This window comes from Hibiscus syriacus, unplaced genomic scaffold, assembly GCF_006381635.1.
Source record: "Hibiscus syriacus cultivar Baekdansim isolate YM2019G1 unplaced genomic scaffold, ASM638163v2 tig00002982_pilon, whole genome shotgun sequence".
Classification (NCBI taxonomy): Eukaryota; Viridiplantae; Streptophyta; class Magnoliopsida; order Malvales; family Malvaceae; genus Hibiscus; species Hibiscus syriacus.
In genome coordinates, this window is record NW_024061959.1 from 1,188,019 (window position 1) to 1,260,107 (window position 72,089).

Genomic DNA, 72,089 nt, shown 5'->3' on the forward strand with positions numbered 1-72,089 from the left:
ATCAGAAGTCTAAACAATTCAGATAAATAGTTTTAAACAATAATGTAACACCATTAGGAAACATACTTGAACAAGTCTAAGTATTATGATAAGAAAGCCTACTACTGAGTTTGTTGATCACGATCTGCGACAAAGCTAGATCCTACGAATCGAAAAATATATATCATAATCTTAATATGAATAATAACAACCTCTATTTAAATAATTTACAGAAACGTACGAGTAACTCTCAAAGAACACGGATCGAGCAGATCTTACGAATGGGAAGCACTGGATCAAATCAACCCTCAGTCGGGAGAAACACGAGTACCTTCATAAAAATATATACTCGTATCAATTCCATAATTAAATCTAAAATAAATAAATAAAAATGCTAAAAATACTAAGCATTTTTGGATTAACGGTCTCAATTTGGGGCTTTCAGTTCAGAATTTGGCAAAACGGATCGTAGAATCGGAATCAGGATGTCAAAAGTATTAAGATAGAGGTTTTTGAAAAAAAAAGTCAACAGCGATCAACAGTGATCAACGATCAACGGTCGGTCAATGATCAACAACCGACCGGTTCAGTTTAGGTTGAACCGGGTCAGTTTAGATTGGTTCAGAAAAGCAGGTTGGGTCGGCTCGTTTCTAGAAGCCCACCAGGCGGTGGACTTTCCCTATGCATAGCGGCGATGTGTGCGGGGCCATCGAGAGTCAGTAAAATTGTGAAAAAATTCTTATATATATTTTAAGGGGTTTCGAGACACTTACCAAGCTCGGTTCATAGTGGTGAACGATAAAGAGCTCGATTTCGCAAAGTCAAAAACTTGATCTTCGTCACTCCCTCACATGCTGGCAGTAATGGAGATAATATGAACACCGAATGACTAGGGACAACGCAAGATGGTGCGAGAGGTGTCAAAACGTAACAATGATCGGTGACGCAAGGTCGACTAAAAATTTGCTACTAAAACAGGAAAGGTTGAAGAGATAGAAGAGAATGGTTTAAACTTTCCAGAAATGGAAAGTTTCTAATTTTTGGGGCTTTTAAAGCAACATTTAGGAAAATGGTATAATTATACTATAGATCACCCTAGTTTTAGTTGTTTTTTGAATTTGGATCTAAATTTAATTAAAATTTCACTTTGGTCCCTAAATTTAGTTGAAATTTTAATTTAGTCCTCAAAAAAATTCTAAGAAAAATTTAGGCCCTAATTTGGGGTGATACAACTTTCTCCCCCTAAAAAGAAATTTCATCCTCAAAATTTACCTGATGGAAATAGATACGAAAACTTAGTATCCATTGATTCCAATGTCTCCCAAGTATCTTCTAAGGGGCCACGATTACTATATTGAACTTCGACCATCGGAATACGATTATTCTAAAGAACTCTCTCATCCTGATATAAAATCTAAACGGGCTCCTCCTCATAGGACAAATCAAGTCTCAACTCTACCTCCTCAGCCTGAATTATGTGACCTGGATCTATACGATATAGCCTCAAAATGGATACATGAAAAACATCATGAATGAAACTGAGATGGGGAGGCAGCTCTAGCTGATAAGTAACAGGTCCAACTCTCTTCAGAATACGATATGACCTAATAAATCTCGGAATCAACTTAACTTTACTTCCAAATCTCATCACCTTATTCCACAAAGATACATTCAGAAAAATCTTATCCCCAACCTCAAACTCAATATCCTTCTGTTGTTGATCTATATATGATTTCTTCCTATAAAATGCCTCTCTCAGGCGATCAAGGATCAATCTGACAGTATTCTAAGTCTCTCGAACTAACTCTTGACCCAAAGTTTACGACATCAATGTCCATACAGAGCCTCATATGGTGCCATGCAAAAACTTGCTTTGTAACTGTTATTGTAAGCAAACTAGACTAAAGGCAAGAAATCATCCCAACTACCACAAAAGTCAATCATACAACCCTAAAACATATCTTCCAGTACCTAAACCACTCGCTCAGACTGACCATCAGTCTGTGGGTGAAAAGTCGTAGTGAAATTTAAACGAGTACCCAGAGACTCATGCAGGGCTTTCCAAAACCTATAAGTGAACCTCGAATCTCGGTCGGAGATGATGGACAATGAAACACCGTGGAGTCTAATAATCTCAGAGATATACAATCTAGCCAACTTGTTGAAAACATTTTGATATTTCGATGTAACAAATAAAGTTTTAATTAATTTTAAGATTTTATATTCTATTTAAATTTTATATTTGATTCAATTATTCGAGTATCACAAATATTACTCCAAGTTTTCAAATATCAATTTTTACTCATTACTAAATTAAAATTTGAGATTTATACTATAAATATTTTGAAATAATTTTTACAAAGTATTTCGAACCATAATCGAGTCAAAATTGAGATTTCAATAGGGTAGTATTGATACTGCCTTAACAATATCGATACCCCTAAAACATCGAATGCTAAATGGGTATCGATACCCTACACAGTATCGATACCCTTACATATAGTAGTATCGATACCATGGTCATGGTACCGATACTACCTCTTTATTTTTGACTCCGAATTTTAATAGAATGCAAAATGGGTACTGATACCATGTTTGGTATCGATACTACTTTACATAGTAGTATGATACCGAACATGGACGGTATCGATACTACTACACATAATAGTATCGCTACTCCTTGGACAGCATCGATACCATTGGGTTGCAACAGTCGAAATATTTGAATTTTTAACAAGTAGTATTGATACCCCTTTGTGGAGTACCGATACCCATACGCTCCCAGTAGCTTTTTGAAGTGGAAAACATACAACAATGGCTCTATTGACACCATGATCATCCCCAACTTTCAGAATTCATTCAAGGGGTATTTAAACAAGTCTTGAAGCCATTGGTGATGAAGTATTGAGAAAGAATTGAAAAAGAGAAAGCCTTAAACTTATTGTTTGAGCAAATCAAGCAAACATCCATTCAATATTCATTTTTCTTTCAAGAACACCATTTGTGCTCAATTGTATTTATCTTTAAGTGTTCTTTCTTTGTTCTAGAATTATGCAAACATCTTACCTTGTGAGGTTTTTTTGTAAGTTTGCAAGTTTGTAATATTCTCTTTGAGAAGAGAGTGTCTCAAGAATTTGGGGTATAATTCTTGAGGGAGTTGTAAGGTTACTCTTTGTCCACAAAAGAAAGACAAATTAGTGAATTTGTGGAAAATCCTCAGAGTGGATAGCTAAGGTAGTGGACGTAGACTTTGGTTGAGAAAGTCAAACCACTCAAAACCGCTACGCAAATATTTTTATTTTCTGTCAAGCTTCCACCAAAATTTTAATTGCCAATTCACCCTCTCTTGACTGTTTTATCTGATCGATTGACTCATTTGAAGGTTTTACCACATCTTGAGAAGATCCGGGAAGAGTTTAATCGTTATCTAAGTCACTCATGGCCTCTACATCAAACTTCAACTTCGTTCTTGATTCTCAGCCCGTCAACAAGCCTCCTTTCTTCAATGGAGCTAACTACGCCTATTGGAAGAATAAAATGAAGTTCTTCATTCAAGCTAGTGACATGGGAGTATGGAACATCATGATGAAAGGTTACTTTGCACCATCCAAAGACATGGATTTGTGGAGTGAATAAGAGACGAGACCAACTCAATTCAAAAGTAATCCAAATTCTATTTTGTGCACTTGGACCAGATGAATACGGGAGAATATCATCTTGTTCAACCGCCAAGGAGATATAGAACATGCTTCAAGTCACACATGAAGGAACTGACGAGGTAAAAGAAACCAAAATTAGTATTCTTAATCATAACTATGAAAATTTCAAGATGAAACCAGATAAAGATATCAAAGCTATGATGGATAGATTTTTCGTAATTGACAATAGCCTCAAGGGATTCATATAAATAATCCCTAATGAGAAACTTGTGAGGAAGATAGTTTATTCTCTTCCAAAAGCTTGGAAATCAAAGAAGACTGCAATTATCAAAGCACAAGACCTGAAGTCTTTAACTCTCGATGAGCTCATTGGTTCTCTCCTCACTCACGAAATGATGATTCAAGATGAGGTAGATCACGAGAAGAATGACGATGTAAAGAAAGATATGGAGAAAAAGAAGAACGTTAGTGTTGCTCTCAAATCCACCAAAGATGAGAGTAACTCTGATTATAACGAAGATAAAGAAATGATATTTCTTGCCAAAAGACTCGGAATATTAATAAAGCTAAATAGATGAAGAAAATTTCAACGTAATGAAAGCTTCAAAAATGAGTCCAAAGAGAAGGACCCAATCATATGGTATGAGTGCAAAAATCCTGGGCATATTAAATATGATTGCCCACAGTTGAAGAAAAAGTGTCTTTAAAAGAAGAAGCATAAAGAACATGTGGCTACTTGGAGCGATGATGAATCATCTGATGAAAAGGAACAAGAAGTAGCAAACTTGTGCTTAATGGCCATTGAGGAGGATTTTCAGGTAACCTCTAACTCATCTAATTTATAAGATTATTCTTTTAATGAGTTATTAGATGAATATTATGAGTTGGCTTCAGATTATGAGAAGTTATTTTCAAAATACAAGAAAAGTACTTCAAAACTGAAAAATGAAAAAGATCTCATATCCAAGACCAACGGTGAACACGAAAGTAAGATTAATGAATTGCAAGTCTAAATAGAAGATTTTGAAAAGAAAATTTCTGATTTGCAAAACTTACTTTCTAAAGTTAATGATGAACATCAAAGTAAATTTGATGATCTTAAAGCTTATTTCGATAGACTTGGATCAAAACAATTTGAAAAAAAAAAGAAAATTAGAAAGAACTTTAAAACTTACAATCATAGAGATCCCCAAAGAACCTCGAATGGTAAAATCATTAGGAGTATATGGGTTCCTAAATAACTCAATGCTACTAAAGATAAGGATATCCTAAGACAATGGATACCCAAGGGGACTAGGCTTTTAGGGACTAATGAATATAGACCCAAAAGAATTTGGGTACCAAAAAACAAAAATTAATCTATGTTTGTAGTAAAAGGAGCATTTCTTCAAGGTAATAAATACAAGCTCAAATTCATGGTACCTTAATAGTGGATGCTCAAGACATATGACCAGAGACAAGAGTCGGTTTATAGAGCTTATCGACAAAAATGGAGGAGTAGTAACCTTTGGAGACGACTGAAAAGGTTACATAGAAGGTATAGGTACTATAGGTAATACCTCTTCCATACAAATAGAAAATGTTTTATATGTGAAAGGGTTAAAGCATAATCTATTAAGTATTTGTCAATTGTGTGATAAAGGATACAATGTATTGTTTGAATCAAATGGTTGTGAAGTTGCTGACATTGCATCTAATAGGATTATGCTTATTGGTCATAGAGTAGGGAACATATACATGGTGCATTTAGATTCTATCAACAGGACTAATTTATGCCTAGTTTCCATAGATGAGCATGATAGTTGGTTATGGCATAGGAGACTATGGCATACAAGCATGAGTGTTTTGCAAAGACTTAATCAGGGCAATTTAGTAAGAGGCTTGCCAAAATTGAAATTTAATCTTGATAAAATCTGTGATGCATGTGCAAAAGGAAACATAAGAAAGCTTCCTTTAAATCCATTAATGATGTATCAACTAGTAGAGTATTAAAATTGATCTACGTAGATCTTTTTGGGTCAATTAGAATAACTAGTTTGGGTGGAAAACAATATGCTTTTATATTGGTTGATGACTACTCTAGATTTACTTAATTCTATTTTTAAGTACTAAAGATGAAGCATTAGAAAATTTTATTACTTTTTTGGAAGTGATCCAAAATGAAAAAGGTTACTCCATTTTAATGAGTGATCATGGTACTGAATTTGAAAATCTTTGATTTACTGGTTTTTGTAATTCAAATGGGATTAGCCTTAATTTTTTAGATCCTAACCCTTCAACAAAATAGAGTTGTTGAGAGGAAAAATAGAACTTTGGAGGAAATAGCTAGAACCATGCTTTGTGAAAACAATTTGCCAAAATATTTTTGGGCGGAAGCCACAAATACCGTTTGTTATGTAATTAACTGAGTAAAAACTATGCCTATTTTAAAGAAAACTCCTATAAAATTTTCAAAAATAAAAAGCCTAACATTAGTTATTTTCATCCTTTTGGATTCAAATGTTTTGTTTTAAACAACGGTAAAGACAATCTTGGCAAATTCGATGCTAAAAGTGATGAAGGAATTTTTTTAGGTTATTCCTTAAATTCTTAAGCTTATCGTGTATTTAATAAAAGAAATTTAGTGGTAGAAGATTCTATCCATGTTGTTTTCGATGATAATCCCCTTCCGAGGAATGATTCTTGTGTTGATGATGACGTAGGTATATTAAATGTAAATGACGTGAGAGAATCATCATTAAATGAAGAAGTGAAGGATGAGGAAACTCAAGATGACTTCAAGATCTAACCATTGAAGAAAAGGAAGTCACATACCCAAGAGAGTACAACTATGTCAAGGATGGTGAGATATTATGTTGCATTTATCTCATGCATAGAGCCTAAGAATGTTAAAAAAGCATTAAATGATAAAAATTGGATTATGGCTATGCAATAAGAGTTAAATCAATTTGAGAGAAGTAAAGTATGGACATTAGTTGAAAGGCCAAGTAATAAATCTACTATAGGTACTAAATGGGTGTTTAGAAATAAGCTAGATGAAAGTGGTAACATAGTGAGGAACAAGGCTAGACTTGTTACTCAAGTGTATACTCAATAAGAAGGAATAGATTTTGATGTAACATATGCTCCCGTAGCTAGGATGGAAGTAATTAGAATGTTGTTGGCATTTTCATGTTTCAATGAATTTAAATTATACCAAATGGATGTTAAAAGTGCATATTTAAACGGTTTTATAAAAGAAAAAGTGTATGTGAAACAACCTCTTGGTTTTGAAGATTCAAAATTTCCTAATCATGTTTTCAAATTGACAAAAGCGTTATATGGTTTAAAAAAAGCTCGTAGAGCTTGGTATGAAAGATTGTCAAATTTTTTAATTGAAAAAGGTTTTTCAAAAGGGAATGTTGAGACTACAATATTTTTAAAATGAAAATGTAAAGATTTATTAGTAGTTCAAATTTATATTGATGATATAATATTTGGTTCTACTAATGATGCTCTTTGCCAAGAATTTTCAAAGTTTATGCAAGGTGAATTTGAGAAGAGCATGATGAGGGAGCTTTCATTTTTCTTGGGGCTCCAAATCAAGCAAAGGAAAGATGGCATCTTCATCAATCAAGCAAAGTATGTTCAAGATATGCTCAAAAAGTTTGGATTGGAGAATGTGAAACCCCAAGCCACTCCTATGAGTTCTTCTACAAAGCTTGACAAAGATGAAGGAGGTAAAAGTGTAGATGTTAAACTCTATAGGTTAATGTTTGGCTCTTTGCTTTATCTAACCGTAAGTAGACCCGACATTATGTTTAGTGTTTGCTTATGTGCTAGATTTTAATCATGCCCTAAGGAAACACATCTACAAGCCATTAAGAGAATCTTTAGATACCTTAAGGATACTCCTAGTATAGGACTTTGGTATTCTAGAGACTCTAGCTTTAGCTTGCATGCGTTCTCGAATGTGAATTATGGAGGATACAAATTAGATAGGAAAAGCACCTCCGATATTTGTCAATTCCTAGGAAACATGCTAATTTCTTGGTTTTCAAAGAAGCAAAATAGTGTTGCATTATCTACCACTGAAGCGGAATATATTTCAGTCGGTTATTGTTGCATACAAGTTCTATGGATGAAACAACAACTTTTAGATTATGGAATTGAAGTAGGTACCATTCCTATCAAGTGTGACAATACTAGTTCTATTTGTCTCACTAAAAATCCCATCCAACACTCTAGAACTAAGCACATTGAATTTAGACATCAATTCATTAGAGATCATGTCCCAAGGAAGATATAGTTCTAGAATATGTAGATACTTTGCATCAATTAGCGGATATTTTTACAAAACCATGGATAAAGAAAGATTTTGGACACTTAGGAGAGAATTAGGTTTAACCAACCTACCTTGATTTAGTGTTTAAAATAATCTTAGCACTTTTATGAATAAAAGGAAAATGCATGTAAAAAATGACATTTTTAAATGCCTTCTATGCTAATAGTTAGGGGGAGTTTATAATCTTTAGTGAAAATTAAAATTATGTTCAAATTAGGCTTAAGTGTGATTGGATTGATTGAACATAATTAATTTTTGTAATACAAGTTGACAATACCACTAGAGCTGTTAAATTTTGAAGGCAAAGTGTTTAATTACATATTTTTGACCATTTTGTGCACTTGGTATCGATACTGGTCACCCAATACCAATACTACTCTTGTTAGGTATCGATACTACTGGCATGGTATCGATACTACTTGAATAAGTATCGATATTGTTCATGCAATGTCGATACTACTTGAATGGGTATTGATACCCAGTATCGATACTACTCAAAATGTGCCTTGAAGTATCGATACTCCTCGAGGAGTATCGATGCTACTCATCGGGTTTAGGCTATAAATCCCTAAAAACATCACATTTTGACAAAACCCTAAAATATAAACACTCTCCACCATTACTCTCACTTTCAAACCCTATCTTTCATATTGATCTATTCCAACAATTTAAAGTCAGAAATCTATTATTTTTCAACTTCTAATCCTGCCAATATCATTAATTTCGTGCAATCAACAACACATCCCTTTCAATCCCGAATTTTCAAGGTAAATTTTTCTAAAACACTGTTTTATTGATTTTTGAATCTAGAACTAGTTTTAGTTAGTTTTATATCAAATTATTGAATGGGCATTTTGTAGATTATAGTTTTACACTAGAATCTATAACAAACTTTATCAAAAATATATTTTTTTAATTTTTCTGAAATTTCAAAATAAAAAAATGTTTTTGATTTCATTGTTTTTTTGATTTAATTACATTGTTTTCGTGAAAACTATACATATTATAATTTTTCAAACTTAGTTTACAAAATAGTTTTAAATTTTGCCCTTTAGACACTAGTGTTAGAAAACCTTGAATTTGAGGACTCATATTGAGTTTTGGGAATAATTGTTGCATACATATGTTGTTTTAAATTGCAGGTATCTCATCATATTCCGATTTAAACCATGTCTCATAAACGTCCTAGGTCATCTTCAAGTCATTCCAATCATCCACAAAACCCACCTCCTATTTCACCTCCAAACACTACTAGAAAAAACCCCTTTAATGAAGTGCATTACGCGTCATCTATGGGTACGGATGACACACAAATGCTTGTCGTTGAAGCCACCGACATGATTTTTTTATGACACACAATTGTGTATCATAAATCTATGACGCGCATTTATGACACACATTTATGACAAATTTATGACGTGCATTTATGACGTTCATTGAGCGTCATTGAAGCCCCGTCATAAATAAAGATGTCACACATTTGTGTGTCATAAATTTATGACTCACATGTATGACTTACATTGAACGTCATTGAAGCCCCAGTCATAAATCTACTTGACATACATTTGTGTGTCATAAATTTATGACACGCATATATGACTTACATTACGTGTCATTGAAGCACACGTCATTAAAAAAGACGACACACATTCATGTGTCGTGATTGTATTTCGTAAATTATATATATATATATATATATATATATATATATATATATATATATATATATATATATATGTAGATTGACAAATAATCAAACTAAATCACATTTAATGCCTCATAATACTAAATATATGTATCATATTGTATATAAGCATTCCATTTGCATACAATATATTCACATCAAGTTATTAAAAATATTGTATTAATCATATGTCAATACAAAATATCACAGCATAATAAAGTTTGCCACATAAGATACGCATTCTTTGAGAATATCATCAATGTCATCATCCGTGTATTCTTCCTTCCTATCGCCAACCTAAGTAAAAAATATGAAATAAGTATATAATTTATACTTATTTAAAGTGAAGTATATAATTAACTATTAAAGAGTACTTAAATGACCAATTTTACATATGCATTCTTTGAAGCATAATAACATTATGCAAAGTCATCAAATCAATAGCATTATAAAAAGTATCAACTTTGTTCACAACAATATCACCACGAATAATAACATTATGCACTATATGATGCGAAAATCAATGATGTCTATGCTTTCAATAAAAAAATATATGGCATGAACAACTGAATCAACCTTATGTTCTTCCCCAATAGAGCTCTAATTTTTTAACATGAATCCTCATGCCAAAATGAATTCTCTTCTGCTTCCTAAATTCATCAGACTCATAATGCTTCAATATGTCTTATTCATCATAAAATCCCATTTTTCTCCATTTCGCATCCAACAAGAAAGTGAAGTAAAAATTGCATCAACTAAAACTCGCTACGATAACAATTGCATAAAATCCCAAGGGGTCAAGGCGATTATCTAGTACTCAAACGATAATCTCCATACAGAAACGTGAATCATCAAAATAAAAGAACATTCAAACCAGAAGTCTAGAATAGCATCCAACTATGAGTTTTTCAGCAGAAATAAAAAGAGCATGACAATTCTTATTAATATGAATAGACAAGATGTTATCATAGATGAATTTCCAATAATAGCATCCTACATTCATCCTTGGGAGAAGGAACTCGCTCTCTGTAAAGATGATATTCAGGTAAATTGAAATATGACACATGAACTAGACAGACTAAGTTTGGGGGAGAAATTATGGAACTAACATGATTCTTAAAATTTTATGAAGCATACCTAGGCAAAGAAGCATGATGTCTTAGAAGTGGAGTACTTCTTTCACCTTTACCATAATACTCCTCCAAATGTGCAAATTGTGGCAAAGAAGCATGAACTCAAGGAATATATGCCTACAAAAGAAGTCTAATATTCATTAAAGCTTTTAGATAATAAAAATTTACCTGGTTGGTTGGGTCTGTGAGTATTGGAAAAATAATTCTAGCAGCATTGTGGCAAATCTCATACCACAATTTTCAGGATCTAATGCACAAGCATAGAATATAAGAAATTGCAAACATTAGGGTAAAGAAAATGCTGAATTACTTGCAAGTCATGCGGATCTTGTTGCTTGTATTAAGAAAATTAAAAAAACAAAACAAAAAAAAACAAATAGTACTCAGATGTTCACCAAGAATTAGGAACAGGAATCTCAATAAACTAAGTATTACCTGAGCAAATTTTAACTTGTATGCACTCATAACTGTTATCTGAAATGACTGGAAAAGTGTTTCAAATACCTAGACATCAATTAAACAAACTTAAGGATGGATCAGGTAGAAGGATGCAACATGAAGAGGAGATGAAAAGATTAACTTCACAAAATACCTTAGCTAAGCGGCCTTCCCTTTCACAAGATTCAAGATGTTCAAAAGTTAAAACCAGTAGGTTATCTAGCAGTTAAGCAATGTTGTTTCCAGCTAGAATCTTAAGACTTAACCGAAACTGCAAAATGAGCTCCATCATTTTTACATCATAAACTGGTTACTAGAGTTTTAGAACAATATTAAGGTGCAGATTAAAAACCAAAAACATGTTGACTATACCTCTCCAACATCAGGCTCATCATTTTCCTCAATGTCATCCACATCTTTAAGCTCCATCTCAAATATGCCTTTGTTGAAATCATCTTGTAAAATGGCATCCCATCCCATCTCCACCTATATGAAACTCCAATAAACTCACCGGCACACAAAGGCAACAATTTTTTATTCCAAGGAAAATTCAATTCACTTACATCTAGTTCTGTCAGTCGGTCCACCACAGCCATAAGCATTGTGCTTCCAACGAGTTCTCCAATTTCACTACTCTTTAATTTTAACATGTTCTCCACATATATCACAACCGCCTATAGAAAAAGTGAATAAGCTTCATATTAAATGTTCTTAACAAGTTTTAATAATAAAAGCATGCAGTTGCAGGCACAAAAGCAGCAGAAGCATGATATAATAGTTTAGGAAATTGCATTGAAGAACTTCACTAAAACTAAATCAAACGGTGTCTTACATTGCCATCCATTTGGGGACTAGAATCGAATGAATACGCACAAAGCACAATAACACTGACTTTTAAAGATGGTATATACTCTGACCAGAACAAAAAAATACATAAATATTTGATGATAAAAGGACATCTAAATTCCCTACTAAGAAAATTCAACTTACTCGGTCCTTGTGATAAATTGTTGGCATTCCTTGCAAAACTACGGTCAATAATCTCAAGGGAGAAAGAGGGACATAATCAACTATCATTTTGAAAGCCAAGTGTACCCGAGAAAGAACTTGGCCCTTCCTCTCAAGACCGCGTGGCAGTTTTAGTTTATCCAAGAAATAAGGCGGAGGGGTGAAATTGCTAACAAGCATGCGAAGACATAAATGAAGATACTTCCCATTCGAAATGACCTGCAATAAATGGAAAATACTTTATAAGAAAAGGTAAAGACATGAACTTAGAATCTCTCAATTAGAATCTCAGTAACAAAGCTTAAAATTAGCGTCAAGTTAAAGTGAAAATAAATCAAGTGAAATATAAGAAACAATATAACTAACCCTTGATATAGATTCAGGAGGGGGAGTGCCAAGCATATTGGTCATGAGATCTAATTGGTGCACCACATTTTTTCCAGGAAAAAGTGGTTTTCCTGTAAGTATCTCAGCAAATATGCATCATATACTCCACATATCAATTGCATGAGTGTACTACAAAAGGATTAAAGACTCAGAAATTACAATTATAGTCTAGTAAAACATACTTAATATAATTATTATACATCAAAACGTAAATGAAAGTTCAGATGATGCACTTCTCATGTTCAAAAGATATATAAAAATAAGTGATTAACAATAAGGCACATGGAAATAATGATAGGTGCACCAATAACATTAAAAGTGGCTAAATATTCTTGATAACAAAGTATGATATAAAACCATATTTGAATACATATGGAACTAATGAAAAGCGCATAATATTTTTCTTTAACACCTAGACTTTGCTAATACGATCAATTCCAAGAGCTTAATTAGAAAAGATTTGATTTGAGCACAAAGAGAATAAACATATTGATCAAAATGATTAATGACCTTTAACAATTTCCAGGTATTAACTTCCTTATTCCAAATTGTAGTAACAACAATACACATTCTTAAAAATGCAAGATAAGCTTCAAGAATTTCCTCTAGAAAATGATGTAGAAAAGAAATATTATATGGTAATTGCAAAAATGGTCGATAGCCAAGTTACATAATATAGCAAACTTAAATTCTACATGAGGAAAACTATTAACTGATAGGTTGATATGATCTCGATTATTAAAATAGGTATAGGACGTCCACCTTGAGACAAGACTGCTCCAATTCCTACACTTGATGCATCACATTCAATTTCAAAAGTTAAATTAAAATCAGGTAGAGTAAGTAAAGGGGCATGTATTAAACAATCTTTAATTCTATTAAAGGACTTCTCATGATCTTCCCCCCAAAAGAATTTAGAATTCTTCTTAATAAAACTTGTTAGTTGGGCGGCTATGGTGCTGAAGTTTGGGACGAATCTCCGATAAAAACTTGCAAGTCCATGGAAGCTTCTAACTTGAGAAATGCTTATAGGTTGTGGCCACTATTCAATGGCTTTAACCTTCTCTTTGTCAACCTCCAAACCTTCAAAACTCACAACAAAACCTAGGAAAACAACCCTGTCAGTACAAAATGTACATTTTTATAAATTAGTAAACAGATTTTCCTTCCTTAAAATAAGTAAAAATGACCTCAAATATTGAATATGTTCTTCCATGGTTTTACTATATATTAGAATGTCGTCAAAATAAACCACACAAAACTTACCCAAGAATGGCCTAAGAACATGATTCATTAACCTCATAAATGTGCTTGGTGTATTAGTTAAGCCAAAAGGCATAACCAACCACTCATAAAGACCTTGCTTCATTTTGAATGTTGTTTTCCACTCATCACCTTCTCACATTCGTATTTGGTGGTAACCACTCTTAAGATCAATCTTGGAAAAGAGGTTAGAACTGCTCGATAATCCACACACATGCACCAAGTTCCATCCTTCTTTGGCACAAGTAGAACCGGCACGGCACATGGGCTAAGGCTTTCCCTCACGTAGCCTTTTACCATCAACTCAGATACTTTCCTTTGTAATTCCTTAGTTTCTTCGGAGTTGCTTCGGTATGCTGGTTGGTTTGGAATGACGGCACCAGGAACAAAGTCTATTTGATGTTCTATGCCACGAATAGGTGGTAACCCACTTGGTATTTTTTCCGAAAATAGGTCATCAAACTCCTGCAATAAAGACACAACAAAAGCAGGCACATTTTGATCAAAGTAGTTAGTGTTCAAAAAAATTCCTTGTACATGAGAACAAGTGCTTCCTTTGCCGTCATTAAACACTTTTTCAACTCTCTCTCTTTAGAAAGAATTATAATTTTGTGAAAGGTTTTGAAGATGGTTGAATAACTCCCGATGGTAGTGGGTTGGAATGAATCGCCTTCACATCACTACTTTCATTTCATCCCATGTAGTGATAGGATGTTCTCCATTGCATCTCCTACTTGATGTCAATTGATCCCACCATATTAGTGCATAATCTATAAACTCAAGGGCATTAGAAGCATATGAAAAGACTCAAAAGATGATAACATTCTCATCAATTTAGCAATAAAATGCACTTGAATGCTTTGTCTTCTTATGTTCAAAGTTGGATGAATATTCTAGATCATTTTGGGGATGAATCTAGATAATTTGAAGCTGAATATGGCCTCAATTTCGTCCAAGAAGGAGGGGTGACTCTTGGGCTACCTTGATTTGCTTGCAAATGGAAGAAAAGAGGTTAAATGAAATCATAGGATGAATGTGGACATCCTACATGTCCAAATCAGCTTGTGAACGTACTCTCCATGGCTGCTTGAAATGCCATAGCCCTTGCTTCCTCCCTTATTATTCCTTCTTCATCACGTTCCAAACATGATGTGAACATACTCTCCATGGCAGCTTGAAACTCCTTAGCCCTTGCTCGTGTGATGGAGCCACTTGGGTACGTCTCCAGGTCTTTGCTATTGGCGATCATATCACAGGTGTAAAGTAATCCAGTATGGACTACTTCAAAGATGAAAAGTTCATTTTAAACTATTAACTAAAATCATGCTCAAACATTAAATAATATGTTCACTACATGCACTACAACCAAATACCACACCAACCATGTTCACACATTTCTATCCATTTAAAGCCATTGGATTTTAAGCAAGCTGAAGATCCCTTTGCCGAACAAATGAGACCAATTAAAAGGTCACCTTAATAAAGGGAACAAATGAATGATAAATTGCAGATAGCAAAAGATATCAAGGAATGGGGTAATGAATAATGGGCAAAGACACTTCCAGTTGTAAAAGCTTTAAAAAAAGATCATTCTAGTGGGAGAAACAATCTTCCAAAATGATTAGATCATGCATAATATAAACCCAAAAGATTCAAATTGCAAACTAATCATTTATCACTTGAAAAAACAGAGAGTTGCATGCTTAGTTTATAATTAAGCTTTTAGAAGCTGACCTTTACTTGTTTTGAACCGTCATCTTTAACTATATTTATTATTGTCTTCAACAAGTTTCCAGAACCCATTACTGATGGTAAGTATCAAAACCCAGCTTAGCATCAACCTGACAGTATTTTCCAGTGAAAATATAATCAGAAACACCAGCAGAAATAATTTGGAACAAAAAAATTAGTTTCATAAAATAACACGACAGAAAAGTTTCAAAAAAGAAGAAGAAGAAGAATTTCATGCTATATACCTGATTTTATTTGAAAGTGGGGTCATTTTTTCATGGAAAACAACTAGTAGTTACTGAACAGAAAGGTTTCCACAAATGAACAACCAAGCAACTATCTAAGTCAACCTACCTACCCTCTAGCAAAAAGAAGCTGAAAATTACAGCAGCTACATAAACCTCATAATATCATAAACTAAAAATTTGATTTTCAGTCCATAAATTAGTTTGTAAATTTTAACTCATCCAGGATTCCTCCCAATCACTGGGCATCCCTAAATAACCTTTTTCCTTTTATTATAAAGTAAAGCAAACAAAACAAGAAGCACTAAGAAACTGAACCAAAAATATGAGTTAACTAGGACATACCAAACAAAGCTGGGGAAAACGATGCCTGAAAAGTGTGTTTGGCATTTGGGATGAAGCGGTCGTCGAAAATGGTTTCAGGCAGAGGCCGAGTCATGTTGATGATGGGGTCGGCGTGGACGTACTCGTTGAAAAGAAAATTTTTAGCGTGTCCAAAGAAACGGTTCCAAAGGGGAGGAAATGGAGGTCAGTGTTGGTCAAGAAAAGGAAAGCTATTTTAGGGGAGGAGGAGGAGGAGAGGTGGGATGAGGTGGAGGGAGAGACGGTGGCATAGTGGAAGAGACAGAGATCGTCGAGTTCATCGGAGGTGGAAATGGGTGGTAGAGGTTGGGATTCAAACTCGGGCCTAACAAGAAGAAGAGAATTGGGATGAAAAGTAGAAGAGAAAAGGAGAGAATGAAAGGAGTGGAAAACATTAGGCAGGGAAGAAGCGGGAAATGATGAAAGTAAAGGGGAAATTAGAATACGACTCCTAAAGATGACACACAATTAAAAAGTGTACTTCGTGTTTTTGAAATTTTTTTGGATTATGACTATTAAATATGACACACATTATTGTAAGTCATAAATTGTTTAGATTTTAAAAAACATGACATTTTTATGACACACATGTTTTGCAAGTCATAAATTAGCGTGTGTCATCGTTCATGTGTCATTAAAGGTATATTTTGTTGCAGTGAAATCTAAATCCGAATGAACCCGAAATGACTATTCTCAATTCATACTTTAACGAACCTAACCGTAGGGGTCTCTATAATAGGTACATTAACCATTTTGAGTCATGCAATATTAGGGAATAGTGTATCATATCTCTACAAGCTATGGAAGTGATGAACTTCAAATACCTCCTTACCCTCAAAGCATGGAAGTTTGATAAACTTTTTAAAGTAAAACCAGTTGTCTTTCAACAACTAGTATGCATTTTCTATTCCAATGTCGTTTGCCTACAAAACGATTCCCAAACTGCCACCAAAAGTATTCGATCCTATCTATTGGGCTAATACATTACTATAAACTCTAATTACATAGCTGTAACCTTTGGATTAGATAATCAAGGGGTAGATAATGAGAGAGATTTAATGGCTTCCCCATATGAGGTCAATAAGAGCGCTAGTGTTTTAAACTATCAAGAGTGTTTCCTTCATCTAATGATCTCTTGGTGGTTTAGACCATCCGAAGGAAAATACTCATCTTTTAGAGCTATTGGCATATGGTGGATCCATTGTATCCAAAACAAAAAGAAAATAAATCTCCCTCAAATTATCTTTGGGGAATTAGTAGAAACCGTAAACAACATACCTTCCTAATGAGTTGAAACCTTAGTTTATGGTTGTCTATTTAGCAATATGTTCATCAAAGATGGTATCAAGGTAGACCTTGATATAGCCATCCCTTTAGGCACTGAAATCAATCTTAAATCGCTTCGAAAATCAGGATGGACAGGAGAAAAAGACCATTGGGTTCGATCAATAAAGAAAACTCCCGGTACTAGTTCGTCACAAGCAGCTCCGGCTCTGGCTCCTGCTCAAGAACTCGAAGATCTTTTATGGGATGTCGACGATCCTGTAAATCAACCTGAAGATGAGCCAGCTAGGAAAGAAAGTACAATGCCTCCATACTTTTAGTTCTTTATGGAGATAATGGACTTAAGGTTCGCATCCTTGGAGTCACACATCACTGCTCAATTTCCAGAGCATTAACGGGAATCTCGAGCATGATACGACGTGATAGATGCTAGACTCGATGCATTAACTCAAGATATTGCTTCTCTTAGAGCACATCGATCCAATCCCGACCCTCCTACGAATGACTAACCGATCTTGCTAGTATTCTTAGGTTAAACAATGTCTATTAACCTATACATTGTCTTAACATTTTGATACTTTCTGGATTTGGTTATGATTGTTTGAATATTTGGTTATTTTTGGATATTTGTGTGTTTTAATGATTGGTATTTTGGACTTAGTTGATTGATATGTTTAATTTAGTATTGCACTTACGCATATTTCATCTTAGAAATCTTATGACGAATCCCAATTACATATTGAAAATAAATATTGATTATGTTGACTAACATTTCTCTTAGCTTGATCTTAGCAGCTAAATATATATATAATCAATTAGCTATCTTGTTTACAATATAGAGTTTTTTATTTAACAAAACGAGGGAGAAATCTTATAGTAAGGGGGAGTAATTTTTCAAAATGATATTTTCAAAAGAAAATCTTAAAATTTCTAAAAGGTTTTGTTATATTAAAAAGGGGGAGATTGTTGAAAACATTTTGATATTTCGAAATAACAAATAAAGTGTTAATTAATTTTAAGATTTTATATTCGATTTAAATATTATTTTCGATTCAATTATTTGAATATCACAAATATTACTCCAAGTTTTCAAATATCAATTTTTACTTCTTACTAAATTAAAATTGAGATTTATACTATAAATATTTTTGAAATAATTTTTACAAAGTATTTCTAACCATAATTGAGTCAAAATTGAGATTTCAATAGGGTAGTACCGATACTTCCTTAACAATATCGATACCCCTAAAACATCAAATGCTAAATGGGTATTGATACCCTATACAGTATTGATACCCTTAGAAATAGTAGTATTGATACCATGATCATGGCATCAATACTATCTCTTTGTTTTTGACTCCGAATTTTAACATAATGCAAAACGAGTACTGATACCATGTTCGGTATTGATATTACTTTACACAGTATTATCGATACTCACTGGACGGTATCAATACTACTGCACATAGTAGTATCGATAATCCTTGGACAGTATTGATACCATTGGGTTGCAACGATCGAAATATTTGAATTTTTAACAGGTAGTATCGATACCCCTTAGTAGAGTATCGATGCCCATATGCTCCCAAAAGCTTTTTGAAGTGGAAAACATACAACAATGGTTGTATTAACTCCATGATCATCCCCAACATTCAGAATTCATTCAAGGGGTATTTAAACAAGTCTTGAAGCCATTGGTGATGAAGTATTAAGAAAGAATTGAAAGAGAGAAAGCCTTAAAATTATTGTTTGAGCAAATCAAGCCAACATTCATTCAATATTCATTTTGCTTTCAAGAACACAATTTGTTCTCAATTGTATTTATCTTTGAGTGTTCTTTCTTAGTTCTAGAATTGTGCAAACATTTTACCTTGTGAGGTTTTTCTATAAGTTTGCAAGTTTGTAATTTTCTCTTTTAGAAAAGAGTGTCTCAAGAATTTGGGGTATAAATCTTGAGGGATTTGTAAGGTTACTCTTTGTCCTCAAAAGAAAGACAAATTAGTGAATTTATAGAAAATCCTTAGTGTGGATAGCTAAGGTAGTGGACGTAGACTTTGGTTGAGAAAGTCGAACCACTTTAAATCACTGTGTAAATAATTTTATTTTCTGTCAAGCTTCCACCAAAATTATAATTACCAATTCACCCCTATTGTCTATTTCATCCGAACGATTGACTCAACACAACTTGTCTAGAGAGTAATTAACCTGAATAGGGATAAAGTGAGCTGATTTGGTGAGTTGATCCGCAACCACCCAAACAGATTTTTTTTTTGGAAGGAGTCAGAGGAAGACTGATAACGACGTCCATCGTAATGCACTTTCACTTCCACTCAGGAATCTTAATAGACTGCAATAGTCAAGACGAATGTTAGTGATTTGCCTTAATTTGCTGACAAGTCAGACACCTCACCACGAAATCTGAAATATCCTTCTTCATGTCAATCCAAAAGTAACGCTCCTTGAGATTCTTGTACATTTTTCCCCACTAGGATGCATAGCATAAGGACTACTATGAGCCTCCTGAAGAATAGCCCATCTCAACTCATCATCTTTAGGGACACAGTAACGGCCATGAAAGCACATAATACCATCCTGATCGAACATATACTCTTAACTCATTCGTTGTTCAACCTACTCAATAATGGAAAGCAAGGAGCTATCAATGAGTTGTTTAGCCTTAATCTCCTCAGCCAAAGTTGGTTTAACTTGTAACTCTACCATCATATTACCATCATTAAACAAACTCAAGCTGGCAAATAAGGCTCTCTGATCTGGTATCACCTTACGACTCAAGGCATCGGCCACCACATTATACTTACTCGGAGGATATTCTATCTCACAATCATAGTCCTTCAGAAGCTCTAGCCAACGACGCTATCTCAAATTCAACTCTTTCTCAGTAAGCATATACTTCAGACTCTTATGATCACTATAGATATAACACTTTTCTCCATAAAGATAGTTTCTCCAGATATTCAAAGAAAAGATCACGTCAACTAACTCCAGATCATGAGTGGGATAGTTGCGCTCATGCGGCTTTAGCTAACGTGATGCATAAGCGACAACCTTCCCATCTTGCATCAGAACACATCATAATCTAGAGTGAGAATCATCACTGTAGAAAGAAAATCCTTCCCAGACTCGGGTTGAATCAATACTGGGCTTGAGTTAGAATAGTCTTCAGTTTCTCAGAGATAGCTTGTTGATCCTTAGACCAGACATATGAAACATATTTCCTTAATAGTTTCATCAGAGGTGTTTCAATAATAGAGAACCCCTTAATAAAACGACAGTACTAACCAGCTAAGCCCAAGTAACTATGAATCTTTGAGATGTTCTTGGGTTGCTTCCCTCATCATAAATGATATGCCCAAGAAAAGTCACTTCACTGAGCCAGAACTCACATTTGCTCAACTTGGCGTATAACTTGTGTTCCTTCAGGGTTTGTAGAACAATCCTCAAGTACTCATCATGGTATGCTTCAGTTTGAGAATGCACCAGTATGTCGTCAATTAACACAACCACAAACTAGTCTAAATAGGGTCGAAACACCCGATTCATCAAATTCATAAAAGCAGTAGGGGCATTAGTTAACTGGAATGGTATCACTAAAAACTCGTAATGCCCATATTGAGTATGAAAAGTAGTATTTGGGACATCAGAATCTTTCACCTTGAGTTGGTAATAACCAGACTTCAAGTCTATCTTCAAAAAGATAGAAGTCCCTCGAAACTGGTCAAACAGATCATCGATCCTAGGTAGAGGATATTTGTTTTAAACTGTGAGCTTGTTCAGTTTCCTATAATTAATACAGAGTCTCAATGTACCATCTTTCTTCTTAAAAAAGAGAATTGAGGCTCCCTACAGTGAAACAATGGGTCGAATGAATTCCCTATCCAGCAACTTCTAAAGTTGGACTTTTAGTTCCTTAAGCTTATTTAGGGTCATACTGTAATGAGACATCGAAATCGGGGTAGAACCATAATAGACTTCAATCTCAAACTCAACTTCTATATCCTACGGCAATCCAGGCAACTCTTCAAGGAAGACATTGGGAAATTCTTTAAAGGTCTGGATGCCTTCAATGTTAGATCAAGAACTCCTAGTATCCAGAATATAAGCAAGAAACACCTCAAAACCCTTTTTGATCATCCTCTCAGCTACCATAGTAGACACAACATTCGTCAGGAATCCACGACGTTCCCAATCATCACAATCTTTCGGTTATCTAGAGTCTTAAGAACAACTCTCTTAGTCTCACAATCGAGATTAACTCGATGTTTGTTCAACCAATCCATGCTAAGAATCAAGTCAAACTCTTCCAAAGGTAACTCCATTAGGTCAGCTAGAAAGATCTCCCCACGGATCTCTATAGGACACCTTCTAAAAATACGATCTAACTCTATATGGGACTCTTAACTATCATCGAACTCTTAGTATTTTCAATCGCAATATTAAGGCCCCCAGAAATAGAATGCGATACATGGGAATGTGTAGAACAATTATCAAACAAGGCAAAGTAATGAATTGGATGAATAGTAACAGTACCTGCAATTATCTTAGGCTCATCGTGGTCCTATCGATGTTTAGCAGCGTAAACCAACCCATGATGTCTAGCCTCAGATCTGACTGGACCACTACTTTGATATGCTCAGCCTCTACTAGTTAATCTCGATGCTCTCTCTTGACTACGACTCCTGTTGGAGTTTGAACTGTACTCTAACTACGAGATGGTGTCAAAACTGTAGAAACTGACTCTGGATAATCCCTCAAGAGATGATTACTAGAACAACATCTAAAACAGGTACCCAACTTCTTCCTGCATTCACCAAAATAAGGTCTCCCACAGTGCTCACATGACGGAAAAGGTTGCAACCCAGAAGAACCACCCTGACTAAAAGGTGTCATAGCTAATGAACCTGATGCCACATGCCTGACACTCAGACCGCCTCTCTAAAAATACTCACACATGCCTCTCTTATTAGGGCATGAAGAAGAGTCAACAGAACCAGAAGGCCTCCTAAATATATCTCGGTCTCTATCTCTCATGCACTCCATACCCACTCGCTTTATCTCCTCGGCGGTCTTGGCTATCTCAACCAAGGCATCAAAGTTTCTCTCCCTGTGGGTAAACTCAACTCCTGATCTCATACCTGATTCCATTCTCGAATCTCAAGCACTGATCAACTCAGTGTCAACAAGTCCATTAGCATAGAGGCTCAATCTAATAAACTCAATCTCATAATCCATAACAAGCATATCACCTTGCTCTAAATTTTGAAACTCCTAGTTTCACTCCTGCTGGTATCTTTCTCCGATGTAGCGACTAATAAAATGTACCTTGAAAAGATCCCAAATCAATTGATTTCCTGAAATACTACCGGAAATCGATTGCCACCATCTAAAACTCTTTTTCTTCAGCATAACTGGGGCCCCCTTTTACTTCTGCTCAGTCCTCATATCTATCTCATCCATAATCCTCTTTGTATTATCCTACATTGACTCAGCGTCATTCGGATGTCCACTAGTAATGCCTTCAAATAGAACTACTCCAGCAGCTACCAAAGACTTTAAAATCTCGACCCCAAACATATTACCAAAGACTCTAACAACTCTTTGGAACATACAAAAGACAACCCTATTAATGGAATCCTTTTCCATATCAATTTCCTCAACCTCAGTGATGGCAGTGTCTCTCGTAGATATAATCGGATCATTTATGGAAATAGGCAAATCTACATACGGAACAAGAGGATCTCGAGGTGACATCGAATCATCTATCATAACGGAATATCGAGTCATTTTCCCTCGACCACGTCCTGGCCTACGACCTATAGCATAACTTATCGGATAAATCTATAAAGCTCTATAGAAAGAATTTGAACATAAGTTAGACAAGCATAAGGAATCTCAAATATATTTAAAACTCATAAAACAAGGTGACAGTTTTTAGAAATATCGAAAATATCTTGAAAATCCATATTTTAGGAATCATCAATAGTCTGAGTGTTTAAAACTGAAGGATCTAATACCACCAAGTGTAACCCCCTAGACCCGACCTGGACGTTATGACCAAATCTAGGCGGTTACATATCGTAGTCAAAAATTCTTTTCATATTTAACACAACGTTAAAATATATATAACAGTATAATATGAAATTAGTCATAAGAAATATTCATACAATAAACATATATATGTATACATATATCAGAAAACATGTAAAACATATACAAAATAAATACTGGTAATACAGATATATCAAGACAGTAGCGAAAGCATGTGTCGCCAAAGTATAACAAAAAGGCGTATAGAGATATATAGTGGTACAAAATAGTAGTTGGTCCTCTTGATGCCAAGTCTGCTAGCCTACGGTTTGCTACTATCTAAAAAGGTTAAAATTTATAGAATGAGCTAAAAAGCACAGTGTTCTCCTTACGATGTATAAAAACATATAGATAAAATACTTCAGTAAAAATCAATTTATCAAACATGTTTTAAAAATATGAACACTACCCCCATCCGATCACCAAAATGTGTAGGTTCCCAGAACCATACACCCACATGTACACCAGGTAATGGCCTCCTTATACATATCGCATAAGGACCTACGGTAAAGACTTACCCTGTGCACAAAGTAGAGGAGCCTGTGGTAAGGTCTTACAAGTCATAGACTAGGCCTGATATACTTTCTCCAATAATACACCCCAATGATAGTAATAAACATATATATATTCGAGGGAAAACAGTAGTTTAATCCATATGAAAATATTTCATACTCAAAATCAGATACATGAATATAGTAACCAGATATCATATCCAAAATATACAGTAAATTAGATATCAGATAAACAGTATTAGAAAATTAGGTATCGTGTCATAAAAATATTTAGTATCATCAGAAGTCTAAAACAGTTCAGATAAATAATTTAAAACAATAATGTAACACCATTAAGAAACACACATGTACTGGTTTGAGTAGTCAGATAAGGAAGCCTATTGCTGAGTTTGTCGATCACAATCAGCGGCAGCGCTAGATTCTACGAATCAAAAAATCTATATCAGAATCCTAATATGAATAATAATAACCTCTATTTAAGCAATTTAAAGAAACTTACGAGTAACTCTCGAAGAACGCGGATCGAGCGAATCTGACGGATAGGAAGTATTGGATCTAATCAACCCTCGGTCGGGAGAAACACTAGTACCTTCTTAAAAATATATATTCGTATCAATTCCATAATCAAATCTCAAATAAATAAGCAAAAATTCTAAAAATACTAAGTATTTTTGGATTAATGGGCTCGATTCGGGGTTTTAAGGTCATAATTTGGCAAAAACATAATGCAAAATCGAAATCAGAACTGCGATCAATGATCGATCAACGGTCAACAACTGACCAGTTCGATTCGGGTTGGACCAGATCGGGTCTGATTGGATAAGGTCGGGTCGGACCATGGGGGCCCGTGCGGGGCCTTTAGGAGTCGAAAAAATTTTGGAAAATTTTCTATATGTATTTTAAGCGGTTTTGAGACACTTACCAAGCTCGGTTCACAGCGGTGAACGGCGGAGAGCTCGATTTCGCAACGTCGAAAACTTGATCTTCCTTACCCCGTCACACGTCGATGAAAATGGAGACAAGATGAACACCGGAAGACTCGGGACAGGTCAAGGAACACGATGGTGCGAGAGGTGTTGAAAACGGAATAACGATGACGGCGAAACGTCGATTAAAGATTTCCTATTAAAATGGGAATGGTTGAAGAGAGAGAAGGGTTTAAACTTTCCATAAATGGAAAGTTGATTTTTGGGTTTTTAAACACACATTTAGGAAAATGGATAATTACATTATATGTCTCCCAGTTTTAGTTGTTTTTTGAATTTGGATATGAATTTAATACAATAATTCAATTTGGTCCCTGAATTTAGTTAAAATTTTAATTTAGTTCTCGAAAAAATTCTAAGAAAATTTTAGGCCATAATTTGGGGTGTGACAACAACACCCTAGATTTAAAAGATCATTTTTGTAACTTTTAATAGTTCGAGGACTATTTGTGAACTTTATCCATAATAAATTAATTAAATTATAGGGTGGGGGAAAAGACAATGACGCATCCTAATTTACGTCAGCCGTCTTTATCTATCTCTTCTTCGCTGCACCTTTAGCATATAAATGTGAATTTTAGTCAGCAACAACGCGATAGATCTCAAGATTCTTCCATCGATTGCTCCTGCTCATTTCTTTCACTTTCCACTACTGCTTCTCTCTACAACTCTTTTTCTTTCACTTTGATTGTATTATAATTTTTTTTAATGGGTTTGAATTTGTCTTCAAGACTTCAACTCAACCTTTTACCCTTTTCTCTGTACAATACTGAGAGCTTATAGTTAAGCAGATATTTGGGTGTGTGTTGTTTTAATGGAAAAAGCAATGGATTGGGAGCGAAGCACTCTTTTGAAAGAGCAAACACAAGGGAGAGAACTCACTAATCTGCTTAGGAACCATCTCCATCCATCTTCACCACCCAAAACTCGCCAAGTTTTACTTGACAAAATACTCTTTTCCTATGACAAAGCTCTTTCAATGCTCAAATGTAACAGCCCTGGAAGCGACGCCTCTGATAGAAAAGATTCGTTCAAAAAGAGGTAAAATAAACAACTTGTTTTGTTTTGCCTTTTTTCGCATTCTTTCCTACCAGCTTTATTCATAGTTCGGAACTTAGTTGGTTAAAGAATTGTTATTATTCTTTGAAATCTCGGATTCGAGTAACATGTATATCGGTTGTTGGTAATTGGTTCCTTTTACAGGAAAAAATGTTCGGGGTGGAGTGAACAAGTAAGGATTTGCTCGGGGACGTCATTAGAGGGGCCTCTTGATGATGGACATTGCTGGAGAAAATATGGGCAGAAAGATATTCTTGGATCCAATTTTCCAAGGTTAGAAAATGTTTTACTACAATGGTTAGCATAATAATATTATCTGCGAGAGTCAAATTATCTCAGTGATTATTTGTACGCTCGATTTCAGGGGATATCATCGATGCACTCATCGGTACACGCAAGGATGTCTAGCTGCTAAACAAGTTCAGAGATCAGACGAGGACCCAACAATCTTCGAAGTGAAGTATCGAGGAAGACATACCTGTAACCGAGCCTCTCATTTCGTTGCTACGAAGGTGCCATCGACAACAGAATCGGAAGAGAAAGGCAATCAAAAGCAGCAGAACCAACTCGAAGAGAAGCAAAAACAATCGAAGGAAATATGGTTGAGTTTCGAAACCGAGTTAAAGGTTAAAACAGAGGCCTTGGACAATAGAGGCAATATATTTCCTTCATTTTCATTCCCTATTGGATCGGAAGAAGTTGAGTATGGGTTATTTTTTTAAGTCCCTAACCGAAAACGACGTAGCATTCGTGTATCCGGCCACGTCTGAATGGAACTATTTTTCAGTATCAACCATTCCATAAGGGCAGCTTTCGTTTAGGCCAAAATGTGCAGACTTCGGAATCCGATCTGACGGGGATAATCTCTGCACCAACTTCAGTTACTAATTCGCCGATCGTAGACCTCGATATTTCATCACTTGAGAAGTTGGAATTCGATCCCACCTTCGCATTTGATAATCCCGAATTCTTCTCTCACGATAGCGCTCTAATTTTCTTTCGTGGAAATAATTTCCTTTCATTTGCTTTCAAGTATTCACTTTCACTTAATTCAGAGGATGTTTGGTTAACGGAATAGAAAATTATTTTTGGGAATAAGATTTTCAAAATGTAAGATTATCCTTGTTTAGTTTGTTTGATTGGATTATAAGATTACAATGTTTGAGTGTATGAATATAATATTATATGAGTACATAGTTTACTAAATTGTCCTTGTGGTATATTTTTTTAATAAGTTAAACTTTCAATGTTAAATTAAAACTAATTGCAAAAAAAATCATAAAATCATTTTATTACACTATTTAAATTTTATAAAAAAAATAAAATTTAACATATTATCAATATACTTAGTATATTTTTTAATCATATACTTAGTGTATTAAATGATCTTAAAATACAACCATATTTTCACAATAAAAAATGACACTATAATATATATTATTTTAAATGTGTGTACAAAAATATAGTGCTTGGGAACTTTTTTTTAAAAATTTCTTCTACCCAACATTCAAAATTTATTTATTCGAATATGTTTCAATCTTTTGGTCTCTATCAGGCTGAACGAATAATGGATTATTGAGAGCAAACATAATTCTAAACGAGTATCCTAAAATCAATCAACACAAAATACAAGGGTAACAATAAGATATTATATTTAAACTATTAATAATATAAGTATCATAAATGTAATATTAATAAAAACATATTAAATATCAAAATACAATTAAATATTTAAAAGTATGTAACACTATTTAAATATTAAATTAATTTAAAATAAAAATATCTAACAAATTTATACCATAAACAGTGTTTTGAAAACCGAACCGGACCGGCCGGTTCAACCGGAAATCGTTGCCTAGTCCGGTTCAATCTATACCAGTTGAACCGCTACTAGTGAACCGGCCAAAACCGTTGAATCGTTCAAACCGGACCAGCTGAAAATTGGAAAAAACCGCCAATTTTTTTTTAAATTAAACTAAACAACGTCGTTTGTTAAACGAGCCAAGTCAAACTCGAGTATTGCTGAGCTCGACTCGAACTTGAAAACTTTAAAAGTAAGCTCAACTCAACTCAAACTCACGAGCTAAAAATTATCAAGTTCAACTTAAACTCGAAATATAATATTGAAACTTGAACTCAAAAAGGCTTGAACTCAAAAAAAAAATTAGAAGCTCGATTGAAGCCTAAAATTCGAGCTTGATTGAAGTGAAAGAATAGTTCACCAATGCTCACCAAAAGGCTCCATGATTTTGAATGCCAAATTACCTCTATTATTTATAGAAGTTAGTTGTGATGCTCTTCTATGTTTCTTAGCCATGTGGGATTATTTTGTTCTCATATTTTTACTCTTTAGACTTTTGGGATGCTCTTCTATGTTTCTTAGCCATGTGGGATTGTTTTTAAAAAAAATTAAACCAAACAATATCATTTTGTTATGATTTTTTTAGCCCCAAATTTATTTTTAAATTATAGTTATATAATTATATTTAATATTTAATATGTTTTACCTTAAATATTATGTTGTAGTTAATTTGAATCATTTTGTTTCACTTGATTTTATGGTTTTTAACTTATATATGTTATGATTTGCTTTGAATATGACTTGTGATATAAAAAATTATTTTTTATTAAATATTTTTGATATTTTTATTTAATTTTTTAAATAATTATGACGTCGTCCGGTTCTTCCGACCGATCGGACCGGTTAGACTGGTTGAACCAGTGAATCGGTAGCATGGCCGGTTCGCTAACCGGTCCGGTTCTGAAAACCATGACCATAAATAATTAATTATATAATAAAAAATATGATATAAATGATTCAAATAAAGACAACTCAATATATAAGGGATAATATTGTCTAATTTGGAGGGAATTGACAAATAGCTAAGCAAATGAAGGGAATCACATTCCTACCATTTTGACCGAAAATGTTACTATTAGTAATAATTTTTTCCATCTAGATGAAAATCACTTCAAACCAAATATGAAAAATAAGATTTCGAAAAAGATCATTACTCTTGATAATCTTTCTTGTGAACCAAACACCTTAAAAGGCGTGAGAGTGTTTATGTAGCCAAGAAACAGAAAGATAGCTCTAATCTTCGTGTAAAATATTACAAATTTTGAGTTTAACGTAACTTAAAAATATTTAGTTTGACAGTTGAAGCATGCAAATCCGATATAAGCATAAATTTCATCGAGCAAATCACTTGCAGTGCCAATTATTCCTGCAGAAGATCACCATTCCTCCTAGCGCACTTGATAGAATCCTCCATTATCATCTTTAAATGACATTTATATTCAAAACCCTTTTCGATAAGCTTGGTAGAACCCCACTTGACATCACTTTTGGATCCATCCAAGTTCCTGAAATCCATTTTAATCGTGTTTAAACATACATGGAGTCGTGTTGAAGAAGGAGAAGCCATAAACAATTCAGCTACTTACTCTTCTTTAACATTAAACTCAGGGTAATGCAATCGATAGCAATCAGCAAGCTCTGCTGCCGAAACAAACGAGCTTGCTGTCAAGAATCTACCGCCGATGGAAGGATTTAGCATGCAGAAAACCAGAGCATGGCAGACATCGTTAATGTGTACAATCGGAAGTTTCCCCAGTAGTTCTTCCGTATATTTCAGAGCCTGATACGAAAACGCATCATTTGTAAGCTGTGAAATGAAAGCAGCCACACTTCCAGGTGTATATGATAAAGCAGCATCTCCTCCAACAATGCCACAAGCTAGGGTTACCACCTCCATTCCACCATCTTTTTCACTGCTCCCGTACCTCAAAACTTCCTTCTCCGACAACGTCTTTGATGAAGTGTAATCCTTGATAAAAAGGTCAAATTGCGAATAATTTCCTTATTTTTTAGAGGCTTAATATAGAAGTGCTCAAACTATACAAAAAAAAAATAAGTGTGACCAAACTTTTTTTTTTTGGATAAATTCAGGTGGCTAAGGATTCAAACTTACCACTTCAGGTATCTCAACCGTAACGGTTGTTAAAAACTCAGATAAGTGATAAGTGTCACGTTCTAATAATTTTGAAATTTTTTATTTAAAATAAAAAATATATATTTTAAAAAAGCCAAATTTTTTTCAAAAATCTTAAAAACCTCACCTAAACTTTAAAAACTCTAAATCTAATCACTATGCCCACACCTACGACCTCCCGTCGTCGTCGTTTCTGCCGGTCGAACCTCCAACCGACCGTGTCTCCATCGACGACCAATAACCCGACAAACAATCATCATAACAACAGTCGTCGAAACTAAATCGCGACGAACCTAAATCACAACAAGTTGGATGCTCGATCGGTTGTGAAAATAAGGGGTTTTGGTTTTAGGTGGTTGGCCGATCACACGTCGTTAGGTGATCAGTCGATTTACGATGGTGGTGGTGGTGGGTTGTGGAAAAAAGATTTAAATTAGGGTTTTAAAAGTTTTGGGGGTTTTTCTATAATTTTATAAAATTTTAGGTTTTTTTTAAAGTTATAAGTTTCATTTTTTTACTTTAAATAAACTTTTCAAAATTTATAAAGGTGACACGGTAAAATTTAACAGCATACGTCTCGAACATATAAAATAATAATGTTTGTAACGTTAAGCACATTAATTAACTCAGAAAAAAATTATACACCACTATGAGGAAAGCGGTATAGTTTGAAGACACCCTTTTGAAATAAATTGATTGTCCGTAGAACTTGCCTTAAAGAAGTCATTCGAGTAAGCAAGTGAAAGATTAAGTGGTCTCCAACAAGTTTCATCCATGAAGTCCTTGTAACCAAACCCATCGTTTTTTAATGGCGACGCCGCACATACAGAGGCAGTGTAGATCAACCGTTTGACAGTACCTGATTTTAAACAACACTCTGCGATACTTTTTATTGCAGAAACTGCAGCCTCAGTTGTGTTCTTAAACTGTTCATAATTCGTCAAAATCAACGAAAGGAAGAAGAAGAAAGAGATGGAAAATAATACCAATAGAGCAGAGAGAGAGAAACCTGAGAAGCATCAGAGTTTTGCATGGGGGTTGCAACATGGAAAACGAAGGTACAGCCATGGATGGCTGGCTCAAACTCATTTGGTTTGTTTATATCAGCTTCAAACAAAGCTAATTTTGTGTCTGCTTGAGGAAAGCTCTTAAGGAGCTCAACCTTGGAAAGATCACCTGTCATGAAAATCCATTAGGAAGACGATGATGGAAATCGGAGAGAGGTGATGAACATACCCAGATTTCTGAGCGTGGCATGGACGGTATGCCCTTTCTCCAGTAGCTTCTTGGTCAGTGAAGAGCCGATGAATCCAGCGGCTCCTGTAACACATACCTTGCACTTGACCTTCTCCATTGCTGCTAAATCATCTCATATATAATATATATAGTAAGAATCAAATGACAGGATACGCATGCAAACGTTAGGAGGAAAAATCAAACATATCCGGGACAAAAACGAACGAACAAAATCCTACCGGCTGCTATTATTTGACCGAGGTTAGGAAATATGGTTTGTTTAATTAGGACGAGTTTTACATTGTTTTTAAAAAGTTACGTGTTGTAAAAAATTGACTCGATAACTTCGTTAGTAATTCATTATTTTTTTTAATATTTTTAAGTGTTTTCTTAAAAAATTAGTATATTAAAAAAATTTAAATAATAATTACTAATTTACTAATAGATAATAAGAAAGATACTAAATTACTAATTAATAATTATTATTAATTTTCTAATCTATTAATCTTCTAGTAAACAATAAAAAAATTAAATTATCAACTAATAATTATTAATTTACTACACTAAAAACTCAAACCCTAATTACTCTACTAAAAAAATTGTGTTAACTTAACGAGTGCTTTAGCAAAAAGTTTTTAATGAGCACGAATCGAGTGAAGCAACAAAATTTTTTAATGAGCATAAGTCGAGTATTACCCAATTTGTGATCGACTCACCCAATACGCACATAAGTACTCTATCATGGATTATGAATAAATCGAGACAGGGGTGTTATAATATATATAAGTGAATAAAACTCTAATAGTGTATGCATAAATGCAACTCTTATATCAATAAATTTTTTATTTTTTAAAAAAGGAATCATATCAATAAATTTAAAGTGTATAAATACATACTAATTAAAATTAAGATTAGCTTTATAAATAATATCAACTAGTTTAGTAATTTTAATCGAATTGCTTCTAAAGAAAATCATTGAGGGGAATTAGTATCAATGAATTAGAAGTTTCTAAAATCAAGAATTGAGCACTAGAGTCAGCGTTATTTGAAAAGAAAGTATTGATTCGTATTATAATAGCAATGGCACCGAAAAAAGTTGAAAGATTAGCTGATGAGGTAGTACAATGTTATGATTTTCTTTTTGTTTAATTTAGACATGATTTCAGAAAGTCCTTAACATTTAATAATTTTTCAATTAAACTCTTCAAGTTTTTCTTTGACAATTCAAATCATAATATTTCATTTTTTTTTCAAATATGTCATATTTGGACGGTTAACTGACCAAAAGAATAATGGCTAATAATTTTTAACGTGGCATAACCATATTAAGGACAAAATTGAAAAGAAGCAAACATTGAGATATTTTTCTTTTTGCTAGAAAAGAATTTTTTATTAAATTTCATTTTCAAACATCTCATGAGAGACAATAGTCGTTACTTTAGGGGGAGTTATATCAAATAATGTTTCTCCTATGGGTTGGTTATCCATGAAGTAGTTTTATCAATGCATCTGTCACTTGATTTTGTTTACGCGAGATAAGTTGTATTTGTATCTCTCAAACATCGCCAATCATCCTCTTAATTGTATTTACTATTGCGTGATCTCGTAAAGCTTTTGATTTTTCCTTGTGTCACCCTAACTGCTTCAACATTATCCATTTCGATAATGATTTTCCTAAAGTCGAAATGATGCATAAGTGCTCCATGTAATGCCCAAAGTTCTGACAAGAGGATTGAACATTTGTTGATGCTTTTTGAGAAGCCAAACAACCAGTGTCCATTATCCCAATTTTACCACCAATTATTGCATCGTTATTAGTACCTGTTATGAAGACTTTTTTTCGAGGGTATATGGAGTGATTTTTAGAAGTTATAAATAGAATTGGAATTTTTAGAAAAAAATTCGGAAATGTTTAGAATCGCCATCGACCTTTGGGATTAGGTAGGTCGAAAATTAATGATATGCCTTTTTAAGAATATATCTTAAAAGGACACAATTTGGTCTGCGATTTTAGAGATTGTGGGTTCGGGATTCGATTACGCTTGGAGAATGATTAGCACCCCACAGTGCCCAAAATTATTACCTTCAATTACGAATTTGTCCCTATACTGAAAATCTAAGAGTTCAAATATTTATTTAATTTGTGATCATTTTATTCCCTAAATAAAATATTTAACCTAATTAAAGAATTTTAGGAGAGTCGCACAATATTTGTCTATTTCCAATTAAAGAAGAAACTAACCCTTAATCAGAATTAAGACAATTATTTCTTATTTTTTAATTGAAACAATGAAATATTGTCAATCCCTAAAAATTTAGAAAATTAGTGAATTATTTAAACCTAAAATGACAAATTAAAGGGTGACAGGTTAGTTAATTTATTATTTATTATGAAAAAAGAATAAGGATGTTCTTTGATTTAAAGAACCAAGGCCAAGTCTTTGATGTTAATCAAACAGCGTGTCCTTAGCAATTTAAACGTAGGAACAAACCTTTACCCTTTATTTTTTATTAATATGATCTGGTTTCAATTTTTTGGGGTGACCACAGATAGAATGTTCATTTTTAAAAAAATATTGAAAAATAGATGTTTAGTTACTTCAAGGGCATCCTTTTCAATATCTAAAAATAAACAGTCATTCTATTCTAATCAAATTATGAATTTAATTATCGGTTTCTAATTAATGAATTATTAAAGAAAATAAACCTAAAAGGACATTTCTAAACCAAATCAAATTCTAATTAAAGAACCTAAAACTAAGGCTCTAATTAGTAATTAGTGATTAAGATTAAAGAACTTAAAATCTAATGTTTTAACTAAAAGTCTAATGTTTAATTTTAATATTAAATTGAGAGATTAAAAATCTAAAGGCTTTAATCTATGTTTAAACACATGATTATTTTAAAAGAATTTAAAACTAGCATTCATATTTAATAATAAAACACATTTAATAAAATAAAAGAAACAATTGAAATGAAATTCGTGACTAAATTGCACTCAATTCAAAATTCGGTGAAAGATTTACAAACATTTAGTAACCTAAATAAAAGAAAGAAAAATACAGAGAACAAAGACAAAAACACTAAAAGTATGGGCATTTAATGAAACAATTTTCCCAAAAGTTTACAACCTATAAAAATTAAAATTTTAAGACAAGCCTCATTTTTAATCTCTTCAAAATTTTCTCCTCTCCAAATCCTCTCTAGCCGAAATTTACCCTTCTCGCAATGTTCATCATATGTTATCTTTATTCATCCTTAAACTCATCCCAAAGGCCCGTTTTGATTTAACAAAAACACCAAAATTCTTTCCAAAACTGTTTTTTAAGATCAAAAACCAAATTCCATTCTTGTTCTTTTATAACTAAAAAAATTACCAACTTTCTTTTTTCTCTTCAAGTAAAAAAAAAACCAAGAATCTTTTCCAAAAGAAAACCTAAAAGGCTCTTGAATCTAATCTACAATAAATCACGGTTTCAAGAGAAACCACCCATCTTCAACCACCTAAACTACCCGAAAAACAAAACCGAACGCGACTGCCGCCCACCAAAAGCACTGCCAGCTAACGTAACCTCCCCCGTCGATGACCCCTTAAACTCTTGGCCAAGCCCTTTTTTTAACCTGAAACAAAACCACAACAAAAGAAAAAATAAAAAGGAGGAGCTCACCCTAAAAATAGACTCTGAACGACGCTGGTGAACGGTGGTGGACGACGACAAAGGTAAAAGAGTCTCTCCTCCGATTTTACTTATTGATCTTCTTCACTTTAATAAATCTGACTTTTTGTGTTAATGATTGGTTGTGGTTAATGATTCTTGGCGGTGATGAACACCCTTTTATATTGATGATTTTGGCTCTAGATTAATCATTCCTGCTCAAAATCCGTTAGGAAAATGGTTGCATCTAACAAGTTTGGATTGAGATAATATACTAGAACTTCCACTTTTTTATTTCTAATTTTTCTCTTTTTTGTGATTTTTTCCATACTTGAAAGTGACTGGTGAGGTGGAGGAGAGGCGACAGCAACGACGGTGGCGAGACAAGGAAGATGAAGAGTACACGTGCAGGTGACGCGTCGATGAGCTCTCCGATACTGGTGATGCGCCTGTGGAGGGGAACCAATAGTCACCTTTTGATGGAGTCTTCTTGGCCATTGGATTTCACCTTGATCTAATGGTTGAAAAGCATTTGTGTTTGTTAGCATAGATCGATGACGTGGTAAGCTCCAAGCCCTTGGATCCAATTTTTTATCAAGGGTCCATATTAGTTCGTGTTGTTTGAAAAGGATCCATAAAATAAGAACCCTTTGATGAAGGCTTATCGATGAGATTTGTTTGTGCTTTTGTCACTTGGATTGATGACGTGGTCTCCTCAAAAGTAGAACCCTAATTAATACATTGTCTCCTTTTTGAAATTCAAAGCAAATACACTTCCTTCATGCATAAAAATCAACGACAACTTTAAGATTTTAGGATTTTTGTATTTTTAGGATAAAGTATAGTAATGGTTACTGAATTTTTTAAAGTTTTTATTTAGGTTTTTTAACTTTTAAAACTTACAATACAGTCCCTCAACATTTAGTCTGTTTGTAATATAGTCCTCGACATAATCGGTCGTTTGACGCCATTACACTGTCGTTAGTACGTTTGCAATATGATCATAGAATTTTTCAGGCATTTTTATTTAGGTCCTCCAACTTTTAAAACTTACAACACAGTCCTCAATTTCGTTCTAAACTTCAAATTTCTTTTCAATCTCGAATTTTTTTTTTTGTTTCTCTCTTCTCATTTTCAGCGTAACGTTTCAGTTGGTGATGTATGGGAAATTCTAATCTAACTTTGAATTATGTGGAGGTGTTGACTTGAATAAGGGTTTATTGAGAGAAGACTCGACCAAGGGATTATCAGGACTATCAACGATTCAAGGTGTAATGTTAGATACAGGTCATCTCAGGTGAAGCATAGATGTTCGATGAAATGCTTGTGAGAAAAAAATGGGATTAGAAATGCAGAGTTGACAAATACTACTAAGATGAACTAAGTATTATTGTTGAAAGTCACCAACAAAGCTGTAATTATTTTGTTTAAATGACATATAATAATTTCTTCGTTTAATCCTTGTGGTTAAAGATTTTTCAACAGATGATCAAATATAATGAAATCCCAAATAGCACATTCACCTCTCTGTCTCTTTTGTAACTCGAAAGGCATCATGACAAGGTCAAGTAGTTGCTCCAAATATACTACCATGTCATGATGTCTTTCGAGTTGCGTGCATGCAGAATTGTTTTCTAAAGTTATAATTCAATACAATTCAACTGTAAAATTTTCAAAACATGTAAAAATCTAATTCGTTTACGATATATCAGTCCCATAATCAACATGAACTTATTTGTAAATAAAAAGCTAAAAGACAAAGCACTGTTTGGGTTTATAATTTTACATGACAGAAAATTGAAGAACAAAAACCAAACGAGAGTGCATTTGATCGAAAGAGACTGAGAGGTGAATGCGCTATTTGTGATTTCATTATATTTGATCATATGTTGAAAAATCTTTAACCATAAGGATTAAACGAAGAAATTATTATATGTCATTTATACAAAAATAATTCCATCTTTGTTGCTGACTTTCAACAATGATACTTAGTTCATCTTAGTAGTATTTGTCAACTCTGCATTTCTAACCATATTTTTTTCTCACAAGCATTTCATCAAACATCTATGCTTTACCTGAGATAACTTGTATCTAACATTACACCTTGAATCGTTGATAGTCTCGATAGTCCCTTGGTCGGGTCTTCTCTCAATAAACCCTTATTCAAGTCAACACCTCCACATAATTCAAAGTTAGATTAGAATTTTCCATGCATCCCCGACTGAAAAGTTACGCTGGAAATGAGAAGAGAGAAGCGAAAAAGGAAATTCGACATCGAAAAGGAATTTGGGTTTAGAACGAAATTTGAGGATTATGTTGCAAGTTTTAAAAGTTGGGGGACCTAAATGCAAATGCCTGAAAAGTTCTATGACCATATTGCAAACGTACTAACGGCAGTGTAACGGTGTCAAACGACCGATTACGTCGGGGACCATATTGTAAACGAACTAAATGTTAGGGGATTATATTGTAAGTTTTAAAAGTTGGGGGACCTAAATGAAAGCTTTAGAAAAATTCAGTGACCATTATTATACTTTAGCCTATTAATAATATACTATTCTTTTAATAAAATATAATAAATTATTAATATAATTTATAAAATTTATTATTTTCATAAAAAAATGTTTAATATGTTTATTAATATTCTTGTTTTAATAAGAACCGTTGCTAATATTTATTAAAAATTATGTTAGTAGTATTCTTATCCAAATACGCATAAATGTTAGTAATATTTATTAGAAAAAAGTATATGTAACATAAATGTTTAAATGAAAAGAAATATTTGGATCAAATACACATATCAAGTCTTCAAATCCCAAACGAGTTTTTTTTTTCTTTTCTTCTCTTTTCTTTGTGTAATCGTTGAATTGTTGTTAAATTTAAAAGATTAATTATTTTTATTAATCTGAGATGAATATAAAGTAATATGTGTTTAAAGATTTTCAGTCATTTGATATTAAACGAATATACTTATGGTATACATGATGATTGAATTCAAAAACTCAAAAAAATTATAATTATTTAATTACTGAGATTACGTTGTTCATTACATCAATTTGAAAACAATAAACAACATAAACAAACTTATATGGGTCTGTATTAAATAATTGTATTCGATTTATTTATTTACTAATTTGAATTGATACTATAAAAACGAGAACAATTTTTTTAACTTAATTTACTCTATTCATGAATATTAAGTTTCAAACATCTAATATTATTTAAAAAAAATTAATATTTTATCTCACTAAACTAACTATTAAATAATTAACTGAGCTATAATTATAGGGTAAGGGAAAGGACAATGACGCCACATTATTTACGTCAGCTGTCTTTATATAACTCTTCTTCGCCTCACCTTTAACATATAAATGTGAATTTTAGTAAGCAGCAACGCGGAAAGATCTCAAGATTCTTCCTTCGATTGCTCCTACTCATTTCTTTCATTTTCGATTGCTATTAAGTTTATAATTTTTTTTAGGGTAAAGTATACAAATGATTCTCATGCTATTTTATTAAGCTTAACTATTAAAATTTATAAAATTATTTTATATTATAAGAAGTTATTTTATTAAGTCTCTTAACTATTAAAAGTTATAAAATGGACACCCAACTATTTTTTATGTTCTAAATTCATTTATTTATGTTAAAAATTTGATGACAGTATGAGCTGGACGTTAACATACTGACTTAGATATGATAAAAGCTGATCTCATAATCTTAAACGACCACTATCGAAGTCATCATATATTGAGGGGTGTAAATTGACACCCTTTTAGAAAAGTTGACACCCTTTGAAAAAAATATTAATCCCATATTTTAAAAAATATTTAACAATAAAAAAATTAAAATTTAATTTTCCCACTTAAATTTTTTCCATATAATTTCTAAATTTGATATCTAATATTTTTCTAGCTTCGCCCCTATAAACGACTATTATACCTCAGTCAACATGCTAACGTTCAATTCAAACAATTGTTAATTTTTAACAGAAAATGATGAGTTTAAAATATAATGAATAGTCGGGTGACCATTTTGTTACTTTTAATACTCGAGAGACTCAACCAAGCTATTCCCTACAATCTATGGACCATTTTATAACTTTTAATAATCAATGAACTTAACAAAGTAATATCTATAGTCAAAGGACCATTTGTGTACTTTACCCATTTTTTATTGGGTTTGAATTGGCCTTCAACTCAACCTTTGGGTCTTTTTTTTTAGTTCAAAGCTACACTATTTGTTTCCCCCTAACATGGTCTAGTTTTCTCCATTCGTGTTGTTTTAAGTTCAGAAACCTTGGGCAAAATTTGTCACTGTTGAGAGCTTACAATTAAGAAGATATTTGTGTAGGTGTGTTTTTCTAATGGAAAAAGCAATGGATTGGGAGCAAAACACTCTTTTGAAAGAGCTAACACAAGGGAGAGAACTCACTAATCTGCTTAGCAAGCATCTCCATCCATCTTCACCACCCAAAACACGCCAAGTTTTACTTGACAAAGTACTTTTTTCCTATGACAAAGCTCTTTCAATGCTCAATTGCAGTGGGTTTGTGCTTGAAACGAAACCCAGGATTAACAAATTTAAAAAGAGAGAAAATAAACAACTTGTTTTGCCTTCTTCCTTATTATTTCCTACCAGCTTTATTCAATAGTTTCAAACTTCGTTGGTTAAAGAATATATTATTTTTTGAAGATCCGGATTCAAGTAACATGTATATTGATTCCTTTTACAGGAAAACATGTTCGGGGTGGAATGAGCGAGTAAGGATTTGCTCGGGGACGTCATTAGAGGGGCCTCTTGATGATGGATATTGCTGGCGAAAATATGGGCAGAAAGATATTCTTGGATCCAATATTCCAAGGTGAGAAAATGTATTTCTACAATGGTTAGCATAAAAACATGATCTCTGGTCAATCTTGATATTGAAATACGTTGTAGGGATGGATCGAGGGGTGTTAGGTCTAGAAATTTTAAATTTTCTTATATTTTAAATATTTTCTTTGTATTTATATGAATTATTTAATTTTTGCACATGAAATTTTAAATTTCCTTTTCGATAAGCTTGGTAGAACCCCACTTGACATCACTTTTCGGTCCATCCAAGTTCCTGAAATCCATTTTAATCGTGTTTAAACATACGGAGTCGTGTTGAAGAAGGAGAAGCCATAAACAATTCAGCTTCTTACTCTTCTTTAACATTAAACTCAGGGTAATGCAATCGATAGGAATCAGCAAGCTCTACTGCCGAAACAAATGAGCTTGCTGTCAAGAATCTACCGCCGATGGAAGGATTCAGCATGCAGAAAACCAGAGCATGGCACACATCGTTGATGCGTACAATCGGAAGTTTCCCCAGTAGTTCCTCCGTATATTTCAGAGCCTGATACGAATTGTAAGCTGTGAAATGAAAGAAGCAAAACTTCCAGGTGTATATGATACAACACCTTCTCCTCCGACAATGCCACAAGCTAGGGTTACCACCTCCATATTCCACCATCTTTTTCACTGGTCCCGTACCTCAAAACTTCCTTATCTGACAACGTTTTTGATGAAGTGTAATCCTTGAAAAAATTAAAAAGTTATATTTAATATAAAAATAAATGTCTAAATTATACGTTTTTTCTTAAAATGTGTACCAAATTTTTTGAATAAATCAAAGTGCCTAATATTACAAATGCTACCACTTTATGCATTTAACTTTAACAGTTGTTAAAAATCATGTTAAGTGACATGTGTAGGTTCTAGTAATTTTCAAAATTTTAATTAAAATAAAAAATTAAATTTTTTTTTAAAAAAAGTTTCAAATTTTTATAAATCTTAAAAACCTCCCCAAACTTTGCAAACCCTAAATATAATCCCTATACCCACACCTTCTACCGCCGTTGTTTCCGTCGATCAAACCTTTAACCAATCGCGTCTCTACCGACAACCAGTAACCCGATGAACAATCATCATAACAACAACCGACAAACATAAATCGGTACGAACAAAGCTACCACGACGAACCTACATTGCAACCAATTTGGTGCTCGACCAATTACAGAAACAAGGGAGTTTTGGTCGGTCACTTATCGTTGGGTGCTCAGTCGATTGACGACGATGATGGCGGTTGGCGGTGGTGAAAGGATTGAAATTGGGGTTTTAAAAAGTTTTAAATTTTTTTTATAGTTTTATAAAAAGTTGGGTTTTTTCTTTTAAAAGTTATAATTTTCATTTTTTACTTTAAATAAACTTTTCAAAATTTATAAAGGCGACATGTGTTCTCTAACTGTAGAATTTAACAATCATTATGGCTCAAACATATAAAATGATAACGTTTTTAACATTAGACACCTAAATTAATCCAGAGAAAATTTATACACCACTTTAAGAAAAACGATATAATTTGTACACGCGTTTTTTAAATAAATTGATTGTGTCCGTAGAACTTGCCTTAAAGAAGTCATTCGAGTAAGCAAGTGAAAGTCCAACAAGTGTCATCCATGAAGTCTTTGAAACCATTCCCATCGTCTTTTAATGGGGACGCCGCACATACAGTGGCAGTGTAGATCAACCGTTTGACAGTACCTGATTTTAAACAACACTCTGCGATACTTTTTTATTGCAGAAACTGCAGCCTCACTTGTGTTCTTAAACTATTCATAATTCGTCAGAATCAACGAAAGGAAGAAGAAGAAAAAGATAAAAAATAATACCCAGAGATCAGAGGGAGAGAAACCTGAGAAGCATCAGAGTTTTGCATGGGGATTGCAACATGGAAAACGAAGATTTGGCTTGTTTATATCAGCTTCGAAAAAATATAATTTTGTGTCTTCTTGAGGAAAGCTCTTAAGGAGCTCAACCTTGGAAAGATCACCTGTCATGAAAATCCATTAGGAAGACGATGATGGAAATCGGAAAGAGGTGATGAACATACCCAGATTTCTGAGCGTGGCATGGACGATATGCCCTTTCTCCAGTAGCTTCTTAGTCAGTGAACTGCCGATGAATCCAGCGGCTCCTGTAACACATACCTTGCACTTGACCTTCTCCATTGCTGCTAAATCATCTCTCGTTTGTCTTTATATATATATATATATGTTAATTTGTATATATAATATATATAATAAGAATCAAATGACAGGATATGCACGCAAACGTTAGGTGGAAAAATCAAACATATCCGGGACAAAAACGAACGAACAAAATCCTACCGGCTGCTATTATTTGACAAAGGTTAGGAAAAATGGTTTGTTTAATTATGACGAGTTTCACATTGTTTTTCGAAAATTACTTTTAAAAGTGTTTTAAAAATTGATTTGATAAGTTCATAAACATAAGTTCATGAACAGTTCGACAAATGTTTTTAATAATTTTTAGTAGTTACTTTATAAAATTTATACATTAACAAAATCTAAATAATAATTACTAATTTATTAATAGATAATAAGAAAGATAGTCAATTATAAATTAATAATATTTACTAATTTTCTAATCTATTAATCTTCTCATAAGCAATAAAAAATATTAGGTTATCAACTAATAATTATTAATTTATTATACCAAAAATCAAATCCTAATTACCCTACCTAAAAATTCTTGTGAGCTTAACGAGCAATGAGTCTCACAATTTTTTTTTAACACGCACGAGTCAAGCAAAATTTTGACGAGCTTAACAAGCAACGAGTCGAGCAACAAAAAATTTCAACGAGCATTAGTGGAGCATTGCCTAACTCGCGATCAACTCGCTCGATAAGCACCCCTAGCATGAATTACGACTAAATCGATCAGGGGTGTTAATATTATATAAGTGAATAAAACTCTAATAGTGCATGCATAAATACCACTCTTATATTAATAAATTTATTTATTTTTAAAGGAATTATATCAATAAAAATTTGAAGTGTATAAATATACACTAATTAAAATTAAGCTTAGCACTATGAATAATATCAACCAGTTTAGTATTTTTAATTAAATTGATTCTAAAGAAAATCAGTGAGAGAAAAAAGAACAGAAATTGTAAGTATCAATGAATTAGAAGTTTCTAAAATTGAGCATTAGAGTAAGGATTATTTGAAGAGAAAGTATTGATTCGTATTATAATAGCAATGGCACCGAAAAAAGTTTAAAGATTAGCTGATGAGGTAATACAATGTTATGATTTTCTTTTTGTTTAATTTAGACATGATTTCAGAAAGTCCTTAACATTTAATAATTTTTCAATTACACTCTTTAGGGGGAGGTATATCAAATAATACTTCTCCTATGGGTTGGTTATCCATGAAGTAGTTTTATCAGTGCATCTGTCACTTGATTTTGTTTACGCGAGATAAGTTGTATCTGTATCTCCCAAACATCGTCAATCATCCTTTTAATTGTATCTTTTTCTTTCTGCTCAGCAATATATGGTTTTTATTACAAGACAAAACATTATCACTGTATGCCTCATTAAAAAAGCCCTTGAAATCAAAGGGAAAAAGAGCATATAAAAGTGACCAAGGATATAATAGACACCTATGTATTCTCAAATTCATCAAGTGCTAAGAATCCAAGGCCGCGTCTTTTGTGAGGCGGTAGCCGCCTCCACCACTGTCCCTGCTGCTTTATGCTCTCCTTTGATCGCTTCTCCCAAGTTCTCAAATGCCCAACACAGTGACGTTGAATCCCTTTTCATGTTCTTTGAACAAGGGATTGGTCGACCCCGCTATGGTGTTTTTGGATTTAGTTTTCGTTGGCTTTCGTCTCCATTTTTGCTTCTAGATTGATTGGGTGTTCTCTTCTAGCTTGGTGAGATAGATTCTCTCTCTACCAGTTGTGATTCTTTTCCTGCTTCAAATCGTTTGATGTTTCCTGCTTGAGTTTTAGTTTACTCTTGGATTTAGTTTCAAAGTTTTCGAGATAATGTGTGGTTTCAAGTCTATTTTTGGAGTCAGAATGAGATTGTTAATTCTGCACGCAAGATGTTTGTGTTAAAGCCTTAGTGAACCAGTCTTTTGCTTGTTTGAAAGTAAAGTATGAGGGTGAGTGTTTCAAGTCTTCCTTCAGAATTGCTTCTTTGTTTGGGGATAACCTAGCAATCCTTTTTATTGGAAAGGTTATGGAAGATTTAGGGTCGCAATGGTGAAGTTCTGTGTGTTTACTTTCCAAAGTAGAGGAGTCGAATAGGTTCTAGGTTTGGATTCGTTAATGTTGTTGATTTTGATAGTGGTGTTCTCAAGGTTTTAGCATCTGCAATTTTGGTTGAGTTTGGCTAGTTATTTGCTCGATGGTGTTTCTTTTAAATGCTGTCCATTCCGATCATGCGTTTGTGTAATGCTTTGCTGTCTCTACGATCTGAATTATGTGTGATCCTTCGTAGTTTGGGGAGTTGGGTGATGTGTGCTTCCTGATCTTGTAGTTGGGTTTGTAATAGGTAGGCATAGTGGTGGAGCGTGGCGTACAGATGCTGAGGTAGCTGGTGATTGTTCTCTATACGAAGAGGTATGGGCTGATGGTTTTGGTCACCAGATAGAATGCAATGCGGTTCCCACGCATGCTTCACTATGTCAGAAGAGCGATTCCTTTAATGTCTTGGAGGCAGCTTGTAATACCCCAAAAATTTAGATAATGACCAAAAGGAAAATTTTAAAAGTTTGATGGTCAAAGTAGAAAATTGGAAAAAAGTTTAGAGAATTAAGTGATAATTTCCTAAAAAGAATTTTATTCCATAAATAGATGGTTTACTCTAGAGAGGGGAGTTTTATAGAAATCATATTTTTGGATTTGGAATTTTAGTAAAGAAAAACTAGAAAGGGTTAAAGCCGATAAGGAAATAGGTAATTCCGATCAAATTGGAATTTTTACAAAAAAAATTGAATGATGTTATAAAATGGTTGGAAATATTATTTTAATATTTTGGATCAAAGAAATTTGGTTTGGAAATGTGTAATTTTTTAGATTCAACCGAAACAGTGGAATTTAGTGACTAAAACACAATTTTTGAAAATTCAAGGGGAAATTCGGAAATGAAAGTCAAATTATTTTATATTTGACTTTGTAATATGATAATGATAAGATGGCTTGGTTTTATGGTGGATATGGAAATTCATTAATGGCAAAAATGGAAATTCCTATTGGATTGAATAAAAAAAATGCTATCAGAATATATATTGTCATGTGATAGATTAATTTATCATAAAATATCAATAATGGAAGAGCATTTTCATCTCCTTCTTCCTCCAAGGGCCGGCACTTACAAGCAAGAAAGGTAAACATTTTAGTTTCAATTTTGAAGCTATTTATTGAGAATTAGATTCAGTGTAGTTAGGAAAAATATTGTACTTTCAATTCTCTACATTTTGACATTAATATTACTAGGGTTATTGTTCAAGTTCATCTTGAGTTGATGAAGGGGATGTTAATTATTTTGTTTTATGGGTTTTGAAGAGTTAAGTGATTTTAAAGAATTGGTTGTAAGAAATGATGAAGAACCTAAGAATGAAGTTAAAGAAAACAGTTTGGATTTTTAAATCTGGCAGTAGGTTCGAAAATTCACCAGAAATTATATAAAAATAATTTCGAGGTTATTTTTATATATTTGTGTTCATATATCGATATAGTTTTGTTTAAAATAAACGGGGATCAATTTCAAGGAAAAAAGATATGAATGTTTAACAAAGGAAAGGTCAGAAAAATCGGACAGCAGATTCTGCAAAACAGATTCTGCAAAACAGATTCTGTTGGTTAACTTTGAAAATTCACCATAAATTGTACATAATGAATTAGAAGGAGTTCTTTATATGGATAAATTCGTATTTGAGTCTAGTTTTTAACAGAGTAAACAGAATTGAATTCCAGTGTGTATATCAATACAGAATACTGATTATTTAAAGGTAGTACGAGTTGTCTGAATATGGAAAATAGATGGGTTGTTGTGTAAGTGTTGTATAATTGATGTACTATGCTGGAATTATTGGTATTAAGAATCTAAGTGGTAAAATGGTAAAGGACCATTTTGGGTAAATTGGAAGAGTTGGTTACAAGGTTAAAAGGAATTATTAAGAGTTAAGTATTTTGATAGATAATGAGTATAAAAAATATTATGGAGTTATTTGGGATATGTTTGTGTTAGTAAAATACTAATATATATATCATTATGAAATTGTGAATTATACATATTATGATTGATTTGTGATTGAAGCAAGTCAAGTGGGTTTATTGTGGACAATAATGAGGCACAAATTTGGAAAATTATAAAGTGTCAAGGTGAGTGCAATACATGCATGAAATTATACATGGATGTTGTATACATCATCAGGAAGACTTGCGATAAGTCGACCTTGTTTATATCAGCATGATATTATGTCATTTTTATAAATTGACATGACATTGAGATGTCACTGTATGAAATTATAATGCATTGATTATGGAAAATGTGATATTTTACAATGAATGTTTTTGGGTATGAACTACCCCATTGTTAAATTATGATAATATACTTTGCCATGGATGGTTCAAATAAAATTGATTATATGCCCAAGTATGTTATTGAGGATCAGTGGTATTAATGGTATGCCATAGAGTCTAGCAGCTGCAATATTAGGTAGTACTAAAGTGTCTAGAGAAGACACATAGTGCATGCCTCAAAGTGTCTAGCGAAGACACAGTACAAGCACTACGGTGCATTATTAGGTGAGCAAAGCTCGACCTCAGCACTTCGGTGCAATATTTGACTCCTATATCGGGTTCCTCATACAGTTATACTATGGGCTATGAGTTATGGTTTATTGGTTGATAAATGGTAAGTATGCAAATAAGCTTACGAGCTTATGAATAATGAGAAGTATATTGATAAAATAAGCTTACGAGCTTATGGGATAAATGGTAATAGATTTTATATTATTTTGATCATGGTAAAATATCGGATATGTTAGTAAAATGATTTTATGGAAATTTGATTTTTGACATTGAAAATCATGCATGAATTGTATTGCACTGTTAAATGTGTTAATTGCCTCACTAAGTATATACTTAGCGTGTGATGATTTTCATGCGTAGGTAAAAAGCCAGTAATGGAATAAAGAGTTTAAAGCGTCATCAAAGATCGAGAAGTATATTTCAATATCAGTAAGACATCCTAAGTTGTAATGTTAGTTTTATTAGTGGCATGTAATTATAAATGTTTTATTTGTTTCATTAAACAAATTTGGAAACTAAATGGAATTTTATTGAAATTATATGTATTTTCGAAAGTTACTGTAGTAGTTCAGTAACCACGAATTAGGAGATTTTCCAGAATAATTTTGGGGTACCGATTCCCCCTACAGGGAACCGATTCCCCCACTATTCATCGCCACTGTACACGGTACACTGTTTGATGTTCACTATTCACAGGTACTGTTCACTATTCATAAAAAAATCTTTTGAATTAAATTTTTTATAATAAAATATAAATTATATGGAATGATATTTTTATAATATCAATTATCATTTTAAAGAGAATAAATTTTAAATCATTGTTTTGAATTGAAAATGGTTTTTAAAATTTGGGTGACATCTATAATCTGTATATGTATACTTATACGGGTTATGGGTGTTACATTTATTGGCATCAGAGCTACAGGTTTGGTCGATTCAAGGACTAAACCGAGGTTGTTTTGAGTTAAAAAAGTGTATACATGCCACTAGGATGTCAAAAGTTATTGATAGATGTATATATATTGTGATGATGCTTATTGGGAATAAAGTATTCTTTACTAATGTATGATGATTCTGACTATGTTCAGATGTTGGAATTAAGACAAAGGTTAGAAAGATTGAAAATGTTGAAAAGAAAGTCGAGATTTAAATTGAAAAAAAGGACCCGACATGACTTATGTAAAACACATTAAAAGGGTGGATGTTGTAAGGATTTTTTTTCTACATTTTGTTGAAGATTCTGAATGGAAGAATCGATTAAAAAGTTTGAACGACTTACAAGAAAAGTCGAATTGGATGAGGATCCATAGTAGATTTCTGAATCTAGTGATGGTTTTGAGGTTTCTCCAGGTAATCTTAAATAAGTGAGAAATATTTAAGCTAAGCACTAAATTGTTTAAATCATTGTTGATTGAGTAAGAAGAAATGACTAAGCAGTAAATATGATGTCTGCTAAAAGTTACAGAAAGTTGAGTTAATAGTGAATCAAATGATTAGGAGTTGGATTGAGAATGGATATCAAGTCCATAAAACGAGATAGATTTACCTTGCAATGGTAAATATGCGAAAATAGATTGTCTAGCCTTCCATGCTGAAATGAATTATTATTTAGATTGAGATGGATTCTCAAGGACTTGAAAATTATCAGATTCCTAGTGAGAGGAAAAATAGTAAATTTGTTTACTAGTGTGATTTTAGCATTAACTGCTATGAAGTTATTGCTATAAAATTTATCAAGTTTTCTTATTGAATGATGTGAACATTGAGACTTTCATTTGAGATGGAAAATGTTTCAGCTGTTAAAAAAATAATATTATCTATGTATATGGAAAAGTTATACAAATTTCCTTAAGAATGAAATAAGGAATTTCAAAGTAGAAATATTTAATTCTAATTGGTATCGAGTGATATTATAGCGGAAGACCTATGGTTCATAATACAAGTGTTAGACAGACAATAAATAAATGTCAAATAAAGATTCAGGAGCTTATGTTATTGATGAATCCGATGGGATTATCTTTAATGAGTTTAGATCATTTTGATCATGAGTGGTTGTCTCTGCATTAAGGTTGGGTTAATAATTGCAAGAAGTGATTAATTTAGAAAATGTGGAGAAAAAAAATTAATGATTGATGAAAAAGTGAAATCATCAATAAGTGATATCATCAATGGTTGCGATTAAGATGATGTAAAAAGGATGCATAGCTTTTCTAGCTAAGGTGATAAATACTCAAGTATCTGAAGTAAGATCATATGATATTTCCATAACTTGGGAATCTCCATAAGTCTTTTTAGATTTATTATTATGGGTTACCTCTAGATTGAGAGGTGGAATTCAATATTAATGATTATCAAGGCATTGATCTTGTATTTATGGGTTCGTATCGAATGATTTCGATTGAGTAAAGAGAATAAAGAACTAATTGCAAAAATTGATAGATGTAGGATGCATTAGACCGAATAATATACCTTGGGGTAAATCGATATTTTTTATAAAAAATGGATATATGCGATTATGCATAGATTATTGATAGCTAAACAAAGTAACTATCAGCAACAAATATCCTATTTTGAGGATTGATGACTTGTTTGATCAGCTTAAAAGGAGTAATAATGTTTTCTAAAATTGATATTCAAATGGGATATCACCAGTTAAATTTTAAAGAGGAAGATGTTCTAAAGATAGTTTTCAGAATACGGTATGGACACTACAAGTTCGTAGTAATGTCGTTTGGTTTGAAAAATGCTCAGGTAGCATTCATAGATTTGATTAATCGAGTATTTAAATTTTACTTGGATTAGTTTGAGGTGGTCTGTATTGATGACATTCTGGTATACTCGAATACAAAGATAGAGCAAGATGTTCATATTCGTATTGTGCTCGAGATAATTAAGGGTAAAAAGTTATATGCCAAATTGTCAAAATGTGAGTTTTGGCTATCAGAAGGTGCTTTTCTTGGTTATGTTGTCTTGACAGAAGGTACAAGAAAAAAAATTGAAGCAATATTGGAGTGGAAACCTCCAAAGAATGTTCAGAGGTCTGAAGTTTTTGGGACTTGTTGGTTATTATCGAAGGTTTGTGAAAAAGTTTTCGATGGTTGCCTCTCCTTTGATCAAGCTCTTGAGAAAGGATGTTTCATTTGCTTGGACTGAGAAATGTCAAGAGAGTTTTAAAGCTTTAAAGAATATTTTAACGGAAGCACCAGTGTTGGTACAACCAGAATCGGACAAAGAGTATGTGAAGTATAGTGATACATCTCATAATGGTTTGGGTTGTGTACTTTTACAAAAAGGTATGGTGGTAGCCTATGTTTTTCGACAATTAAAGATGCATGAGAGGAATGATCCTACTCATGATCTTGAGTTAGCATAGGTAGTTTTTGCTCTAAAGATTTGGCGTCATTATTTGTATGATGAAAGAAGCACTTAGTTGGAAAACTTTTGCAGCATTACGAGCCATAGATGTGTGACTATTGTTGAAAGAAATGACGCACTATTGGCTGAATTAAAAATAAAGCCGATGCTTTTAGATCGGATAATAGAACTACAAAGGAAAGATGAAAGATGCTTGGAAAATATTTCACTAGTGGGAAAAAAATGCGAGACTAAAGACTTTGAAGTTAAGTCTGATGAATGTCTATTTTATCGAGGAAGAATTTGTATTCCTCGTGATGATGAGTTAAAGAAAGATATTTTTTTCCTGAAGTGCATTATATTCCACTGAATATGCATTCAGGTGGAAATAAATTGTATAAAGATGTAAAGAGTCATTTTGATGGCCATGTATGAAAAGAAACATTACTGAGTTTGTTGCTACAGGTTTGACATGTCAACAAGTAAAAGCTGAGCATAAAGTGCATTCGTAATTATTGCAACGGATTTCTATTCCAGAGTGAAAGTAGAAAAAAATCACTATGGATTTTGTTAATGGATAACCTTTGACATTAAATAAAAAGGATTTCATTTGGGTGATAGTGACCGGTTAATTAAATCGGCACATTTCATTCTGATTTGAATGGATTATGTATTGGATAAATATACAGAGTTATATATCGAAGAGATAGTTCGATTATAAGGAGTATCAGTATCCATTATATCCGACAGGGATCCAAAGTTCACTTTAAGATTTTGGAAATATTTGCATAAAGTTTTGAGTACTTGATTGAATTTTAGTACGATCTTTCATTCATAGACGGATGATAAGTCAAAAAGTACTATTCAGATATTAGAAGATATGCTGAGTGCATGTATGATGGATTCTAAGGAATCATGGGAAAAGAAAAGAATTTGCTTTTAGTAGAATTTTCCTACAATAACAGTTATCAATTGAGTAACAAGATGGATCCGTATGAAGCTTTATATGGGCGAATATGTTGAACACCATTAAATTGGTTTGAGTTAAAAGATCGAAATCTTGTTGGCCAGATTTATTGAAAGAGGCCGAGGATAAAATAAAGAAAATTCAAGATAATCTCAAAATGACATTTGATCGACAAAAGTCTTATAAAGACTTGAAGCGAAAAGAGATTGAAATTCATGAAAGTGATAAAGTTTTTCTTAAAGTATTTCCTTGAAAAAATAGTTTGCGTCAAAACGAAAAGGAAAAATAAGTCTAAGATTTATTGGACCTTAAGAGATATTAAAAAGAGTTGGACTAATGGCTTATCAGTTAGCATTAACTATGGAGGTAATTGAGATCCAGAGTTGGATAAAGTACACAATATTTTTCATGTGTAGATGCTTAGAAAGTATCAATCAAAGCTTTCATATGTCATTTCATCATAGAAAATTGGGATCTAACTAGATTTCATTTATGAAGAAGAATTAATTTGAATCTTAGCTTGAGAAATCAAAGAACTGCATAGCAAGACGATTCCTCTAGTCAAAGTGATTTAGCAAAATCATAATGTCAAGGATGTTACTTGGGAAAGAGATAAGGATATGAAGAAATAATATTCATAACATTTTCATATCAGGTTGAAGATTTGGATTAAACAGGTTCAAAATCTAATGATTGAAATGATCTTCACAAAATTCCTAAAGTAAAGAGGAAAAATCGGAATTAAAGAAGTTGGCAAGACCAGAAAAGGTTTTCACAAAAGGTGTGGGCTTAACTTGTTTATCTTAAGCTATCGCAAAAGAAGTTTATAGTTAAGGCATGAGCATGTCTTACTAGTCAATATAACCCTAAATCAGGGTTACAAATTTTCAATGGAAAGTGCAATCCTTATAAAAGGGGAATTAGAGTTTATATAGAAAGTTTTAAAATTCGAGGATGAATTTTCTTAAGGAGGGGAGAATTGTAATATCCCAAAAATTTAGACAATGACCAAAAGGAAAATTTTGAAAGTTTGATGGTCAAAGTAGAAAATTGGGAAAAAGTTTAGAGAATTAAGTGATAATTTCCTAAAAAGAATTTTATTTCATAAATAGATGGTTTACTCTAGAGAATGGAGTTTTATAGAAATCATATTTTTGGATTTGAAATTTTAGTAAAGAAAAACTAAAATGGGTTAAAGCCGGTAAGGAAATCAGTAATTCCTATCGAATTGGATATTTTACAAAAATTTGAAGGATGTTATAAAATGGTTGGAAATATTATTTTAATATTTTGGATCAGAGAAATTTGGGTTGGAAATGTGAAATTTTTTAGATTCAACTGAAACAGTGGAATTTAGTGACTAAAACGCAATTTTTGAAAATTCAAGGGGAAATTCAGAAATGAAAGTCAAATTATTTTATATTTGACTTTGAAATTTGATAATGATTAGATGGCTTGGTTTTATGGTGGATATGGAAATTCATTACTGGAAAAAATGGAAATTCCTATTGGATTGAATAAAAAAATGCTATCATAATATATATTGCCATGTGATAGATTAATTTATCATAAAATATCAATCATGGAAGAGCATTTTCAGCTCCTTCTTCCTCCAAGGGCCGGAACTTGCAAGCAAGAAAGGTAAACATTTTAGTTTCAATTTTGAAGCTATTTATTTAGAATTAGATTCATTGTAGTTAGGAAAAATATTCTACTTTCAATTCTCTACATTTTGACATGAATATTACTAGGGTTCATGTTCAATTTCATCTTGAGTTGATGAAGGGGATGTTGATTATTGTGTTTTATGGGCTTTGAAGAGTTAAGTAATTTTAAAGAATTGCTTGTAAGAAATGATGAAGAACCTAAGAATGAAGTTAAAGAAAAAAGTTTGGAGTTTTAAATCTGGTAGTATGTTCGAAAATTCACCAGAAATTATATAAAAATAATTTCTAGGTTTTTTTTATATATTTGTGTTCATATATCAATATAGTTTCGTTTAAAACAAACGGGGATTAATTTCAAGGTGTATACAAAAAGATATGGATTTTTAACAAAGGAAAGGTCAGAAAAATCGGACAGCAGATTCTGCAAAACAGATTCTGTTGGTCAACTTTGAAAATTCACCATAAATTGTACAAAATGAATTAGAGGGAGTTATTTATAGGGATAGATTCTTATTTGAGTCTAGTTTTCAATGGAATAAACGGAATTGAATTCCAGTGTAGATATCAATACAAAATACTGATTCTTTAAAGGCAGTATGAGTTGTCTGAATATGGAAAATATATGGGTTGTTGTGTAAGTGTTGTATAATTGATGTACTCTGGTGGAATTATTGGTATTAAGAATCTAAGTGGTAAAATGGCAAACAAACATTTTGGGTAAATTGGAAGAGTTGGTTACAAGGTTAAAAGGAATTATTAAGAGTTAAGTATTTTGATAGATAATGAGTATCAAAAATATTATGGAGTTATTTGGGATATGTTTATGTTAGTAAAATACTAACATATATATCGTTATGAAATTGTGAATTATACAAATTATGATTGATTTGTGATTGAAGAAAGTCAAGTGGGTTTATTGTGGAAAACAGTGAGGCACAAATTTGGAAAATTATAAAGTGTCAAGGTGAGTGTAATACATGCATGAAATTATACATGGATGTTGTATACATCATCAGGAAGACTTGCGATAAGTTGACCTTGTTTATATCAGCATGTTATTTTGTCATTTTTATAAATTGACATGACATTGAAATATCACTGTATAAAATTATAATGCATTGATTATGGAAAAGGTGATATTTTACCATGATTGTTTTTGGGTATGAATTGCCCCATTGTTAAATTATGATAATATACTTTGCCATGGATGGATCAAATAAAATTGACTATATGCCCAAGTATGCTATTGAGGATCAGTGGTATTAATGGCATGCCATAGAGTCTAGCAGTTGCAATATTAGGTAGTACTAAAGTGTCTAGAGAAGACACATAGTGCAGGCCTCAAAGTGTCTAGCGAAGACACGATACAAGCACTACAGTGCATTATTAGGTGAGCAAAGCTCGACCTCAACACTTCGGTGCAATATTTGACTCCTATATCGGGTTCCTCATACAGTTATACTATGGGGTATGAGTTATGGTTTATTGGTTGATAAATGGTAAGTATGCAAATAAGCTTACGAGCTTATGAATAATGGCAAGTATATTGATAAAATAAGCTTACTAGCTTATGGGATAAAATGGTAAGAGATTTTATATTATTTTGATCATGGTAAAATATTGGATATGTTAGTAAAATGATTTTATGGAAATTTGATTTTTGATTGCCTCACTAAGTATATACTTAGCGTGTGATGATTTTCATCCGTAGGTAAAAAGCCAGTAATGGAATAAAGAGTTTAAAGCGTCATCAAATATTGAGAAGTATATTTCAATATCAATAAGACATCCTAAGTTGTAATGTTAGTTTTATTAGTGGCATGTAATTATAAATGTTTTATTTGTTTTGTTAAACAAATTTGGAAACTAAATGGAATTTTATTGAATTTATATGTATTTTCGAAAGTTACTGTAGTAGTTACAATAACCATGAATTAGGAGATTTTCCAGAATGATTTTGGGGTACCGATTCCCCTTACAGGGAACCGATTCCTCATCGCCACTGTACACTGTACACTGTTCGATATTCACTATTCACAGGTACTGTTCACTATTCATAAAAAAATCTTTTGAATTAAATTTGTTATGATAAAATATAAATTATATGGAATGATATTTTTATAATATCAATTATCATTTTAAAGAGAAATAAATTTTAAATCATTGTTTTGAATTGAAAATGGTTTTTAAAATTCGGGTGACATCTATAATCTGTATAGGTATAATTATACGGGTTATGGGTGTTACATTTATTGGCATCAGAGTTACAGGTTTAGCCAATTCTAGGACTAAACCGAGGTTGTTTTGAGTAAAAAAGTGTATACATGCCACTGGGATGTCAAAAGTTATTAATAGATGTATATATACTGTGATGATGCTTATTGGGAGTAAAGTATTCTTTACTAATGTATGATGATTCTGACTATGTTCAGATGTTGGAATTAAGACAAAGGTTAGAAAGATTGAAAATGTTAAAAAGAAAGTCGAGATTTAAATTGAAAAAAAGGACCCGACATGACTTATGTAAAACACCTTAAAAGGGTGGATGTTGTAAGGGATTTTTTTCTCCATTTTGTTGAAGATTCTGAATGGAAGAATCGATTAAAAAGTTTGAACGACTTATAAGAAAAGTCGAATTGGATGAGGATCCATAGTAGATTTCTGAATCTAGTGATGATTTTGAGGTTTCTCCAGGTAAGCTTAAATAAGTGAGAAATATTTAAGCTAAGCACTAAATTGATTAAATCATTGTTTATTGAGTAAGAAGAAATGAATAAGCGGTAAATATGATGTTCGCTAAAAGTTACAGAAAGTTGAGTTAATAGTGAATCAAATGATTATGAGTTGGATTGAGAATAGATATCAAGTCCATAAAACGAGATAGAGTTACCTTGCAAGGGTGAATATGCGAAAATGGATTGTCTAGCCTTACATACTGAAATGAATTATTGTTTAGATTGAGATGGATTCTCAAGGACTTGAAAAGTATCAGATTCCTAGTGAGAGGAAAAATAGTAAATTTGTTTACTAGTGTGATTCTAGCATTAACTGCTATGAAGTTATTGCTATAAAATTTATCAAGTTTTCTTATTGAATGATGTGAACATTGAGACTTTCATTTAAGATGGAAAATGTTTCAGCTGTTAAAAAAAATAATATTATATCTGGATATGGAAAAGTTATACAGATTTCCTTAAGAATGAAATAAGGAATTTCAAAGTAGAAATATTTAATTTTAATTGGTATCGAGTGATATTATAGCGGAAGACCTATGGTTCATAATACAAGTGTTAGACGGACAATAAATAAATGTCAAATAAAGATTCAAGAGCTTATGTTATTGATGAATCCGATGGGATTATCATTAATGAGTTTAGATCATTTTGATCATGAGTGGTTATCTCTGCATAAGGTTGGGTTAATAATCGCAAGAAGTGATTAATTTAGAAATTATGGAGAAAAAAATTAATGATTGATGAAAAAGTGAAATCATCAATAAGTGATATCATCAATGGTTGCGATTAAGATGATGTAAAAAGGATGCATAGCTTTTCTAACTAAGGTGATAGATACTCAAGTATCTGAAGTAATATCATATGATATTTCCATAACTTGGGAATTTCCATAAGTCTTTTTAGATTTATTATTATGGGTTACCTCTAGATTGAGAGGTGGAATTCAATATTAATGATTATCAAGGCATTGATATTGTATTTATGGGTTCGTATCGAATGATTTCGATTGAGTAAAGAGAATAAAGAACTAATTGCAAAAATTGATAGATGGAGGATGCATTAGACCGAATAATATACCTTGGGGTAAATCAGTATTGTTTATAAAAAATGGATATATGCGATTATGCATAGATTATTGATAGTTAAACAAAGTAACTATCAGCAACAAATATCCTATTTTGAGGATTGATGACTTGTTTGATCATCTTAAAAGGAGCAATAATGTTTTCTAAAATTGATATTCGAATGGGATATCACCAGTTAAATTTTAAAGAGGAAAATGTTCTAAAGATAGTTTTCAGAATACGGTATGGACACTTCGAGTTCGTAGTAATGTCGTTTGGTTTGAAAAATTCTCAGGTAGCATTCATAGACTTGATAAATCGAGTATTTAAATTTTACTTGGATTAATTTGAGGTGGTCTGTATTGATGACATTCTGGTATACTCGAATACAAAGATAGAGCATGATGTTCATATTCGTATTGTGTTCGAGATAATTAAGGGTAAAAAGTTATATGCCAAAATGTCAAAGTGTGAGTTTTGGATATCAGAAGTTGCTTTTCTTGGTTATGCTGTCTTGACAGAAGGTATAAGAAATTTTTTTTTGAAGCAATATTGGAGTGGAAACCTCCAAAGAATGTTCAGAGGTTCGATGTTTTTGGGTCTTGTTGGTTATTATCGAAGGTTTGTGAAAAACTTTTCGATGGTTGCTTCTCATTTGATCAAGCTCTTGAGAAAGGATGTTTCATTTGCTTGGACTGAGAAATGTCAAGAGAGTTTTAAAGCTTTAAAGAATATTTTAATGGAAGCACCAGTTTTGGTATAACCATAATCGGACAAAGAGTATGCGGAGTATAGTGATACATCTCATAATGGTTTGGGTTGTGTACTTATGCAAAAAGGTATGGTGGTAGCCTATGTTTTTCGACAATTAAAGATGCATGAGAGGAATTATCCTACCCAGAATTCAATAATTATTCAACAGTACTATTCACTATTCATAAAAAAACTTTTGAATTAAATTTGTTATAATAAAATATAAATTATATGGAATGATATTTTATAATATCAATTATCATTTTAAAGAGAATAAATTTTAAATCATTGTTTTGAATTGAAAATGGTTTTTAAAATTCGGGTGATATCTGTAATCTCTATAGGTATAATTATACGGGTTATGGGTGTTACACAGCTAGTAGGGGGCACGTTGTTATTGAGGAGAATATGTGTGCTACTTCTGAAGTCTATGTGCAGGATGTGTCGTTTCCGTCTAATGATGGGCTCATGAACATGGCTATTGATGATAGTGTTGGGCTTTTGGTATTAATCAGTGTTTGTTGTGAGGTCTAAGGCTTTTGGTCTTTGTGGTTTTTTGTCGTGGTTTTTTTAGAGGAGCTGGAATTAAATTCTAATTTGTATTTTTCTGTAAGGATAGTTTCATATTGCATCTTTTTTAGTCTGAACTGCAGTGGGTTTAAGATTTATTGGTTTGCAAGGTGTGTTATGGTGTTCTATCCAATTGCTAAGATCTCTCGTCGTTTTATAGAATCTTTACTCTTAAGGTAGCCGGAAAGTGGTTGGATTTGTTTCGCTGTCTCATATGGATCTCCTGGTTTCTGACTGTATGGAGAGTTAGTTAGTATTGTAGGATGTTTTAGGAGGCTTAAGTTTGGTTTTGTGGCTTCTCCAAGCGGAACCATTCATTGTTTTGTTTTTCAAAGCAGTGTTTGTTTATGTGCATAGTGGAGATCGTTCTATGGTAGATTTTAGTTGTTATGTTAGTTCTGATATGAAGCTTCCAAAGTGGAGGAGCAATATGTGTGGTATTTCCAGGTTCATTAAAGCATTTAAAGGAAGTGAATCATGTTATGCTTGTCCTTTGCTTTTTTTTGTTTCTGCTTTCGCTATGTCTGCCCTCTTGCCTTAGCTGTAGTTGCAAGATTTCCCAGCTCTAGCTTCAGATTTCCCAGCTCTAGCTTCAGATTTTATAAATGAGTGGTGTTTGTTTTCTGATTTGCAGAAGTGTTAATCTTTGTTAGGGAGTGATTGTTTTTTTTAATTCTTCTAAGGGCGTTGGGGAGTGCTTGTATGATGAGTTTTGTGTGCTGGGAGGAAGATTGATGAAGTCATGGTGCTATGTTAGTGTTTTAGCAGGTTTGGTGATTAGGGTTTTTGATGTTTTTTGGATACGTCCCTTTGCTGCTGTGTTCGTTATAGATCAGTATTATGGTTGTCCATCTCGTTCTATCTTCGTTCTGTTGCATGGTTTGTATTTGTGTTAGTTTGAGTTGGGTTGTGGCTTGGGGTATGCCTTGTGTGTTGTTAGTGTTATTTTTGTATTTGATCCTTCCCACCTTTTGGTTCACTCCTTTTCATCCATTTAGGGTGAGGGAGGGTTTTTAATGAGGTCCTCGAGGTGGTGTACTTTGTAATTATTCGTAATACAAAATACCCTCTTTCATAAAAAAGCTAGTCTAATTGAGCCAACTCTAGCAAAACCAAGTTCATCTTATCCACGACACACTGGGACAGGAGGAAACCCATGAAGTCTGAAGCTCCAATCCTTTTCAATCTTCATAGCTGAGAATAACCCAAGGTCTGTCAAATTTGATCACCAGTACTTGTGGTGTTCTTTTTCCTAAGTGCTAACACAAGATAAAACAAGCTTTGAATAAGTTAAGACCCAAAACATCTTCTCCTAAGCTGACCATAGATTTCCAACTCTCTTCAAGAACTTGTAAAACACAACCAATTGATTTTCCAAGATTGTTCCATTATCATAAGTCCTAAAATAACGCATTCTATTAAGCTTTGACATTCAATTTGTAACCTTGTTCTAATCACGTGCCACATAAACAATGTAAATTTCTAAATTATTATCAAACAATGTACAAATACGATAGACTAGAGAAACATCATACCCCCATTGACCATCATTAATTAGTTGTATCGTTGTTCAAGTGCAGTCTGTTCAAAACAAACACATCAAAAACTGCTGATCAAGCAAGCACCCTGCATATTTCTATCATGTTCTTGACATCAAATCACATAGACTTAGTCCGAGAACCACACAGCTACTGTTCGGAAGAAACAAGCTCGATTTTATGGGTAGCATACGCAAAATAGGCTTTATTTTCAAGGACAATATGCTGCCAGATCAAAGAGAGGCCATTATAAACAATTGAAACTAAGTGCTGAAATAGTCATCCGACACATAAAATGCAACCCTATCACCTTTGCATCTTTAATATCAGTATCACTATGATTGTTAGGCCTCCAAGCAGCATCAGTAAAAAAAAAAAAAAAGCTCAACACAAAGGAGCTTCCTCGACACCGGCACACACACACAGTGATAACAAAGAAATTCCAAAGCTCCAGAGTGACCACCCAGATTAACTAAACTAAGATGATGCCACTGCAGAATAACTTATAAGCTGATGCCAATACAAAACACTTCCTATTACCCCCAAATTTGGAAACGAGATTCTCTCTACAAGCCATCAAAACTAGCCAAGCACCCATTCCACTAGAAAAGTCACAACAAGAGTGGATTTAAACTTGCCCAAAACAGAAAAAGGACTCCACCACACCCAACATATCCCTCCTTAACTACCTCCCATCTTCTTAGAGTCTTGCACCAAGAACAAAATAACCAGCCAACACACCCTGCTAATACAACACCTGAGCCCAACTAAAAAGTCAGCCAATTGTTACCACCGATCAAGACACATAGCACTCAATCTCACAGGGTATCACCCATTTTATCCGGGTGGTGATGTGGCGTTTTTTTATAGTATATAGTATATTATATAATAATACAATGGGCTTTAATAAAAAACAAAATATTTCAGCATATAATATATGTTATGTATATCGTATATAGTTTTTATATTAAATGGACATATATAGTATAACAAATAGTATATAGTTTTCATTAAATAATACATATATTACATATAAGTATATAATACATAATTGCATATTATATAATCCATATTAAATAGTTTGCATATTTTATAGTTCATATTAAATAATTAGCATATTATATAATCTATATTAAGTAATAGTCCATATTAGAATCAAGCTCATTTTATTTTCTTTTGATAATAAAAAATTCAAAAAAAGTTAATTTTATTAAATAAATAGATCCATTACATTGTTTTTTACGGCCCAAAATAGTAGCTCATGTTTGTTTTACAAATATATACAAATAAATAAATAAATAAATAAAAGAAAAAAGAAAAACCCCAAAACATCTACATAGCTGCCGGTTTTGACTCTTTGGTGGAGGTTTTTGCTTTGAAATTCAAAAAAGACAAGCCATTTATTAGGGTGTAGCTTTTGAAGTGATGACATCATCAATTCATTTAAGAAACATAAAGTAATCACATCCATTAATAAGACTTCATTCCTTCAATCCTTGTCAAACAAACACAACCCATGTGAGTCATTGATGGAGGGTTAGATCCAAGGGCTAGGAGCTTGCCATGTTACTCATCCGAGTGAAGAAGCACAAATGAATCTCAACCATTGGATCTATATTTGATCCAATGACTAAGATTGCTTCATTCGAAGGAGACTTTTTGGTTCCCCCACCGGCACGTCACCGGATCCTTTCGTCTTCCTTGCTACATCATCGCAGCCGCACTGCCGCTGTCGCCGCCACACCATTGGTCACATTTGTATATATGAAAAACCACAGAAAAAATTAGAACTAAATAATGCTCTTGAATCTAAAACAAACAAGTTGTTACAACTGCTTCTTCAACAGATTTTGAGCGGGAGCAGTTAATCAAGAGCCAAAGTTCATCAATATTAAAAGGAGGTTCATCATTAACACTGATCACCAAGGAATCAACTAAGAATCATCACAAAATACTCAGTCACTATTCAAAAATCATAGAAGAAAGGAGCAAAGAATGAGGCTTACCGTCATTGATGTAACTTGTCACCGTCATGGGATGCTCTCTTTTTTTCTTTTTTTTTGTGGTTCAGAAGTTTTGTGGTTCCTGGAAACCTCACCTGTGGTGGAGGAAGGTCGGCCGGTAGTGGCCAGAGTTTGGTCGACAGTAGTTGGTCGGTCTCGGGTTAGTGGTTTAAGTTGGGTGAAGCTTGGGAAAATCTTATTGGATTTGGGGTTTAGGTTTAAGTTTTAGGGTAGATGGAAGAACTTTAGGCTTATTCTTGGAAATTGTCATAACGTCTCCCTCGGGGATTTGTTTAATTTAAAAAACTTAATTCGGGGAAGGGGATGAAATATAATTTTGAAATAATTTGAATTTGGAGTCACCACCAACCTTTAAGTTAGGTAGGTTGGAAACCTAAAACATTATTTTAATCAGTTCAGAAAAATCATTAAAAGATGAAAAAATGGTATGCGTTTTACCAAAAATTCATTTTTAAGAGTTCGGGAGTCGATTACGTGTGAGGAAGGGTGAGCACCCCCACAACGCCCAATTTTGGTATCCAAACGATTATATGATGTTGAAATGTTGGGAAATTACAAACTCGAAAATATATTTAAATTACGATCCTTCTATTTATTCGAATTTATTTAAAAAGATGCCAATTTTCTCAAACTAAAACAACGTTGCTTTTCCAAATAAGATATGATGACAAATAATAAATGCAATGGGCACAAAAATTAAAGAGCACAAATATATTTTTATGGAATAAGAATGTTTATTTACCCCAAAAAATTACAAATATTTTTATAAGAGGAATCACATCATTTTGTACGAACAATCCTTGAAAATGCACTTCCTTTATAGTTAGGAGACTTTTTCATGGATTCCGAGTATAGTATTATATTAAATTTTTAGAAATGTTAAGATAAAAGAATGCCTTTTTGTGCGAACAATCCTAGGAGATGCACTTTCTTTGTAGTTAGGAGACTTTTCCATAGATTCCCCTCACAAAAAGACATTATCTCACATTTTTCCTTATATCAAAGATAAACATAAAATAAAACAAAAATAAAAATAAAACGAGATGAAAAAATAATAAAATAGAAAATTTAAAACAAAGAAGACTATCGAATAAAAAGAAATTGTGCGAAAAATCTTTGAAAAGACACTTTCCCTTGTAGTTTTCCCTCACAACAAGAATTTATCTTTTCTATGTATGAAAAATGATTTATATAAAAATAAAGTTTGAATAATAACATAGAAGTGTGCATAAAAAGGTAGAGATAATAAAGATAACTAAGTTCAATTTCAAATAAAAAATACGAGTTAAACATCGTTAGCCTACTAGCATAAACAAGGGACCAACAAGCAAGCTTTCTAAACCAACCACCAAGATTAAGGTACAAGCCAAATAAGAGGATAAATAAATAAGGTTGAAACGTAAATAGTGAAAAGTATAGGCACTAGATGTAAATATACCACAAGCAAGATCAGAGACTAAATAAAATAAAGTGTAAGTTAATATGCTTAAATGCAAATACAAAAAATAAAATGCTGAAAATTAAAAAAGGACTTGAATAAAATGCAACAAAATAAAATGTTGTAATTTAAAGTGCTAATAAATAAAATAAAATAAAAAACAAAAATAAATTACAAAAATTTAAAAGTTAGGTGGGTTGTTTTTAAACATTTAACTCGAACCATAAATAATGCGGATCATCCACTAGGGCGGGTCACCACAAGGTCGTTGAATATTCAAACGTTAGAAAGTTAGCGGGTTAGTTTGTGCAATAAAATAAAGGGTTGGTAAGTTAGTAATAACAAAAAACAAAAGTTAGTATGTTAGTATGAACAAATAAAATAAAAAGTTAGAATCTTAGTTCGAACGATAAAATAAATGTTAGAAAGTTAGTTCGAACAATAAAGGTTAAAAGGTTAGTGACTAAAATAAAATAAATAAAAATAAAGAGCATAAGTCAGAATAAATAAAATATGAAATAAATATGATTAATGACTAAATTGAAATTAATGAAACTGGAGTGCCAAAAATGAAATAAATAAAATGTAAGGATTCAGGGACAAAAATTTAAAAACATAACAACATTAGAGGGACCTAAACGTGATTAGATGCAAAGATTTGGTGGTCGTTTTGTAAAAACACGACAAAGGTTAGATGGCTTCAACGTGATTTTGCGTAAATGTTTGGTGACCGAAGTGAAAAACACGGCAAAGGTTAGAGGATCTAAGAGTGATTTTACCATTTCATTTAATATATATTCATCCTTTTTAACCATTTTAGGTAACCCTTTCTCATTTTCATATTTTCTTCTCCCTTAAACTCTCAATTTTCCTCTCATTTCCTCTCGTCAGCCCTCACTCTTCAAGGCCAAAGCTCGGCCGGCCACCGTAGATCGGTGGCTAAAACTTGCTCCGACGAGCCACAAAAACCTTATTTTTCTCTACCCTAACCCAGATCGAGCCCAAAGACCCAAAAAGGAACCAAAACCGTTTTTATTTTTCTTTGATTGAAACTAAACAAGAAAACTCCACCAGCACTCCACGGCGGCTCTCGCTCTTCTACTGCAACCACCGGCGGTCGACCGACACCAAACTCAACCTAATAGGCCTAAAAACTTCCCCTTTCTTTATTTCCTAAAACAAATTTACCGAAAAATGAAACAAGACCCCTAAAGGTTATACCTTTTTCGACGATGGTTCCTATTCTGTTGAGAGGAACCCACCACTAAGGTAAAAATCTAACATTTATTTGGTTTTGGTCACTTTTTTCGAATAGTGAAAAAAGGAACGGAAAAAATAAATAAAGAAAATACATTGGCTCGTTATTTGAATATGAAAATTTTGTATTTTGTATTTGTTTTTTCGAATGGTTTTCCTTTATCATAATACCCGATTCGAGATACACGAAAAGAGGAAAAAATAATATGTTTTCCTTGTTTTTTGTTACATTGCTAAGAGAGGAAATGCACTTTTCGGTGAAGACCACGCCTGATCTTTACAGTCGGGTGTGCATGCATGAACCTTGATATGGTGACCGACACGACTCTCACCAGGCGGTGACAACAGGTGAGCGTGGAAGCTGAAGAGATCCCCTATTTGGTGGTGGCGGCGGCGGCTGGTGAAGCATTAGGGTGAAAACCCTAATCTTGAGACTATCTAGACCCTTGAATTCTATCTTGATCTAACGACTAGGATTTGGTGGGTATACTAGAACATGATGAAACCCTAATATGTTTGGGTTTTTATCTTTAGGCCTGCTAGTAGGATGGGCTGATTAAAACTGGGCCCACAAATGTAATAATAATTATAGTATTAGTATAATAATAATAATAATAATAATAATAATAATAATAATAATAATATAATAATAATAATAATAATAATAATATTAATAATAAGACCCGGCCAAAAATGGGTTGCCCATTATTCTATTAACAATAATAGGGCAAAGAAAACAAGATAACGAGTTTTTGTCTGGTTCTCTTTGTCGTTTTGAAACTTGATGGTGATTCTTATCTCAAGGGAGATATTTTCAACATTTTGTTTCAAAAGAAACAATCTCAAAGGATACAATTGTTGTTTGTTAACGGTATTGTTTTGGGGGTAATTTTGATGTTGAAAACGACACTACTCATCCGTGATGAAGAGTTCTGGCCGCTTTCAAATTAATTGTTTACTGAAGATGACGTTGTTCATTCTTGTTAAGAAGTCGGGTCAATCTGGAGATAATTTGGTGTTGAAGACGACTTTACTCATCCATGTTGAAGAGATATGGCCACTTTCAGATAATATTTTTGTTGAAGATGACGTTGTTCCTTTTTGTTGAGGAAATCAGGTCAATCTGGAGATAATTTGGTGTTGAAGATGACTCTGCTGATCCGTGTTGAAGAAATCTGGTCACTTTTATATAAATTGTTTGTTGAAGATGGCATTATTCCTTCTCGTTGAGGAAATCAGGTCAATCGGAGATAATACGGTGTTGAAGAATACTCTGCTCATTCGTGTTGAAGAGTTCTAGCCACTTTCAGGTAAATTTTTTGCTGAAAATGACGCTGTTCCTTCTTGTTAAGGAAGTCTGGTCAATCTGGAGATAATTTGGTGTTGAAGATGTTCTTGTTGAGGAAGTCTGATTGTCTAAGGATGACACTACTCTTACGCGTTGAGGAGATCTGGTCGGTGGATGACATTGTTACTACGTGATGAGGATATCTAGTCATATTTAGGGATATTTTGGAGACAATATGATTCCTACGTGATGAGGAAGTCTGATTGCCTGAGGATGACACTGCTCTTACGCGTTGAGAAGATTTGATTTGTGGACGACATTATTCCTACATGATGAGGACGTTCAACTGTCTTTAGGGATAATTTGGAGACAAAACGATTCAAACGTGATGAGGAACTCTAATTGCCTAGGGATGACACTGTTCCTACGCATTGATGAGATCCGTTTGGTGGACGACATTGTTCCTACGTGATGAGGATGTCTAGCCATCTTTAGGGATAATTTAGAGACAACATAGTTCCTATGTGATGAGGAAGTCTGATTACCTGAGAATGACGCTGCTTCTACACGTTGAGGAGAGCTAGTTATAGTTGCCAATGATTGACTTGAAATGAAATCTTCTTTTCCAAAATGGAATTATGGAATGAAGTCTTCACTAACGTTGAATTCCTATCAAATATTTGAATGAAAATAAATGAGTATAAATATATTTGTTTCCAGAGAACTTATCTCATATAAAATAAATTTTTTTAGTGAAACATTTCAAAATTTGTGTTTGAAGGGAAAATTGTCTAAAGTGGGACAAAACTTTGTTTCAAGAGAAACGATCTCAAAGGTTTATGTTTCAAGAGAAACTGTCTCAAGTGAGACAAAACTTTTTTTTTAAGAGAAACGATCTCAAAGGTTTATGTTTCAATAGAAATTGTCTCAAGTGAGACAAAATTTGTTTTTAGAGAAAACAATCTCAAGTGAGATCAATTTTGTTTCAAGGAAAATTGCCTCAAATGAGACGAAACTTTGTTTCAGGAGAAACAATCTCTAAGGTGACAGACAGTCTTCCCCTGAATGTTTAGGAGATCTAGTTACCTTTAGAAGATCTGATCATTCACTTCAGGACATCAAATCTGTGGATGATATTGTTCCTTCATGTTGAAGGTGGCTAGTCATCACCAAACTTTTATTTCCTGAAAGATCAATATAAAAAATGATACATTTTTGTGAATTACTATCTTGGATGTTATGATGAATTATGTATTTGATTTGATTTTTATTTTGATTAAAAAAAGACATTTTGAATTCATCCTCATGAGAGGAGAAAATAAACTTGAGGGAGGGGAATTATATGATGTTCTCATGAGAGGAGAAAAATGGCTTTTAAGAATGAAATAAGGATTTTAGGGAAAAACAATCTTAAGAAAGACTAGATTGATGTTTTTGGATGAACAATCTTGAGAAAGATGAAACTAGTTTCTCAAAAGAGATTATAAAAACATCCTTACTATAAGGAAAAAAACCTTTTTTTATTGCATACGATGATGAATGTATGATGCAAATGTGCAAATTCATATGATGTGTATGTATGTTGATGCATGCTTTCTTGATCTGTGATGGGAATGGTTGTATGGACAATCTTCATTCTATCTCTGATTCGATTGTCTTCACTCTTTATTTTCATCAGCGTGCATCCTTGTAATTCTTGATTCGTGTTAATTTCTTCTTGCCCAAAATTTTTTTTCCCCTGATAAAAATTGGCTTTCTTTGCCTGAATTTGTGTAGAAATCCAACAGAGCTTCTCTCATGATACTATCATCATCCTTGCCAGATGGTTTGAAAAGAGAATCTATCATTTCAAGCTTTGGAGATTGTGTACGCACCATTGTTTTGTAGCGAAAAATCAAAGGTCACTGCCTGGAGCTGACCACTGCAACAAACGATGGAATATCATAATGCCCCAGAGAACCATGAGACACATATATGCCCAGGATGATGGTTGGAACCTTAGAAACAATTGGAATTGAAGGTGTTTTCTCAATTGCTAACATCGAATTCAATCCTCCAAGCTTTGAATTGATTTTTAGAAATAAATTCATAAGGTATTGATTATTGCCCCTAATTGGAGCCATACACTATGCCACTATGCCAAACTCGACAAGATTCATAAAGATCAAAATTTTCCTTATTAGGAAAAACACAAAGGAGGAACCGTGGAGATTCAGGAAGTTCAGATTGGGTACCCTGATCATTTCTTAAAATTCTTTCACAAAGATATTAATATTTACTCTGATTGGGCTCTTGACTCGCCTTGAATAGAGGATCTATCTGAATTGAATCCAGAATGAGGCTATTTGTATCACATCGTGTTGATAAGTTAATGACAACCCATTGTTCAATCTTAGTTGGCTCCACTACTTTGTTGTTGTTAAGATTTCATTGCTCATTTTGCGACAATAAAAATTCATCACTTTTAACCTTAGCACCGGAAGAACACTACCTTCCATCTGAGTGAAAATGGAATTTAAAAACCTCATATGATCGAATCATTGGTCCAACACCATAATTACTTGTATGTGATACATTCAATAACTTATTCATCATTTCCAGTGGCTTCTGTCTAGATTTTCAACCAGAGAAACTCTTTGCACGATTTTCAAATATTTTTTGTAGCGTTGCAAGGACACCGAAGAACAAAGCTCAATGGTAATATAAGTGGGATGCTTTGGCTTGCTAATATTAATACATGGGAAATCACCAAAATAATGCAATTGTTTGTTGTGATGATGGATAAGACAATCATATATAGTAAGTTCCACTGTCTCAGCTTCACCATTTTCATTCTTTATGCCTTTTTGCCTCATAAATATCCCTTTAATTCAATGATCTTATCTTTCTAGAAGATATTGGCCTTCAAAAATGCCCCAACATTTATCATTTCTGGCTCCATCACTGATTCTAAACTCGAGCTTTGTGTTTAGGAACCACATGTCAACCACCAAGATCAACTCTGGAGAGATTGTCTTGTTTGAAAATGTTTTTTCTTCTTCCTTTATTTTCAAAAATTTTAAAAATATCAGTTAAAAGAATTTTTAAAAATGTTTAATAAAACAATTTCAAAAATATTGCATCTTATGTAAACTCACAATTAAAGCAAATCATAAACATGAGTTCACAGAATATTAAAAGAATCAATTGTTCTTTAAATTTTCATAGTTATATTTCTCTGACAAGAGTTGGGACTGATGGGTTAATTTCATGTTGGCTTCCTATTTTCTAAGGTTTCAGTCACCGAGTTATCATCTTTTTTTATATGCCCACGTGAACCATATAACATGCCTCTCTTTCTCGGCTTGACATATTGAGTGGATGAAGTCAAAATAAAGCAACTAGCATATTCAATTGCTAAACTTTTCGGAACATTTATGTTTCAGTTCTTTGAAATCTTCCATTTATTCAAGCTTCATGGACTTCTCCAGCAAAGCTAGTGCAGAAATATCGGTCTAACAATGGAATGCCCGAGTGCTCGTGTGTAATTGACTATAATAGGTGTTCCTCAACTCCCTTAGTCTATCTTCACCGAAACTCATTATTTAGTAAATTCGATTTAATTTGCCATTGGTTAGCTAGCTTAATTCAGCTTTATTGTAAATATATATTTTATAATTGCCTTTATTTGGCTAGCTGAAGTACTCAGGTTATCACAAAGTCTTTGACTTGAGAATCACAATGGAGCAAACACCGAATTATCAAGTGTCCAATCGATGTCATGGTTTGAATGTAATCTATTCATAAAGCAAGGGCTATGGAGTTTCCTTTATAACCAATTGCTTTAGTGGAATAGTTCATTTTTATTGTATACATATATAATTATATTCTGGGTATACATATTCAATTTCTTAAGCTTGTCAAGAAGAACATGTTACAGTCCAGGTGTTGTTGAAAGTATGAAAATCTCATCGATAGAGTTCATTTTTCAAGCAACTGACCCAAACTAGATTCACCTACATGACTATTCCATCTGTGAAGATCATGATCATCATTGAACGTCATTAATGAAAATAGAAACCAATCAACTTTGTAATCTCGTTTGAAAGATGCCTTGTTTTGTCCACATCCTTACATACTTGAATGCTAAGCCATTAACTATCTCTTCATGCGAGGAGAGGGCTAGCTCGGCCCATGCAATAGAATGGTATGTATTCGAGTGTATCTTCTTGGGTAAGATCAAAGGTCTTTGTTTTATCAGTTTTCAATATTGACACTTTGTAAAAGATTTATAACTCTAATTATTTAAAGAACCTTTAATTCAGTTGATATTCAAAGAATTTCAAGATTGCAAAATATATTCAATGTTCACAATCCTAAAAGTAGAGTAAGTTCATTTAAATATCCTTATGTCATGTTGATGAAAGGCAATGCAGAAAAAATGTGAAAATGACACCAAAATAAAAGAAACTAGTTAGTACAAGTAAGATAATCAATAGAATTAAAAAATGATGTTTAAATATAAAACTACCCAATCATGGTATCTACCGGAGCATGCTTTCATTAAATAGCAATCCTAGTCATACATGTTTTCTACCCAAAATGATTTATTTTCGCGAAATTGATCCTAACGAATGGTATCTAATTCACAACTTTAAAAAAAAATTATTCTATGAATTTAAAGCAAAAAGTAAAGGTTTAGAGTCGTTCCTCCTTCATGTACAGCTATTTTGGCACCTACTAATGGACGAAGGTTCTGCAAGGCTCTACCTAAGGTGACCGTTCTACGGTTCACTACATGCATGATTTAGGCTATAACGGGAAAAGGTGCTCGAATTGTCCATGATGTCAGTGCCCCCTTGAGCAACCAAACCCTCAACCTTGGCCCATTACAGGTTCATGCGGATCGAGTTCAATTCGAGAGGTTACATTCCCTTGTGTCCATGCAGAGAAACAATTTATCTCATGTAGAGATAAGGTGTATGAACCCCAAAGATTACTTGTTAAAACCCATACAGAGAAACACTCACGTAGGCTAAGCTTTCACCTCAACTTAAAAGGGACAAAGCTCATAAGTGAGCTTATGGTATGTAAATGCATGTATTGTGTGTGAGGAGAAACTCACAAACCTTCAAAAACATGATAGAATACAAAACTTTTACAAGCTCAAAAAATATGTTCAAAAATGAAAACCAATAAAATAAATAATTAATTAGTTAAAAATAGAATAATGCATGATATGTTGAAACTCAAAATAAACAAAAGGACCATGATTTAAATACGTTTTAAGTTTGTAATTCCCAAGAATAAAAACAATGTATAATCGATTATGGCTTGACTCTCTAAATCCCCAGTGGAGTCGCCAAGCTGTCATAACGTCTCCCTTGGGGATTCGTTAGACTTAAAAATCTTAATTCGGGGAAGGCGATGAAATATAATTTTGAAACAATTTGAATTTGGAGTCGCCATCAACCTGTAAGTTAGGTAGGTTGGAAACCTAAAACATCATTTTAACGAGTTCAGAAAAATCATTAAAAGACGAAAATATGGTCTGCGTTTTACCAAAAATTAATTTCTAAGAGTTCAAGAGTCGATTATGTGCGAGGAAGGGTGAACACCCCCAGAACGCCCAAATTTGGTACCTAAACAATTATATGATGTTTAAATGTTGGGAAATTACAAACTCAAAAATATATTTAAATTACGATCCTTTCATTTATTCGATTAAAAAGATGCCAATTTTCTCAAACTAAATCAACGTTGCTTTTCCAAATAAGAATATGGTGACAAATAATAAATGCAATGGGCACAAAAACTAAAGAGCACAAATATATTTTTATGGAATAAAACTTTTTATTTACCCCAAAAAATTACAAATATTTTTATAAGAGTAATCACATCATTTTGTACGAACAATCCTTGAAAATAAACTCCCTTTATAGTTTGGAGACTTTTTCATGGATTCCCCTTACAAAATGGTGTTTTTAAAATTATGGAGGATATAATTTAAAATTTTATAGTATTATATTAAATTTTTAGAAATGTTAAGATAAAAGAATGCCTTTTTGTGCGAACAATCCTCGGAGATGCACTTTATTTGTAGTAAGGAGACTTTTCCATAGATTCCCCTCACAAAAAGACATTATCTCACATTTTTCCTTATATCAAAGATAAACATAAAAAAATAAAAATAATAAAACAAGGTAAAAATAATAAAATTAAAAATTAAAAAAAAAAAAAACTATCGAATACGAAAAAAACTTTTGTGCAAAAAATCTTCGAAAAGACACTTTACCTTGTAATTGGGAGATGTCTTCATAGATTTCCCTCTAAACAAGAATTTATCTTTTTTATATATAAAAAATGATTTATATAAAAAATAAAGTTTAAATAATAACGTAGTAGTGTGCATAAAAAGGTAGCGATAATAAATATAACTAAGGTTGATTTTGAATGTAAAATACGATTTAAACATCGGTAGCCTACTAGCATAAACAAGGGACCAACATACAAGCTTTCTAAACCAACCACCAAGATTATGATACAAGCCAAATAAGAGGATAAATAAATAAGGTTGAAATGTAAATAGTGAAAGTATAGGCACTAGATGTAAATATACCACAAGAAAGATCAGTGACTAAAATAAAATAAAGTGTAAGTTAATATGCTTAAATGAAAATACATAAAATAAAATTCTGAAAATAAAAAAGGACTGGAATAAAATGCATCAAAACAAAAGGGAAGAAA

General features: G+C 32.9%; 2 protein-coding genes, 1 long non-coding RNA gene and 1 pseudogene across 4 annotated transcripts; 2 read left to right on the forward strand and 2 right to left on the reverse strand.

Moving 5' to 3' along the window:
- The first annotated feature begins 25,927 nt into the window (after window positions 1-25,927).
- On the forward strand, window positions 25,928-26,882 carry LOC120166367 (probable WRKY transcription factor 46). The gene is made up of 3 exons (XM_039175632.1): window positions 25,928-26,142; window positions 26,305-26,433; window positions 26,525-26,882. The coding sequence occupies exons 1-3, from the start codon at window positions 25,928-25,930 to the stop codon at window positions 26,880-26,882; spliced, it is 702 nt and encodes a 233-aa protein (XP_039031563.1).
- Window positions 26,883-26,933: 51 nt separating this feature from the next.
- On the reverse strand, window positions 26,934-31,509 carry LOC120166507 (putative anthocyanidin reductase). Its single transcript, XM_039175772.1, has 6 exons — window positions 31,392-31,509; window positions 31,165-31,331; window positions 30,869-31,081; window positions 29,608-29,990; window positions 29,402-29,526; window positions 26,934-27,064 (listed from the first exon to the last, which is right to left on the reverse strand). The coding sequence occupies exons 1-6, from the start codon at window positions 31,507-31,509 to the stop codon at window positions 27,045-27,047; spliced, it is 1,026 nt and encodes a 341-aa protein (XP_039031703.1). The 3' UTR covers window positions 26,934-27,044.
- Window positions 31,510-34,592: 3,083 nt separating this feature from the next.
- LOC120166516 lies at window positions 34,593-36,344 on the forward strand. 2 transcript variants are annotated; one of them, XR_005519938.1, is made up of 3 exons: window positions 34,593-35,112; window positions 35,386-35,609; window positions 36,245-36,344. It is a non-coding gene; the product is annotated as an uncharacterized LOC120166516 (long non-coding RNA). The 2 variants fall into 2 exon arrangements; XR_005519937.1 differs by lacking the exon at window positions 36,245-36,344 and having other exon boundaries at window positions 35,386-35,747.
- A 3,746-nt stretch (window positions 36,345-40,090) lies between these two features.
- On the reverse strand, window positions 40,091-42,084 carry LOC120166379 (annotated as a pseudogene).
- Window positions 42,085-72,089: the final 30,005 nt, after the last annotated feature.

Excerpts from the sequence above, each read along its gene's own strand:
- LOC120166367 (XM_039175632.1), top strand. The coding sequence starts at position 25,928 with ATGGATTGGGAGCGAAGCACTCTTTTGAAAGAGCAAACACAAGGGAGA. Across the intron at positions 26,143-26,304 it reads AAAGATTCGTTCAAAAAGAG|GAAAAAATGTTCGGGGTGGA; the intron begins GTAAAATAAACA and ends TTCCTTTTACAG. Across the intron at positions 26,434-26,524 it reads CTTGGATCCAATTTTCCAAG|GGGATATCATCGATGCACTC; the intron begins GTTAGAAAATGT and ends GCTCGATTTCAG.
- LOC120166507 (XM_039175772.1), bottom strand. The coding sequence starts at position 31,509 with ATGGAGAAGGTCAAGTGCAAGGTATGTGTTACAGGAGCCGCTGGATTC. Across the intron at positions 29,991-30,868 it reads ACTCGAATGACTTCTTTAAG|GATTACACTTCATCAAAGAC; the intron begins GCAAGTTCTACG and ends CTTTTTATCAAG. Across the intron at positions 27,065-29,401 it reads CAAGTGCGCTAGGAGGAATG|GTCTACGATCGGCGAATTAG; the intron begins GTGATCTTCTGC and ends TGAAATATCGAG.